The sequence below is a fragment of the Camellia sinensis genome, chromosome 10, assembly GCF_055761805.1.
Source record: "Camellia sinensis isolate YWXY chromosome 10, ASM5576180v1, whole genome shotgun sequence".
NCBI lineage: Eukaryota > Viridiplantae > Streptophyta > Magnoliopsida > Ericales > Theaceae > Camellia > Camellia sinensis.
In genome coordinates this window covers 116,415,945-116,488,033 of record NC_138970.1, presented here as the reverse complement: position 1 = coordinate 116,488,033, position 72,089 = coordinate 116,415,945, and the positions used below count along the sequence as shown (strand labels likewise).

General features: G+C 37.1%; 1 protein-coding gene across 2 annotated transcripts; it reads left to right on the top strand.

The window, feature by feature from the left end:
- The first annotated feature begins 20,585 nt into the window (after positions 1–20,585).
- On the top strand, positions 20,586–71,457 carry LOC114296657 (putrescine-binding periplasmic protein-like protein). Of its 2 annotated transcripts, XM_082892079.1 has the most exons (7): positions 20,586–21,030; positions 23,291–23,445; positions 24,468–24,716; positions 43,385–43,519; positions 68,497–68,679; positions 69,782–69,943; positions 70,693–71,457. In XM_082892079.1, the coding sequence occupies exons 1-7, from the start codon at positions 20,694–20,696 to the stop codon at positions 71,149–71,151; spliced, it is 1,680 nt and encodes a 559-aa protein (XP_082748205.1). In that variant the 5' UTR covers positions 20,586–20,693; the 3' UTR covers positions 71,152–71,457. The 2 variants fall into 2 exon arrangements, with proteins under 2 accessions (XP_082748205.1, XP_082748206.1); XM_082892080.1 differs by lacking the exon at positions 68,497–68,679 and having other exon boundaries at positions 20,601–21,030.
- Positions 71,458–72,089: the final 632 nt, after the last annotated feature.

Genomic DNA, 72,089 nt, shown 5'->3' with positions numbered 1-72,089 from the left:
TATGGCAACAACAATATACTTATCAATCCTTAATAACACCCAATTAAACAATATATTAATTTAAAACCAAAAACAAAGACAAGGGAGAATTAGAAGATTATGGTTCATTTCCAATTTATCATATATAAGGAAAGAGCAAGGAGACAATTACATCACAAATTTGAAAATAAGTCCGAGTATTTCTCATTGACCTCTGCTTTACGTTTCCATGTCACTTCTTCAACACCATGATGGAGCCACAATACTTTAGCTAACAGAATTGTCTTACCCCTTAGCACTTGCTCCCGTACATCCAAAATTTGGATTGGTCTTTCTTCATAAGACACATCTTCATCCACTTCAATCTCCATCCAATCTAACACATAAAAGGGATCTGGTTCGTACTTGCGAAGCATAGACACATGAAACACATTATGGACTCCGGAGAGTTGTGGCGGTAAGGCAAGACGATATGAAACTTCTTACATCCGTTCGATAATGTCAAAGGGACCAATAAATCGAGGAGATAATTTTCCATTCTTGCCCAACCTAATTAATTCCTTCCTCGGAGAGATTTTCAAGAATACATGATCTCCAACTTCAAAAGACAATGGCCTTTGACGACGATCAGCATAGCTTTTCTATCTACTTTGAGCCGTGATTAATCTCCGTCGAATAAGGGCTACCTTTTTAGTTGTCTCACGAACTAACTCGGGCCCAAGCATAGATGAGTCTCCAACTTCTGTCCAACACACCAGTGATCTATAGGGACGTCCATAAAGAGCTTTAAAAGGTGTCATTTCAATATTGGCCTGGTAGCTATTGTTATAAGCAAATTCAACTAAGGGTATGTGTTTCTCCCAAAACCCTTTAAAATCTAGCACACATGCCTTCAACATGTCTTCTAAAATTTGAATGGTATGTTCGGATTGTCCATCAGGCTGTGGGTAATAAGTAGTACTAAAATTCAATTGGGTACCCAAAGTACTTTGAAGACTCTGCCATAGCCTGGAGTTAAATTGAGTATCTTTATCAGACACTATACTCACTGGAACCCCATGCAGATGAACAATTTGATGGATATAATGTTCAGCTAGAAACTCTACAGAATCCCCCATGTTCATAGTGAGGAAGTAGGATGATTTGGTGAGTCTGTCGACTATCACCTATATCACATCATTGCTTCTCTGTGCTCTAGGAAGACCTATAACAAAGTCCATATTAACATGTTCCCATTTCCATTCTGTAACTAGAAGGGGTGGTAGTAATCCCGCTGGCTTTTGGTGTTCAGCCTTGACTTGTTGGCAGGTTAAACATTTGGACACAAATAAGGCTATATACTTTTTCATGCCCCTTCACCAAAATTGTCAGTTGAGGTCATGATAGATTTTAGTGCTTCCCGAATGCACTGCAAGATGAGAGTGATGAAAGTCCCGCAAAACTCCATCCCTCATTGATTTTGGCTCAAATAACCGGTCAAAGTAACGAACACCAGAGTCGATATAAATGTTCAAGCCCCTCTCTTCTTTTTCCTTAAGAGATTCTCTTTCGAATTCCATTTACCTCTAGATCACCCAATTGTGCTTATGCCACTTGTGTAACAAGGGTAGGTTGCACAGTTGTGGTGAATATGATGGCTTGTTCAGAAGAATCTTGGAGTGGCAAATCAAATTCACTAACATCCCTCATCATCTTCCATTCCCTCACCGCCAAGCTGGCTACAGTACTTATGGATTTTCTACTCAAAGCATCCGCTACAACATTAACTTTACCGAGGTGATAGTGTATTTCAAAGTCATAGTCTTCTAAAAACTCCATCTATCTTTTCTGACGCAAATTCAAATCTTTCTGATAGAATAGGTACTTAAGGCTCTTGTGATCGGAGAAGACTTTGAATTTCTCACAATACAAATAATGTCTCCATAGTTTCAGGGCCAAAACCACTGCGGTAAGCTCTAAATCGTGCGTTAGGCAGTTTCTCTCCTGAGACTTTAGTTGTTGCGAACCATATGCTACTACTTTGCCTTCTTGCATCAAAACACACCCTAACCCCTCTCTAGAAACATCACTTTACATGGTATATCTCAGGCCACGTTCTAGAATGATAAGAATAGGAGCGGTAGTCAATCTGAGCTTTAGTTCTTGGAAAGAATTCTCCCAAGCTTCATTCCAAACAAATTTCACTCCCTTGTGGGTTAATCTAGTCAATGATGATGCTATAGAAGAGAAGTTCTTTACAAACTGGCAATAGTAACCGGCTAAACCCAAGAAACTACAAATTTTAGAAGCGTTTTTAGGCTGCTTCCAATTCTGCACGGCTTCTATCTTTGAAGAATCCACCATAACCCTTTCTCCCGAGACTACGTGACACAAAAACTTCACTTCTAAAAGCCAAAACTCACATTTTTTTGTATTTACCATACAAACGATGTTCTCTAAAAAGTTGTAAGATGGTATGAAGATGCCCTTCATGCTACCCTTCAGAAGGCGAATAGATGAGGATGCCATCTAACAAGACAACCATAAATTTGTCAAGAAACTCCCAAAAAATTTGGTTTAGTAGATCCATGAATGTAGCAGGTGCGTTAATTAAACCAAAGGGTAAGACCAAAAACTCGTAGTGACCATATCGGGTACGAAAAGCAGTCTTGGGAATATCCTCCTCCCTAACTCGAATTTGACGATAACTCGACCTTAAATCTATCTTCGAAAAATGACGTGAACCTTTGAGTTGATCAAAAAGGTCATCTATTTTGGGCAAAGGATATTTGTTCTTAACTATAACTTGATTCAATTTACGATAATCTATACACAATCTTAATGACCCGTCTTTCTTTTTTGCAAACAAGGCTGAAGCTCCCCAAGATGAGGTGCTAAGGCGTATAAAGCCCTTACTTAGCAACTCCTGTAATTGTTCTTTTAGGACAACCAATTCAACCGGAGCAAACCTATATATAGGGACAAGGAGATAGGTGTTGTACTAGGTATTACGTCTATAGAAAACTCAACTTCCTTGTGTGGACGTAATTTAGTGAGATCTTCAGGAAAGACATCAAGATACTCACATATTACCCTTGGAAACCCATCCCGGACTATACCACCTCTGTCATCTATAATAGCTACTAAAAGAGAAACAAATTCACATCGGTCACGTGGATTGTATGATAGGAGTAAGGATTTATCATTCTTATCCCCAAGAAATGTGAAATAATCACCACCCAACGTGCGTACTGTAACTCTCCCACGATAACAATCTATAATAGCCCGGTAAGTAGACAACCAATCCATGTCGAGAATAATATCAAAATCTGACATTTCCAACAACACAAAATTAAACGGAAGCTGTCAACCCTCAATTACACACCCCTGACATCCCTGGGTCGAAGTGAATTTACCCTCGACTAGTGACTATAGTAAGTGAAGATCTTAATTGCTTACTTTCTAATCCCAACAACAATGCAAATGAAGTTACCATAAAGGAATGAGATGCCCCAGTGTTGATCAACACACTAGCCCAAGTATTGAAAATGAGAAATGTACCTCTTACCATCGACGGTCCCGAAGTCTGCTCTGAAGTGGTGACGGCATATACCCTTCTATGTGATCTCTGCCATCCAACATCACCTCTGTGAGCATAAGGCTGTTGTGCAGATTATGCAGATATGGCCCCCTGAGTTGTTTTGGATGCTTGGCCTGATTGAGCTGGTTGGTAAGACTATCTCTGTCCCTAGCCCATCTGAAAACCTCTGGATTGTCGAGATCCTGCCACACTAGTAGTCCCCACTCCCTGTGGGCAAAACTTTTTCAAATGCCAAGTTGACCACACAAATAACAAGATGGTGACTAACATCTATTCTAAGATTGGCCCTGTGGACACGCAGGTTAGGACTGTGCTCTACCCTTGTTTCCACGCTCTAAAGCTTTGTGACCCACTTGGCCACATCTATAATAAGCACTATGAATGCCACCCATACTCCTTAAACTTCTACCTATCACAGAATCAGAAAATTTGACTTGTTGTGATGATGAACCCCTAGACCTTTTTAAAGAGCCCGTGTCACTCTTAGAGTCAGAATGTTCCGCCCTCTTCAACTTCTGCCTTGCTTTCTCTATCTCTACCATGATCTCTACATGGACTGCTGCTTCTACCAGGTGATCATAGTCGCGAATCATATTTCCTACCACCTTCATTAAAATTTTTGGCCTCAACCTCTTTTCAAATTCTAAACATCGGCGTTCTTCAGTTTCTACTAACTCCGATGCAAAACGAGATAGACTAGTGAATGTGACTTCAAACGCAACCACAGGTGTATCAAGTTGTAATAATTCTTCAAACTATTTCCTTAACCGCTACCTAGTTATGGGAGGGAGGAACTTCTCTTAGAAGGCGTGCACAAATGCCTTCCATGTGTGCTTAACTCTATTCTTGACGTACTTCCACCATTGCCCAGCCTCTCCCTTCAACTAGTAAGCCGCTAATGCTACCTATAATTCATTCTCTCGGATGTCCAAAATCTCAAAAGATTTGATAATTTGTTCCAACCATTCATCTGCCTTCATCGAGTCAGGCCCACCACTGAACTTGGCGGTGTTTGAACGAAAGAACTCCTTTTTCAAAAAGGAAGCTTTAGTTTCCCCTTCAACCGTCCTAGCCGCTTGCTAGGCTCTCAGTATCTCCATGGGCTCTCAAAGAGCCCCTGCCATCTCCCTATCCAAGGCCCCTATTGCATCTTGGACCGGTAGGGCGGGTACATTGTTTTAACCCACTCCTTCTTCTTGTAAAGGGATCTTGGGTTAGGCTGGAACATTCCGACCTCCCCGAGGGGGTTTACCGCAACCTCTAACACGCCCGGACATCCTATAAGAAAGAGAGACGATATTAAGTTCAAGACTAACTTTCCGCACCTAAGTACCCCACTCAAAATTTTCATACTTTACACACAGTTTAACACAAGTATCTATTTTCATGTAGAATAATCCACATAGTCAAACAATCACATAAAGCATATACGAGTAGTCCTTCTAGGATACTAGCTACCTCCATGGCAATCAAGGATTTCCAAATGGAAAGAGAGCATTGATTAGGTGCCTTTCTAAAAGGATCTCGATGAATGTAATGGATAAAAGCCATATCATAGAAGTTTAACCCCATACTCATATAACCACATAAATACACAAAACACAACGCACCCAAGAGTCCCATCCTAGCCTAGGAACCTATTATAACAGTTGTCACGAGCCCAAGGCATTCAAACTTAGTGCTCTGATACCAATTTGTAACACCCTGCTAAATGATACAAGAATGCACCCCCAACAAGCATAACAATACACCAAAAAGTCATCTTTCTCATTGAACTAAGATTCAAAGATTACAATTTTCAAGTCTACATAACCATGACACCGCATACACGACTCTCAGTTCAATGAATTAGATGACTTTACAAAAGAAAAGCCCTAAAGGCACACAACATTATAAGGCACTTGCCTAATACAACAAAATAAGTTTAATACAAAACTCTATGTCTTAACAACTAAAATGTTCTTGAGCTATCACATCCAAACTGAACCACATAGTGCGTCATAATCTCTTGTAAAGTAAATAGGGGTGAGCTATATGCCCAGTAGGAATACATTTAACTAAGTATCTAATCGTTTGAATAACTCCACGACACCCTTGTAACTAAACAACATAATTAATAAAAAGATAATCAATTAAATAAATAAATAAATAAGGAAAATAAATCACATTGCCTTCTTATACCAAACCATTATCAATAGTGGAAAGTAAATTACACCGTGAGTCCCATTATAAGAGTAAAAAATCACAAACACAAATCATTTTCATTTAAACCATCCCCATATTTACCGACTATCATACGGCAAGATGTGGGCACCCAAAATCATCCATTTTTCCACTTTTACTAACTACAATACTGCAGGACCAGTGGACACCCAAAAACATTTTCCCATATTCGTTCAGCGATAAGCTTGGATAGGGCAATTGGGCACCCTGACTCCCCGTACGAGTACCAACACAATTCAACAACATCAAAACCGACTCTTAACCTGGACTCATGCTCAATTTACCAAGCTTTCATTCAATTAACAAGTATTCAACATTTTATGAATAAAGTTCAAACACAACATTCAAGAAGAATTAATTCCCTAGCCACAATTTCATTATCATAACAAGATCCACATCTTTTACCTTCAATCTAAATACTATCTTCTACTCAATTTGAAATTAGGGTGTTAGTCAAATTTGGGGCTTTCTCCCTATCTCTATATATATAAATATAGATTCTAAACATCAATGTTCCTAGTTTACGAAAAATTAGATGAAATTCTAATGAGAATTTAGTAAAATGTCCCATTTTGTTACATACAAAGTTTAATCCAACTCAATCATTTAATCAACCCTTAAAATCACAACAATACCATATAAACTTCTTCAAAACAAAGAAATACAAAGTAACCCTACCTCAAGTTATTAGCACAAAAACCAAGCTTCTAGATGAGCTTTTCACTAAACGAAAATCCAATCGATGTGAAGGATGTTCTTCACATGTACTTCACCCCTTGCGAATGATTTAGGCTAGATCTTAGAGGAATGAGAGGTTTTTTAGAGTGAGAAACCTAGGGTTTTTGAACTTAGGGTGAGAGGGAGGAAGAGAGAAAAGAAAAGTGAAAAGAATGACCTAGAAATGTACTTTTTAAGGTGCAAAAATTGCACAGACCGCTCGAGTCCAAATTCCTTCATTTGAGCAAACAACCCAATTACGAAAGGATCGCTCGAGCAATCATTCCACCGCTCGAGCTAAAAATGAGAAGTCCTAGAAGTTTTGTAGAGTTATAGTGAAACTATTGGAAGATCATATTCTGCACTCGGGCGACGATTCCTTCGCTCGAGCGGTGTCACCAATAAACTTGCGAGATCTTAGGAGCAGCAATTCTCCGCTCAAGTCACACTTTCTTCGCTCAAGCGGTCACCTAGAACAAAATGTCACAAATTTTCTCTAATAAAATAGGGACAATTCCCAATAAAATTTGTATCAAACAAGGGTAAAGCACCAATAAATTCCTAATCAAGATCTTATGATCTATAAAGTGCTACCTTTTTTTTTTTGTAGACTAATAAGTCCCATTTCAATGTTAATGACACATATGTACAAGTTTGCAATGAGTGTTACCCTGCATGTGAAGGGTAAAAAGGGGTTTTGGTGATGTTAGAATTACTAATTTGTCCAAAAGTGTAATGTAGAGCTTTTTGGTTTCCCTCCTATCGAGAAAAATAGAAATGACAAAGATAGAATGTTTTGGGTTAGCAATGTTAATGCGATGAAGAATAATTGGTTTGTGTTTTTGGCAATGGTAAATCATCATTTTGCCTTGCCTCAATTAGCATCTTGTTCCCCCCACAAACCCTAGAAATTCAAAAACCCTCTTCTGGAAGGTAACTTACGTCGCCGATTAATGTCGGAACTAAAGCATTTTGTGAATGTGGTTGATGTTAACGACGTCACTCTAGCAAGTTGGCATTATCCATTTGTTGGCGCCTATGATTGTGTTGGTTAACTATGGCATTAGGTATGTGGTTGTCGATGTTGGTCTGTTTATGTCTATGGTTGAATCCATTTGTGTTTCTAATGTTATATTATGTATTTGTCTTTGATGATAGTTTAGTAATGTTTATGTCACGACCCAAACCCACCCCTATACGTTTAGCATCGTAACCAGCCAGTAATCTTGGGATTACCAAAGGCCTCTGAACAGAATTACAAAATATAAGGGGCTGCAGAAGCAATTATACAAAATACAATGTCCATAGAGTTGTATAAACATACATGGGACAAAAAAGATTTAAAAGTTATTTATATAATATCAAACTTCCATACATCATGTATCACCATATAGATACAGATAGTGTCATAAGGGACTTAGCCCAAAATATAGATAAACAAAAAAAAAAAAAACAAAACAAAACAAAAACATCCATCACATGATTCACAAAACTTGGCCACATGACTTTCGAAACCTCCTCGGGAGGCACAAGGGTTGGTTGACAAAACAATTTCTAGGCATTCATCATTGAGCCTGGTCACGCGCCTGATCACCTACATACATAAAATAACTAGTAAGCGGGAACTAATGAATAATAACAGAGTAAAGGGTTTAATGAATGTTATCCATAAAAGTTACAAGAAATGGAATACATAATCATGTTCAGAAATCAGAGTTCATATTAGAAACGGATTTAGAATCATAAATATAATCAGAAATTGCAGTTAATCATATGTGGTACATCCATTAGCACTAACAGAAACAGTTGACCCATAAGGGACGACTATAAAGGCATACAGTTGACTCACGTGCAAGGAGAAGGTACAATTGGCTCATGATACGAACAGTTGGCCCATAATTGGGACATAACAAAACAAATAACAGATGCTATTTGAAGCTAATGATGACACGAATACATTTCAAAAACATTGGACAACCATTCATTCATACAGAAAATAATATTTCAAAAAACAGATCATCTTATATCATTCAGAAAATACTTATAATTGAACATAGCTTTACAAAGTTATTACTCACAAATGGCTCTAATTGCAGAACATATGAAGTAGACAGATCAAATAACTTACGATGCGTGACCTACAAACAATACATAACATGTACACATTAAAACACACATTCGAGATTCATTACAGTCATTGCGTTTCGTTCTTAGTGTGTTTCTAAGTCTTATCCTCATTATTGTGTCTTAATCATGGCCTATAAATGCCTAAGATGTGATGAAGATGCCAAAATGCACTTTGGAACACCTAGTCAAATATGCTGAAACAAGGGCCTCGCTCGAGCGTAACCCCCTTCGCTCGAGCGGAGGGTCAAAAATGTAAGTGGTCGCTCGAGTGCAACTTCCTTTGCTTGAGCGGTCTGTAAACTCTGCAAAAGTACTGGTTGCTTGATTTTTCCGCTGGACGCACGCTCGACGGTCGCTTAAGTGTGTGGCTGATGTTTTCGCTCAAGCACAACTCTTGTCGCTCGAGCGGTCTGTAAAATGTGTCAACTTCTAGGAGCATGCAATTTACACTCGGGCCAACTTTTAGTCGCTCGAGCAGAGGTTCAAAAACAAAGGTGGTCACTCGAGTGCAGAGGCAAAATTCTGGGATTTTCAGATTGCACTCCCAAGTTTAAAACTCGAATCAAACACTACAAAACTCATCCTTTTGGGACAAAACTCAAGAAAACATTTAGAAACTTGTAGAATATCAAGGATTGAAGATCATTTCGCAAAATTCAAGGCCCAATAGCATGCCAATTGTGCAAATTCAAGCTTGAAAGATAGAAAAATCACATGCATGAAGTTGTTTGTCTCCAAAGCTTTCAAAACATGATCAATGATGGTAAAATGGGGTGAAACTTGATGACTTACCAAACCTGAGGTGAACTAAGGACTCCATGGTAGGACTCCATTTCACCAATTCTTGCTCAATACTTGCATTACACAACTTAATTCTCTTAAATTCATGGCTTGGGCTACAAAATTGTACAATCTAAGCGTTGAATTCTTACCTAGACTTTCCAAGGTGAGAGTTAGAGGCTTAATTCGTGAGTCTCTAAGTCCAATTCGTCTTCTCCCTAGCAAATCCCTTAGCTTAAGCTCAAGTCTCCTCCTTTTTATCCCTCTCTCACGTTTGTTGTTTGTGTGTGGGCTCAAATGTGTGATAAAGGAAAATAGATGAGTGGTGGTACATATAAGAGTCTTATATAGCCTTGATTAGTAATATTAATTAAAGCTAATCACTTGGATCCTAAAAATTCCAAATAACGCATATATCAAGTCAATTTCACGATCGGATGTCAATAAGGCCTTCAATTCGCAGAACAAAATGAAAACATAAATAGATATTCCTACAACAAATAGATAAAATCTCTTATAATAGATAACACATGCAATTAATGCAAAATTTCACCTTAATTACTTATTAGGCTTTCTTAATTATGGTTTATATGTTAATCATGGGTCGGGGTTGTTATAGTCTTCCCCCCTTAAAGAGTTTGGTCCTCCAAACTCAAGTTACCTTCAGTCTGCAGAAATATTGGATTCAGAGGAAACAATTCAAGATATCTCTTCATCATATCAACTTCGGTCTCCCAAGTTGCATGGGTTCCTTTGTGGTTTTGCCAATTAACCTTTACCAGTGGAATTTCCTTGCTCCTTAATTTTTTGATTCGGCAGTTAACAATCTGTATTGTCGTTCTTCGTACATGTAATCATCCTTCAAAAGTACATGTGTTGGCTCAGTAATATGTAATGGATCTCTCAAATAATCCCGCAACATTGAGACATGAAAGACATTATGCATATATTCCATGACCGGCGGTATGGCTACCCGATACGTCACCGGGTTGATTTTCTCAAAAATCTCATATGGTCCAAAATATCTCGGTGCCAATTTGCCTTTCACTCCAAATCGTGTCTGGCCTTTCATTGGAGTCACTTTTATAAACACATGATCCCCGACTTCGTATTCTCTATCTCGCCTTCGGACATTTGCATAATTCTTTGGACAGCTTTGTGTAGTCTTCAATCTTTGTTGAATCAATTTCACATTTTATGTTGTTTCTTGCACAAGTTCTAGTCCCAACAAAGGTCTATCATCTACCTCGGCCCAACAAATCAGAGAACGTCATTTCTTACCATACAAAGCTTCATAAGGAGCCATCCCAATACTTGAGTAATAGCGGTTATTATACACAAACTCGGCCAACGGTAAGTAGGTTTCCCAATTGCCTTGGAAATCTAGGGCACACATTTTGAGCATATCCTCCAAAGTCTGTATGGTTCTTTTTGATTGGCCGTCTGTTTGTGGATGATAAGCACTGCTTAGTCTCAGTTCGGTCCCCAAAGCTTGTTGTAAACTCTGCCAGAATCTCGAAGTGAACTTAGGATCTCTGTCAGATATAATAGACACAGACACACCGTGTAGTCTCACATTCTCATTCACATACATGTTAGCCAACTTATCCGCATTATAAAAAGTTTTAATAGGTAAAAAATGCGCGGACTTAATCAAACGATCAACAATTACCCAAATAGAATCCATACCTCGAGAAGAGCGAGGCAGTCCAACAATAAAGTCCATAATAATATGCTCACATTTTCATTCCGGTATTGGAAGCAGCTGAAGTAAACCAGCGGGTCGTTAATGTTCGGCTTTAACTTGTTGGCAATGCAAACATCTAGCCACAATATCAGCAATGTCGCTTTTCTTCATTCCATGCCACAAAAAATTCTGTTTCAAGTCATGGTACATCTTCGTATTCCCCGGATGCATAACGAATTTAGAATTGTGTGCTTCAATCATAACACGTTTCCTCAAGTCAGAACAATCTGTTACACAAAGTTTATTCTGGAATTTCAAAACATTTTTATCAAACACAAATCCTAGCCTCGTTTTTGTGTCAAGGTCATCAACAATCTTCTTTAAGAACTCATCTTCAAGTTGTTTCTCTCTAATTTCTTCAATGATTGCAAGCTGAGTAGAAAATGGCGGCTAGAATTCCACCTTGTTCATGCAGGACTATCTCAATTTCATTCCTCTCTAGGCCACATAACATTTCTCTCTAGCTAGTGAGCAAACATGACAAATTTCCAATAGATTTTCGGCTCAAGGCATCTGCAACTGTATTTGCCTTCCCTGGATGGTACAAAATATGCAGATCATAATCTTTAATCAACTCTAGCCATCTTCTCTGTCTCATGTTCAGTTCTTTTTGGATGAAGAAGAACTTGAGGCTTTTGTGGTCAATATACACTTCACAAGTCACTCCATACAGATAATGGTGCCAAATCTTTAGTGCAAAAACCACAGCTACAAGTTCAAGGTCATGAGTTGGGTAATTCTTTTCATGTGGTCGGAGTTGTCACGAGGCATAAGCAATCACCTTACCATTTTGCATTAATACACATCCCAAACCTTTATATGACGTGTCACTGTAAATTTGAAAACCATTAGTACCATTAGGCAAAGTCAAAATTGGTGCAGTTACTAACCTGGTCTTTAGTTCTTGAAAGGTCGACTCCCATTGATCAGTCCAATCAAATGGCACATTTTTTCTGCGTCAACTGTGTCAATGGCATGGCAAGTTTGGAGAAGTCTTTCACAAATCGACGATAGTAACTTGCAAGCCCCAGAAAACTTCTAATTTCGAACACATTGGTTGGTATTGGCCAATCTACAATGGCCTCAATTTTTTGAGGGTCCATTGATACACCATCCTTATTGAACACATGTCCCAAAAATGCGAGCCAGAACTCACATTTGGAAAATTTTGCATATAACTTCTTTTCTCTCAAAATCTGTAAGGCAATTCTCAAATGATTCTCATGCTCTGCCCTGCTTTTGGAATAAATCAGAATATCATCAATAAACACACCTATAAATTTATTCAGAAATTGTTTAAAAATCCTATTCATTAGGTCCATAAAAGTTGTGGGCGCGTTAGTTACCCAAATGGCATCACTAAAAATTCATAGTGCCCATATCTAGTTTTGAATGTCGTTTTCTCTAGATCTTCTGCCTTGACCTTTAAGTAGTGATACTCGGATCTAAGGTCTATTTTGGAAAACACTTGAGCTCCCTAAAGCTGGTCAAACAGATCATCTATTCGGGGTAGTGGGTATTTGTTTTACATGGTTACTTTGTTCAGTTCCCGATAGTCTATACATAGCCTCAAAGATCCATCTTTCTTTTTGACAAACAAAATTGGAGCACCCCAAGGTGAAGTGATCGGGCGGATGAATTTCTTGTCTAAAAGTTCTTGGAGTTGAACTTTTAATTCTTTCAATTTAGAAGTTGACATTCGATGTGGGGTTTTAAAAATCAGTTGTGTCTCGGGTACAACATCAATAGTAAACTCGATTTCTCTATTAATTAAGTCTCTAGGTAAATCATTTGGAAATACATCGGGAAATTCATTTACTACAGGGATGTTCTCAATAGTAGAACTATCAAAAGTCATAGTCAAAACGCAACACAAGTAACCCCGGCACCCTTTTCTTAACAACTTTATGGCTTTCACAAAAGAAATCAAATATGGTGGAGGAATTACCCCATTCCCAACAAATACAAACTCAAGCATACCAGATGGTCGAAACACAACAGTTTTATTCATACAATCAATAGTTGCATAATACTTCGTCAAACAATCCATGCCCAATATACAATCAAAATGATCAATGCTCAAAGCTCAAAGGGAACAAATCAACGTACAATGTCATATCACCAATTATAATATCACATACCGGATAAACATAAGCACATATCATAGAACCTCTAGATGGTGTAGGCACAGATAGTAAACAGTTTATTGGTTCTAAAGGTCTAGTTAATTTTTGAGAAAAAACATGTGATACAAATGAATGCGTGGAACCTGAATCTATCAATACATAGGCATTTTGAGCACAGATAGAGATTATACCTGACACCACTGATTCAGTATTTTGTACATCCCCAGACACTAATGCTAACACTCTTCATTGCCTTAGCGTTTCATTCCCGGTATTACCCCTAGTATTCATTCTTACATTAGGCCTCGATGCAGATCCGGCTAAACTTGCTACAGGATGGTTGGCATTTTCTGACCCAATTGGACAATCTCTTAAAATGTGGCCTGTCTTGCCACATTGGAAGCAAGCACCAGATATCCGATGGCAAACCCCTCTATGTCTCCTACCACATTGAGCACAAATAGGCGCAGACCCCCTACTCTGACTTGAACTGCTAGTAGACCCCATATTTTGCTTCTTACTTATAGCAAATAAACGGCCCTTCTTAAAACTGAATCCAGTTCTTTTCCCTCTCCATTTAGTTGTTGGTGCTTTGGATTATTTCTTTACTACTAATGTGGCCTCTGCTATCAATGCTCTGTCAAGTACTTCTACATATGTGGGCAATTTCAGGAAGCCTACCCAATCAAATACATCCAAGTCCAATCCTCCCTCAAATTTCTGAGCTTTCTTGTAGTCCGTATCCACCATATGAGGAGCAAATCGAGCCAATTTAGTGAATTTAGCCTCATACTCAGCTACATATATGTTTTCTTGCTTGAGTTCTTGGAATTCAGAAACCTTTCGATCCCGAAAGCACTAAGAAAAGTACTTATCATAGAAGATCTCATTAAATTGAGCCCATGACATGGTTCCATTATTATTTCAGATCAGTAACCACCATCTTCGAGCTTCATCTTTTAGAGTATAGGTGGCCAAGAGAACCTTCTGAGTCTCAGAACAGGGAAACACTTCAAATAATTTTTCCATCTTGAGTAACCATGATTCTATCTTTAGTGGTTCAATACCACCCAAGAAAGTCAATGGTTTTACCTTCATAAACTTCTGAGTGAGATTTATGATGTCATTGTTATCTGGTTCAACTTGCACTGGCGGGAGTGGAGGGGGCAAAGGTTGTTGCCTCAAAGATTATGTCAAGGCTACAAGCAACTGTTCCATTTGATTCATTCGGGCTTCGGAAGATTCACTTGCATCATTTCCCCCTGCATTCTCCATGTTGCTATAGGTAAAAAAAGCAATAATAAATATAGGCCAATAATTCTTTTCACAATGTTTGGAGTATCCAGTTTCAGCTCATTCGTTTCAATTTCATATGTTCATATTCGAATTCAGTTTTCACATTTAAAGAGATTAACACACTCACACATGCAGATGAAATGTCCCTAATTCTTTTCTAGGACATCCTATAGCTCTTATGGACTTATATATGCGGTATAACTCGTGCTCTGATACCACTCTGTCATGACCTAAACTCGCCCCTATAGGTTTAGCATTGTAACCGGCCAGTAATCCTAGAATTACCAAAGGCCTCTGAACAGAATTACAAAATATAAGGGGCTGCAGAAGTAATTATACAAAATACAATGTCTATAGAGCTGTGTAGACATACATGGGACAAAAAAGATTTAAAAGTTATACATATAATGTCAAACTTTCTGTACGTCATGTATCACCATACAGATACATATAGTGTCATAAGGAACTTAGCCCAAAGTATAGATAGACAAAAAAAAAAAAAAAAAAAAAAAAAAAACAAACAAACAAACAAACAAAAAAAAAAAAAAAAAAAAACAAAACAAAAACATCCATCACATGATTCACAAAACTTGACCACATGAATTTCGGAACCTCCTCGGGAGGCACAAGGGTTGGCCGACAAAACAAGCTCCAAGCGTTCATCATTGAGCCTGGTTACACGCCTGATCACCTAATACATAAAATAACTAGTGAGCAGAAGCCAATGAATAATAATAGAGTAAAGGGTTTAATAAATGTTGTCCATAACAGTTACAAGAAATGGAATTAATAATCATGTAAAGAAATCAGAGTTCATATCAGAAACAGATTTAGAATTATACTCATAATCAGAAATTGCAGTTAATCGTATGTGGTACATCTATTAGCATTAGCAAAAACAGTTGACCCATAAGGGACGACCATAAAGGCATACAGTTGACTCACGTGCATGGAGATGATACAGTTAGCTCATGGTACAGACAGTTGGCCCATAAATGGGACGTATACAAAAAGATCCATAACAGTTGGCTCATGAGACGTACAATTGGCCCATAATTGGGACATAACAGAATAGATAACAGATGTCATCTGAAGCTAATGATGCCACGAATACATTTAAGAAACATTGGACAACCATTCATTCATACAGAAAATAATATTTTAGAGAACATATCATCTTATATCATTCAGAAAATACTTATAATTAAACATAGCTTTACAAAGTTTATTACTCACAAATGGCTCAAATTGGAAAACAGATGAAACAGACAGATCAGATAGCTTACAGCGCGTGACTTACAAATAACACATAACATGTACACATTGAAACACACGTTCGGGACTCATTACAATCATTGCGTTTCGTTCTTGGTGTGTTTCTAAGTCTTATCCTCATTATTGTGTCTTAATCATGGCCTATGAATGCCTAAGATGCGATAAGGATGCCAAAATATACTTTAAAACACTTAGTTAAATATGCTGAAACAGGAGCCTCGCTCGAGCGGAGGGTCAAAAATGTGAGTGGTCGCTCGAGCGCAACTTCTTTCGCTCGGGCGGTCTGCAAACTCTGCAAAAGTATTGGTTGCTTGATTTTTCCGCTCGATGCATGCTCGATGGTCGCTCAAGCGTGTGACTGATGTCTTAGCTCGAACACAACTCTTGTCGCTCGAGCGTTCTGCAAAATGTGTCAACTTTTGGGAGCATGCAATTTACGCTCGAGCCAATTTTTGATCGCTCAAGCGGAGGTGCAAAAACAAAGGTGGTCGCTCGAGTGCAGAATTTGTCGCTCGAGCGGAGAGGCAGAATTCTAGGATTTCCAAATTGCACTTCCAAGCTTAAAACTCAAATCAAACACTACACAACTCATCCTTTTGGGCCAAAACTCAAGAAAACATTTAGAAACTTGTAGAATATCAAGGATTGAAGATCATTTCACAAAAATCAAGGCCCAATAGCATACCAATTGTGCAAATTTAACCTTGAAAGATGGAAAACATCACATGCATGAAATTTTTATCTCCAAAACTTTCAAAACATGATCATTGAAGGTAAAATGGAGTGAAACTTGATGAATTACCAAACCTAAGGTGAACTAAGGACATGAATGAGTAAAGTACTTGAAATTCAATTAAAAAATGTGATAAAAGTGTATGCATGAATGGTAGGACTCCATTTCACCAATTCTAGCTTATTACTTGCATTACACAACTTAATTCTCTTGAATTCATGGCTTAGGCTACAAAATTGTACAATCTAAGGGTTGAATTCTTACCTAGACTTTCCAAGGTAAGAGCTAGAGGCTTAATTCGCAAGTCTCTTAAGTCAATTTCACGACCGGATGTCGATAAGGCATTCAATTCCCAGAACAAAATGAGAACACAAGTAGATATTCCTACAACAAATAGATAGAATCTCCTATAATAAATAATACATGTAATTAATGCAAAATTTCACCTTAATTACTTATTAGATATTCTTAATTATGGTTTATACGTTAATCATGGGTTAGGGTTGTTACAGTTTGGCACTTGTCTGTGATGTTGTCAAGTGTTAATGGTTGGGTGGGTTTTAAATTCCATTATGGGTATGGTTGTGTAATGGTTTTTTTGTGTTGTTTTAGTTCTTCAACTATAACTTTATGTTTGTGGAGGTGTATTTGGGTTCAATTTAATGGTAGCGGTATTTGTTATGTTTGTTGTGTTGTTAAGTTGTAATGTAGCAATGACTTCATGTTTTTCAAGTTTATATATGTTGTAATGTCTCATTGATTCCCTATTTTGCATGTGTTTATATGTTGGTGCTATCTATGGATGTTAATGACATCCATGGTAAGTTAAGTGAAATGTTGATGATGTACATGTTAATGGTGTGCGATGATTCCGATTTGTGTTGAGTTTGTTTAGGTTTGTGTTAGTTTATAACGGGACTACAACAATGTTGGGTTATGTGTCATGGTGTCAGTTTCCATGTTTGTAAAATATTCCATGTAATGATACGTCAAGTGTTGGAATGACATTGATAAACATGATGAAATTGATGTTTTCATTATGTCATGGTGTGCATTTGGGTGGAAGGGTGGAACAAGAAATACACCAATCCCGGCATCAAGCTATCAAACTTTCGACATACACTATCAACCAATTGTGCAAATGTGAAGGCTTGATGAAGACGAACAACCACATTGGTCTGTCCATAAGTACACAAAACAACACTATAAACTCCATACTTACAACAGCGGGGAAAAAAAAAAAAAACCCGTAACATGACACTACTGTTATTAACCCCACACCATGCGAACAATGAAACAATGCATTCTTGCACAACGACAATCAAATAACATCATATCAACCAACTATGCAAATGTGAATGCTTGATGAAGACGAACAACCACATTGGTCTGTCCATAAGTACACAAAACAACACTACAAACTCCATACTTGCAACAGAGGAAAAAAAAAAAAACCCGTAACATGACACTACCATTATTAACCCCACACCATGCGAACAATGAAACAACGCATCCTTGCACAATGACAATCAAATAACATCATAAAATGGAATCGTAACATTAGCACCTTAAACATTAGACTCCCTCGACGCATACACCAAAACGAAATCACAACCAAAACACAATGAATCAACACCAAAAAACATACAAACTGACCTGTAAATTACTGCACAACACGTCAACAACATAGCCTCAAAAAACATCAACGGAACAAATCAACCACCTAACACTCCTTCGGATAACATCAATACACCAACATTAACTGGGTAACATCATCACCCCTACAAAATCACTCCACACAATCCCCCAAAAAATAGAAACGCAATAACATACTTAAACAAACCCCTTTAACATCAGGAAAAAAAAATTAAAAGAAAATCATATACAAGGGCAAGCATGTAAACTCCACAACAAGTAAATATGAGTGGTGCTATTAGCACCCCATGAATTATTTTGAAACCTCCATTTCTTTGGACCTCTACTTATAAATTTTGAAACCCTCCAAATTTCTTTCTTCCTAAATAATACCAAAATTATCCTTGTGAAAACATTCCACCCATTGAATGCACACCCCATCTCCCACACCCCTATACCTCAAAAAAACCCCTATTCCAAAAAAATCCTAACAAAACCCACCAAGAAGAAGAAGAGCCAATGTGATTACTGTCTCTGCTGCCGCATCCACCATTGTCATAGTTGGTATACACACACACACACACTCTCTCTCTCTATATATATATATGCATAATTTCTTAGTTTTCTTGTAATAATTTCTTCTCTTGCAGGAAAAAAATTATAATAATTGGTTTGGTTGGTAGATATTATGAAATTGTGAGTTTAGTAGAGAACTACGTAATAATATTATCAAAGCTACGCAATGAAGAAATAACTTTTGAACCTGATAATGGATTTGAGTTACTTTTGATAACTTCTGCAAGTGTTAAAAATTTTGACCATTTAATATGTTAAGAAATTTCCATGTTTGGGCCTATATTCTTGAACTTGAAAAAATGAAAACTTCTGCAAGCGTTAACAATTTTGACCGTTCAATGTGTTAAGAAATTTTCATATTCGGACTTGCATTTCCGAACATTACTTATTTGTTCAAAATAATTCATGAGATCCTAATAGCAGCACTGATAAGACCATCTCCAATGGTGCATCAAACCATACATCAGATTTGAAATTTGATGAAAAAGTGACTTTTTCAAGCTCAAATGGTTTCACAAATTTGATATCAAAATGACAATGGAACAAACATTTCATCAAACTGAGGACAAGATCTGTATATCAGTATTTTATTGTGCTTGACCGTTGGGGTAGGCTAACTGGTCAATCAACCGGATATCCGGCCGGTTGATCCACCGGTCGACCGGTTTCCTTTCAAATAGGTAGGTTCAAACCGGTCAAAAAGGTCAAACAGGTTAAAAAAAAAAAATTAGCCTTACTGGTTGACTGGCCTCGTCGGTCGACCCAGCGGTCGACCTTTCTCTTTTGATGCATAGTTGGAGCAAGCCATATCAAATTGAGAAAATTGACTTTTTTTTATTCAAATTTGGTTCACCGTTGGAGATGCTCTAAATATAACATATCATAAATAAAAAAGGCTAATTGATTTGAAAAAAAACTTTTAAGAAACTTTGGCTTGTTTTGTGAAATTGGCTTTTAGCCACTTTTTTTTGGTTTGTAGCAAAAGTCAAAAGTTGGCTTTTTTGAATTTTTTTTCATTTGGGAAGTTGATTTTTAGCCAATGGTGAAATTACAAATCTATCCCTTATGGGTCAAAATGTGTTACATGGGTGAAGTTGTAAATATTTTAAACTAAATGGGGATAGTTTGGTCATTTTATTATGATTTGACATCTTAAACAAATATTAATCAAAGAAGCCAAAAGTAACTTTTTACCAACTTTCCAAATCATTTGTCTAAAAAAGTCAAAAGCTTAGTTAAAAACTAAAAAATCACTTTTTACCATCTTTCCAAAATAGGCCTTTAATGACATTTCTTAGAGGATTTTTGAGTAATTTTTCCATCAAAACTATTAAAAAATATAATTTACAAAAATGAAAAGGCAAAAAAAGAAAAAAAGATATCACTCTTCCGCTTTCGAAGAAGCAACGAAGATAAACATTCAAAAGTTGACTTTTTAAAAAAAAATTTCGTTTGAGCAATTATTTTTTAACCAATTGTGAAATTACAATTCTGTTCCTTATGGGTCAAAATGTGTTACATAGGTAAAGTTGTAAATATTTTAAATTAAATAGAGATAATTTGGTTATTTTATTATAATTTGACATCATAAACAAATATTAATAAAAAAAATCAAAATTTTTTTTTTACTAACTTCTCAAATCATTTGTATAAAAAAAGTCAAAAACTTTCTTAAAAATCAAAAAAATCTCTTTTTATCATCTTCTCAAAATAGGCCTTTAATGACATTTCTTAGAGGATTTTTGAGTAATTTTTCCATCAAAACTATTAGAAAATATAATTTACAAAAATGAAAAGGCCAAAAAAGAAAAAAAGATATCGCTCTTCCGCTTTTAGAAGAAGCAAAGAAGATAAACATTTGTGTCGTGTACTCTTTTCAGTCGATCAAAACAAAACGGTATGGCGTTGCTCTCCTCAACGTTTCTGGTGGACCCAATCAACTGTTTTCCAAACCCTAAACATAGTTTTGGAAGCCATTGCCCAAAGGAGCTATTTGTTCGACATCGGAATCGGAATCGGAATCGGAATCACAGGTTGTCAGTGACAGTTTCCCGAAAATATGAGGACCAGAATCTGAATGAGTCGCAGCCGGCGGAGTCGCTCCGGCAGTTCACCGCCTCTGCCATTCTCCTTCTCGGTCTTGGCATACGTGTCTGCGCTGCTGCTGCCTCTACCCAGACTCCGGCCATCGCTGTTGCAGATCGTCCAACAGTCATTGAAGACCACATAATTCAAGGTTATATATTATCATCACAAAATACTTATTTATGGGTTAATTTTATTATTTTACTCTACTCTCATTCTAAAATATATGAATATCTAGTGGTTCTCTTCCTGTTGGTAAATTTTTCTATAATAAAATAAAAAAATATTATTTAGAGGCGTGAGCAAAATTTGAACAAAGGGCTTAGTTTCATACCCTTACCATTTAAACAACATACCTATTATAATATTAATTTTTTTATTATTTGTTTTTAATTTGTTTTTATTATTTATTTTCATATTTACTCATTTGAATTGCATAAGCATTCCGTGTTACTAAGTATATATATACATGTATTTTTTTATTTTTTATTTTTGTTGTCAAAAGATAGAATGTTAGTGTGTAAAGTTAGGAATTTTTTTGGTTAAGTAGTAAACTCCCAAATCTGTCCTCCGCCAACATACCACCCAGACCTTCCACTCACCGCGACAACATACCACTCGGCAACAAGGTCCTTGGCTTCTACAGTATATGGATCAAAGGCCTTTTTGAATTAGTAACTGCTAGCCTATCAGCCGTGCTATGCACGGGATAATTATAGATATTTATATTTGTGTAAGATTTTTTTTAATATATAAATTATGTTTTTTTAAGATTTTTTATAAGAATTAAATGTTTTAGGGATTTAATAGATTCACTTTATGGATTAAGGATTAAATAGATTTTGATTTGTATACTCTGGGGACTTAATGGATTCAATAAGAAATTAAATAGTCTTTGATTTTTTTTATATATTTTCCGGACTTGATAGAGTCAATCCATAGTTCAAGGACTAAGTAGATAATTTAACAATAGTTCAGGAGTAAAAAGTGAAATAAACCCTTTCTTTATCAACTTGTAGTGTATTAACTAATTCTGAGTTGATGACAGTGGGCTTGAAAATGTGAGTACTATACTATTTAAAATGGGTTTCACTTAGTTTGGAAAAAGTTTAGAATGAAGACTATTTTGAACGAGTTTAAAATTGTTTAACAGATTTGAGATATTACCTTTTAATCGGTTTCGTTTCAAATCATGTTTGGAACAAATACTATTTTAAGGAGTTTAACTTATTTAACAGGGTCGGGATATTAATTTGTAAACAAGATAATTTGAAGTTCAAGTGTGAGTTTGAGATGAAGTTCATTATGATTTGACTTTACTGGAGGGACATAAATCTCGTATTACTTGTCTATTGATATTGTGATGTTAGATGATTCTGTGATTTCAGAGGTTAGTGACTAAATTATTTGAAGTTCAAGTGTGAGTTTGAGATTAAGTTCATTAAAAGATTTGACTTTACTGGAGAGACATAAATCTCATATAACTTGTCTATTGATATTGTGATGTTAGATGATTCTGTGATTTCAGAGGCTAGTGACTGAGGGGTTGTTTGGAGTGTCCTAAGTAAGTGTACTTTTTGTCTTTGTGTACTAAAAAATTGAGGAAAAAAATATGGATGTTTAGGTTAACTTTTTGACTTTTTATAGAAAAATGTGTATTAAAAAATTGTATAAATTAGTTTGTAGGAGAAAATTAGGATTGAGAGTTGTGCAGCCGTAATTTTTGACTTTTGATGAATAGTGATAACTTTTTAACTTTTTGAGTAATTTTTTGGCTTTTTAGCTTTTTTGCAAGTTGCCAAACTTGGCCTGAATTCAGGGTAGTTACATTATGGATTGAGTAATTCAAATTCTTCTTTATATGTGCCTCAAGAATTAGACTATTAATGTACAAATCTTAGTGAATCAGCTAGTTTTGGTTGTTCTGTATGCATTTAGAAAATGTGAGTTCCCAGCTAAGTACTCAATAACCTTTTGAAGAAGACTGAAAATTTAAAGGTCAAGATTTATCTAATTGAGTTGAGAAATTATCTAGAGACAATTCGTTGGTGGGTGGTGTTTCTTTTTTTAATTCCAGTTGATTGATTTGTTTATTTATATATTGGCCTTGTATAGTTTGAACTTTTTGGACCTAATTTTACTGTAGAGAAACATGTCCCATATAATTTGCATACTGGGTTTTGTGTATTAATTGATTCCTCAGTTAATCACTTCAATCCCAAGATTTTTTAAGTGTCTCCTAACCTTTTTCATTTTTCAAATTCATTTGTTTTAATTTATCAAAAAAAAAAAAAAAAAAAATTCATTTGTTTTAAATTACTGTTATATTTGCACTAGTATAAGTGTTATTAATTTATTTTGAGGATGGTTTTCTCAAAGAGTTGTTTGGGTGTAATCATTCAATTGTCTAGGCAATGATGATGTGGAAAAATCTAGAACCATGGAGAACATTGAAGACAAGGAATTGAACAAAGCATTTGAGAAGTGGAAGTCTAAAACATATGCTTTGACAGTGCCCTTGAGAATTGTTGCTTTGCGTGGCTCGATACCTCCTTCATGGGTCAAGGTTTACTTTTGTAGCTTGCATTGAACAATTTCTCTCGCTATATATATATATATATACATACATGTACATCTTCTATCGTAATCAATTCTACTTATTCATCCAAAAAAAGGTGGGAAAAAATGTTCTATACCTTTCATCATAATGAGGCTTAGCTTCTCTTAGTTGTTTGTCCAATTGATCTTTGACTTCAAGACACTTACCCTTGATATATTGAAATTTGTGCATTAATAGGAAAAACTATGTAATAAACTTGAGGTGGAGTAGCATAACATAGGGTACAACATATATATATATATTTTCTATTATTTTTTATCAGCAACATTTAAAATTTATTAAAAAATGAAAAGAGAAAAGATATAAAGTGCTTAAGGGAGGACAAGAAGTCCTCCGAAAGGGAAAAAAAAAAATACCAATGACAAGCAACCTTCCAATCTCTAGATTAAAGGGCTGTTTATGGAAACATTGCTTAAGTAGTGTTTGGTAATGTTGTTTATTTCTTGTTTTATGAAAACATGTTTTGATTTTGCAGAAAATAAAAACAAACATGTTTGGTACAAACCTATGTTCCAAAGCATATTAAAAAAAAAAAATGTTTGGTGAGTTGCCAGAGTGGTTGGCCTGGATAGGGGTAATATGTATTTTTTATTCTTCAAATTTTAAAAATTGGTGTCATTTATTTTTTGGAAACGAAAACAGTTCGCAAATGTATTTTATTTTTGGTTTTTGAAATCTTTAAAAACAAAAACAAAAAAAGTTACCAAAGTTGGCCCTTGTTATTCCGTAAGTGTTATTTTCATGTTCAGCCAAGTGGTTTATTAGAGAAAGTATCCTATTCCTTTTAAAAGTTCAAAACCAGAAAAAAAACCTCTGTTGCAAACTCTAGTTGTACAACAATAATTGCTGTAGTAAATGTTATTGTTATGGCTGCTTTCATTGTTCTTGCTATTGTTATTGTAGTCTTTATTTTCAAATCTATGCAAATTCTTCTAGGGTATTGTCATAATTTACTTCTTGGCACATAGGACTTCATGCAATCTCAAGGAAGGAGAGCGATACTATGTTCAGAGACATGTGGAAGTCTCGACGACATATTTTCTGATATTTCTTCATCTTTAACCAAAGGAAAGTTTGATCGTAAATCTGCTTTGGCAGCTGATATTGTTACTGTTGGTGATTCTTGGCTCAATTTTGCCATTAAAAAGGGTCTAATTGAGCCCCTACAAGGGGTGGAAGACCAAGATTGGTTTAAAGGCTTAAGCGACAAATGGAAGGTAAGGATACAATTCCTCTTGTTTTGGATGTGCCTTTCTGTTTGACTAGGAGTAGCGTTCAATGTGATCTATATGGTGCTTCTGTACTCTAACCATTATAATTAATGTAAAAAAAAAAAAAAAAAAAATCAATAGAAATGTTTTGTCAAATTGGCTTATAATATTGATAAATTATGCAGGGAAAGAAAAGTTCATAACATAAGCTTTGTCCAATATATTGGGTTGGAAATCTAATAAATTTGGTGTATTACATATATTCAAAATTCAATGCTTACCATGATATTTTATCACACTTCCATTTCTCTGTGTCGTTATTGTAGTGACTTTGAGAAGAGCTGCATTGTATATTATTGAGGATGTCATTTTGTTTCACATTTGCAGGTCAACTTAGCTGATCTTCTCTAATTTTTTTCTTTATTAGAAATGCCTTTTAACTTCACAAAACTTGTTCATTACAACAAATATTTCTCATTCCGTATTTTGTCTTTGGAGCCACCCATCTCAGCAGTTTCATGTTTGGTGCATTTCATTAGGATGCCATTTCATGATTGCTAACATTCATAAATATGTGATGGTTGGATTCTGCTAAATTAATTTTCAATTCATTCCATATGTGGCTCTCTATCAAAGCATTTGCAGCGGGCTAATGCTTTGTACATTTAAAAGCTTTTTGAATATATTTCCAAAGCTCGCTCCAGTGATTGAACCAACTAAGTTGATTAACAACACCCTAGAACTACGTATCAAAATTTCACAACACCAGGAAACACTGATGCTTCAGTCATCCTAGTCTAGGTTTGAACTAATCTTTAATTTTTCATAACAAGGGGATAAGTAAGAAGGAAATATACTTTGTTTGCTTTTTCTCTTTCCATCATCTAAATAGAAGAGTTAGTGTAAAAATATGTAAAACGAAGATTAGGGTTAGAGAGAAAGAGAGGAGAAGCCAAGAATAATACAAGATATTGAGTCTCTATTTTTAGGCTCTTAAATAAATCTGAAAACCATAAGCTAATATTATGAAATACAATATGACCATAGTACTCTCAACTTAACACAAAAATAACATATGATTTCATATGGTGTCATAAATTGCCTCCATAGCAACAAATTCCGAATAAAATGATAATCAATCTCTATATGCTTTGTGCGCTTATGAAACACAGGGTTATTCTTGAGATGGTGCGGGCAACATCTAACAAATAGTGGTGTTTTCGTTCAGCAACACCATTTTGTTGGGATGTATGAGCACAACTTGTTTGATGTATAATACAACGATCATCACAAAATTTACTTACAGCAGATTGCATATATTCTAAGGCATTATTAGATTGAAATATCTTAGTATGTTTCCCAAATTAATTGAAAATTTCATTATAAAACTTAAAAAGTATTTGGGGCAAGTTAAACCGTTGCCATAATAAAAACAACCAATTTATCCAAGAGTAATTATCCACAAAAATAAAAAAATAAAGAAAGCCATTAACAGTGGGAGTTTGAGAGGGACCCCATATGTCTATAGACTACATCAAAAGACACGGACACAAGACTAATACTATGACTAGAAAAGATGTTTTTCCAAGATGACATACTTCACACTCAAGCTGAGACACATTACTCAAATTAGAAATAGCTAACTCAAGCTTGGCTAAGGATGGATGACCCAAGCTGAAATGCCACTGTAAGGGAGACATGGTAGCACTCAAAATAGCAGAAGTAGGATGAGAAGATCCATTAGCGTCCAGAAAATATAAGCCATCCTTCTCACGCCCCGAATCAATCATCCTCTTAGTCTAGAGGTCCTGCAAAACACATGAAGTGGGAGAAAATGTTACGGAACAGTGAGGAACCTTAGTTAATTGACTAACAGAAAGAAAATTAAATGGAAAAATGGGAACATATAGACTAGAGGGTAAGGAGAGAGACTGAGTGGGCTGAAGAGTACCTTGGCTGTTGGCAGGTCGAGAGGTGCCATAAACTAGTATAATATTATGGGTAACAGGATGAAGAGTATGAAAAAGAGAAAAAAACCAGAGATATGGGAACACTAGCGCCAGAGTCTAGGAGCCTAGGTTGGGGGGGGGGGGGGATTGAGCCATATAGGCAATATTACCTAAACTAGCCAATGTAGCGGTAGAGGATGAAGGGAGAGCAGCACAAAGAAAATGGACTAGCTTAGTAAGCTCACTAATTTGAGTGGTGAGTGCATTGGGAGAATCAGTTGGTTAAGAAATAGTGCCAAAGGGAAAGGATGTTGACTGAGAGGTTGGAGCATCCATAATTAGATTCACATGATCATGTTTGCCATATTTCTGCCAACACTAGGGTTTATAATGACCCAAGGAACCATAATGAGCACACTTCTGATCAAAACGGGATGTGGAACTAGTACCACGCCCACCACCACCATGAGAACCATGAGTAGAACGACCGTCACAGGAACCACGTGAACCAGTATGGGGTGCCACGGTGACTAGAATTGCCATGAAAACTCCCATTGGTAGAACCACGGTCGCCATGGCTAGAGATCAATGCAAAAAAGCACAAGGACTGAGAGGAGGAATCAAATCTGGAATGACCTTGTCCCAAAGAAGAATGCAACATCTGAGAATAGGTATTTGCAACAGAAGGTAAAGTCCCATTGGCGTGAATCTGATCTTTGAAATTCTGTAAATCAGAATCTAAGCACAAAAGTAAGGATGCCATCATAAACTACTCCCAATATTTCTTTTGTTGGGCCAAAGTAGTAGTAAAGGGTAAACTCCTCCCAATATTTTTTCTTTGGGCCAAATTAGTAGTAAAGGGTTTGTGTTGCAATAATTGATCCCACAATTTCTTAAGGCCACTGTAACATTCTGGTAGAGGATGGCCAGACTATCGAGTAGCAAAGATCTATTCATGCAACTCATAGATGCAAGAAACATTACTCTAATTTGAAACAAAATCAACAAGGGAGTCTCAAATTTCCTTAGAGGTTTCACAAAATTCCACTGTAGTAGCAACATGGGGTTCCAAACTATGCCAAAGTCCCCCCATAACACATGAATCCTCACTCAACCAATCATCATAGCCTTTACCATCGTCAGCTGGTGGAAGTTCAGTAAGAAAGCGTGACTTCTTTTTGTCACGCAAAAAATTCTTAACTATGTGGGCCTAAGCCAGATAATTTAGACCTATGTTACTAAAAAAACGCCAATACCCTAGCGATTTACGTATTCGTACGCATGTTCTGAAACATGGTACACCTTCGTTTCAAAATGGTAAATTTAGTGATCCGAAGCGATCCCAAATTTTTTTTCCAATATATTTCTTTAAATGTTACTTTAGGAAGAAAAAAATCAAATATATGAACTAAAATATAAGGTGAGTTAAGTTTTGACAAGACAAAAAAATAAAAAAATGGGTCATAATTTTCATAGAAATGATTTACTACATGATTTTTTTTTTTTTTTTTTTTTTGATACCTAATAGTTAAAAGAAAATTACTCTAAAAGTACCCTAAATTCTTAAATGTAATATATATATATATATATATAAGTCTACTCTTATAGTACCACATTTTAGAGCATATAGCGTACCCCGTTCCCGTTCCCGTTCCATGTACCGGAACGATTCATATTCTAGGTAACATAGATTTAGACCATTTAATTTCTTAGTAGTAAATTAATAATAGATTTGGGTAACTCATCATTCTTAACCATTAAAGATCTTGCATCTGGTTTTGCCTCAGCCGGCAATGACCAATATTTACCAATAGTCAAGCAAAAATAAACCAAAGGAAAATTTTCTAGTGCCAAATTATCACTACTAGTAATCACCAAGCAGTACTAAAACAAGAACATTAGGGGGAAAAAAAAAATAAATAAATAAATAAAAACTGGAACAGTGGTATGCCGAACAGAGTCACCAAAAAATCCAACGAAACAACAACAAAGCAGCAACACAAACTCAGAAATAGCCTTCTATGGCTATTTTAGCTCCCATAGAAGTGAATGCAAGAAGAAGAAACTCTAGGTAATAAGCTATATCGCTGATTGAAATATCACCATAAAAAAACTCGTAAAACATTCAAAAATTGAAAATTCACATCAAATGGTCCCAAAAAATTCCACAAAAACCACCATTGGTGGTGTTTGGCAAGTGTTTCTCCTAATTTTTTTTTTTTTCCACTAAAAGACAGAATTTTTGCAAAACCAAAAAAAAAATAAATCCAAACGAAATATCACATCCAACGCCATAATCATTTCACTTTTTCTCTCACAAACATCACATCCAAACACAAAAAAATCCAACTATCTTCTCAAACACTTACATTAGCATCAAAAAGAGAAACTGACCTGCGGAGGCCAATCTCGTCTATATGGATTGGGATGTCACAATGACATCATCGTATGAAAGATAACGTTAGCACGTTGTTGTCATCTTAGGGTAATCTTGAGAGTCTGATGAACACTTGATAGAGTAGAATTGACGCTTTGATACCAAGTTTGAGTGTAAAAATTGTAAAACGAAGATTAGGGTTAAGAGAGGGAGTAGCCAAGAATAATACGATATATCGAGTCTTTGTTTTTAGGCTCTTAAATTAACCTAAAAACCTTCAGTAAATATTATGAAATACAACATGACCATAATACCCTCAACACCAAAATAACATACGACCTATGTTGCCTAGAATGTGGATCATTCTGGTACGTAAAACGGGAATGCTATATGCTCTAAAATGTGGTACGATAAGAGTAGACTTATATATATATATATATATTACACTTCAGAATTTAATGTACTTTTAGAGTAATTTTCTTCTAACTATTAGGTAAAAAAAAAAAAAAAAAATCATATAGCAAATCATTTCTATGAAAATTATGACCCATTTTTTATTTTTTTGTCTTGTCAAAACTTAACTCACCTTAGATTTTAGTTCACATATTTGATTTTTTTCCTCCTAAGGTAACGTTTAAAGAAATATATTGGAAAAAACTTTTGGGATCGCTTCGAATCACTAAATTTACCATTTTGTGTACCATGTTTCGGAACGTGCATATGAATACATAAATCGCTAGGGTATTAGCATTTTCTGGTAACATAGCATACGACTATAGATGACTAATTCTAACAAGAAGGATTTGATTGATGTGATTATTATTCTTCTTGGAACTAAGTGTGCATTTATGAGACATTCAAGATGTTAGTGTTTTACTTTGAGAAACTGGGAAAGTGGATGGTTAAACTATCATATGTCACATCAATTTAGTTGTGGTGACAACATCCTCCAAAATAAAATCTTATTGCAAGTGCTGAAACTGAGAAACAGGAAGGTCAAACTATCATAAGTCAAATCAATTTAGTGGTGGCCACAACATCCTCCAAAATAAAATATTGTTCAAGTGGTCAATAGTTAATATGGGCATGACAGTTTTATTTATTCTTACTACTTCTTGCTTTTTATTTATTCTATACTACGATACTACCTCTTGCTTGATTGCTTTTTCTAGGATGACATTATGATGCATTTTATTATTTTGATTGAGTTATTATTTAATTTCCGGATCTTTATTTTCCTATTTGTTTAGGTTTTCTAATTTCTCTATTTCTTATTCTACAATAATTAGGATTACTTGATCTATAGGAATTATAATTAATTTCCTAAAAGTTATTTTCCTTTTGTATATTCCTGGAATTGTTAGGGTTGCAATTATTAAGGTTGTAAACCTTATGGCTGAGGCCTATGTTACGACCCCATCCCGCCCTAACAGGATAGTGCAATGACTGGCCAGTAGTCATGAACTACCCAATGGCCTAACTTACAAAACAAGTTGGACTCTTGTAATAATTGGGGCAAATTTTTGTTTGTGGAAGCTATTAGTTTCGTTAGTTGAGTCCATTAAGTCCATTTGAAACATCCATTTAGAGCAATGCAGAACAATATTAAATGGAACATACATCATTCTTGATTAAATTACTCCCACCATCCCATTTTATTGGTCCACTTTTCCATTTTAGTCTGCTCCAAAATGTTTGTCCACTTTCTATTTGGAGATACTAAATTTTGTTAGATTTCCAAAATTGCTCCTTATAAATTATTATAAACACATTTTAAAATTCAAATAGAAGGGCATTGGTGGGAAAAATGTTTCAAAATTTGAATTAAAATGTAATGATTGCATGTTTCCTTAATAAGTTAGATTTTCTAAAATAGATAAATAAATTGGGATAGAGGGAGTATTTAACTCTTTTACATGGAGCACAACTTTTCAAAAGAACATTTCTTCCAAAGCTAAGTACAATTCCCTTCTCACAAGCATTTACATATTACTTCAAGAAGCAAAACCTTCCATGACTCCTCTTTTACCTACATAAGGGAAATGAGGTGAGCCAAATCCCAGTGAATAATATTACGGTAAAGTGGTAATGAATGAATATCGAATGAGTTTACAAAACATAGATCAATATATCAAGTTCAATAAATTCCAAGTCATTTCATCATGAGTATCTCATTTGAAGACATAGCATCTCAAGAGCTTCTTTCAAGAGTAATGTGTTTCGAAAACATATCCAAAACATAAAATAGTATTGCACATCCATGGGCCCAAAACATGACAAGCACATAACCGGTCCATACACTGATTAGACGAACCAACCCTTGGGTGGCAAGTGAGATCTCGAACATCATCCCTCTAGCATGTTAAGGTCCCTACAAGGAGTGGAAGACCAAGATTGGTTTAAAGGCTTAAGTGACAAATGGAAGGTAAGGATACAATTCCTCTTGTTTTGGATGTGCCTTCCTGTTTGACTAGGAGTAGCATTCAATGTGATCTATATGGTGCTTCTGTACTCTAACCATTATAATTAATGTAAAAAAAAAAAAAAAATCAATGGAAATGTTTTGTCAAATTGGCTTATAATATTGATAAATTATGCAGGGAAAGAAAAGTTCATAAAATAAGCTTCGTCCAATAAATTGGGTTGGAATTGCCAATCTAATAAATTTGGTGTATTACATATATTTAAAATTCAATGCTTACCATGATATTTTATCACACTTCCATTTCTCTGTGTTGTTATTGTAGTGACTTTGAGAAGAGCTGCATTGTATATTATTGAGGATGTCATTTTGTTTCACATTTGCAGGTCAACTTAGCTGATCTTCTCTAATTTTTTTCTTTATTAGAAATGCCTTTTAACTTCACAAAACTTGTTCATTACAACAAATATTTCTCATTCTGTATTTTGTCTTTGGAGCCACCCATCTCAGCAGTTTCATGTTTGGTTCATTTCATTAGGATGCCATTTCATGATTGCTAACATTCATAAATATGTGATGGTTGGATTCTGCTAAATTAATTTTCATAATATGTGATGGCTGGATTCTGCTAAATTAATTTTCAATTCATTCCATATGTGGCTCTCTATCAAAGCATTTGCAGCGAGCTAATGCTTTATACATTTAAAAGCTTTTTGAATATATTTCCAAAGCTCGCTCCAGTGATTGAACCAACTAAGTTGATTAACAACACCCTAGAACTACTTATCAAAATTTCACAACACCAGGAAACACTGATGCTTCAGTCATCCTAAGTCTAGGTTTGAACTAATCTTTAATTTTTCATAACAAGGGGATAAGTAAGAAGGAAATATACTTTGTTTGCTTTTTCTCTTTCCATCATCTAAATAGAAGAGTTAGTGTAAAAATATGTAAAACGAAGATTAGGGTTAGAGAGGGTTAGAGAGAAAGAGAGGAGAAGCCAAGAATAATACAAGATATTGAGTCTCTATTTTTAGGCTCTTAAATAAATCTAAAAACCATAAGCTAATATTATGAAATACAATATGACCATAGTACTCTCAACTTAACACAAAAATAACATATGATTTCATATGGTGTCATAAACTGCTTCCATAGCAACAAATTCCGAATAGAATGATAATCAATCTCTATATGCTTTGTGCGCTTATGAAACACAGGGTTATTCTTGAGATGGTGCGGGCAACATCTAACAAATAGTGGTGTTTTCACTCAGCAACACCATTTTGTTGGGATGTATGAGCACAACTTGTTTGATGTATAATACAACGATCATCACAAAATTTATTTACAACTGATTGCATATATTCTAAGGTATTATTAGATCGAAATATCTTAATATGTTTCCCAAATTAATTGAAAATTTCATTATAAAACTTAAAAAGTATTTGGGGCAAGTTAAACCGTTGCCATAATAAAAACAACCAAGTCATCCAAGAGTAATTATCCACAAAAATAACAAAATAAAGAAAGCCATTAACAGTGGGAGTTCGAGAGGGACCCCATATGTCTGTATGGATTACATCAAAAGACATGGACACAAGACTAATACTATGACTAGAAAAGATGTTTTCCAAGATGACACGCTTCACACTCAAGCTGAGACACATTACTCAAATTAGAAATAGCTAACTTAAGCTTGGCTAAGGATGGATGACCCAAGCTGAAATGCCACTGTAAGGGAGACATGGTAGCACTCAAAATAGCAAAAGTAGGATGAGAAGATCCATCAACGTCCAAAAAATATAAGCCATCCTTCTCACGCTCCAAATCAATCATCCTCTTGGTCTAGAGGTCCTGCAAAACGCATGAAGTGGGAGAAAATGTTACGGAACAGTGAGGAACCTTAGTTAATTGACTAACAGAAAGAAAATTAAATGGAAAAATGGGAACATATAGACTAGAGGGTAAGGAGAGAGACTAAGTGGGCTGAAGAGTACCTTGGCCGCTGACAGGTCGAGAGGTGCTATAAACTAGTATAATATTATGGGTAATAGGATGAAGAGTATGGAAAAGAGAGAAAAAAACCAGAGATATGGGAACACTAGCACCAGAGTCTAAGAGCCAAGGTTGGGGAGAGGAAGGGGGGGGGGGGGTTGAGCCATATATGCAATATTACCTAAACTAGCCAATGTAGCGGTAGAGGATGAAGGGAGAGCAGTACAAAGAAAATGGACTAGCTTAGTAAGCTCACTAATTTGAGTGGTGAGTGCATCGGGAGAATCAGTTGGTTAAGAAATAGTGCCAAAGGGAAAGGATGTTGATTGAGAGGTTGGAGCATCCATAATTAGATTCGTATGATCATGTTTACAATATTTCTGCCAACACTAGGGTTCATAATGACCCAAGGAACCATAATGAGCACACTTCTGATCAAAACGGGATGTGGAACTAGTACCACGCCCACCACCACCATGAGAACCATGAGTAGAACGACCATCACAAGAACCACGTGAACCAGTATGGGGTGCCACGGTGACTAGAATTGCCATGAAAACTCCCACTGGTAGACCCACGGTCACCATGGCTAGAGATCAATGCAAAAAAGCACAAGGACTGAGAGGAGGAATCAAATGTGGAATGACCTTGTCCCAAAGATGAATGCAACATCTGAGAATAGGTATTTGCAACAGAAGGTAAAGTCTCATTGGCGTGAATTTGATCTTTGAAATCTTGTAAATCAGAATCTAAGCCCAAAAGTAAGGATGCGATCATAAAATACTCCCAATATTTCTTTTGTTGGGCCAAATCAGTAGTAAAGGTAAACTCCTCCCAATATTGCTTCTTTGGGCCAAATTAGTAGTAAAGGGTTTGTCTTGCAATAATGGATCCCACAATTTCTTAAGGCCACTGTAACTTATGAAGCACGGGTACTCCAAAAATAGTGCTGTACGAGTACCGGGTACTTACCGAGTGCGGGTACGCGTACCGGTACGGCGGTATGCGTACCGGGTACGGCAAAAGAGGGTCCGGTACGTTTGGTTCATTCGGGTACGCCACGGGTACGGCGTGGGTATGCCATGGCAAATTTTTTTTTTTTTTTTTCCTGCCCTTGCAGATTAGCAATTATTATTATTATTTTTTATTTTGTTTTGGTGCCCTTGCAGATCAGTAATTTTGATGTTTCTCTGTTGTCCTGTCTGTCTATATAAATTGTATAAGCATATTAGCAAATAATTTTGATGTTTTTAAAAAGCAATTTGAACCAAAAAAAATAACAAGGCTTATAAAGGGTAGTTCTGTGTCTGACTATGCATTATGCTTTTGCTTCAGATCCTCCTAGAATTTCTTTATAAAATCTTTAATCATAACAAACTTTTAAAGTTTATGCACAAAATATTAAAAATTAATACTGTATTAGTTGATTAGTAGTGGTTGGAATGATGCAATTTTATGTATTATGCAAATTGCAATTGACAACTTGCCCCAATTGAGAATTTTTTTCCTTTACTGTTGGCAATTAACTTTAAATCTTTCTTTGGTCTCCTGTTATTTCTTTGGTCTCACCCTATAAAAATAGCAAATTGATAAGCAAAAAGAAAGATTTTAAAAATAAATTATGATCATAAATTCACAGTGCATAACATGTCAAAGTGAGAGATTTCACAAATATTATTTTTAACGCTTATAATGGTTTTAAATTATAGGAAAATGAGTAGTTCTTTTTTTAATTTTGATATTTAATTTTAATTTGTAGATTGGATCCTTTAATCATAATTATATTTAAAAAAAATAAAAAAATATCGGCGTACTGCAGCCGTACCCGTATCGTACTTTTTTTGAGTTTTGCCGAATCGGCGTACCCGCACTCATACCCATACCGTACTCGTACCCACACCCGTGCTTCCTTGACTGTAACATTCTGGTAGAGGATGGCCAGACTATCGAGTAGCAAAGATCTATTCATGCAGCTCATAGATGCGAGAAACATTACTCTAATTTGAAACAGAATCAACAAGGGAGTCCCAAATTTCCTTAGAGGTTTCACAAAATTCCACTGTAGTAGCAATATGGGATTCCAAACTATGCCAAAGTCACCCCATAACACATGAATCCGCACTCAACCAATCATCATAGCCTTTATCATCGTCAACTGGTGGAAGTTCAGTAAGAGAGCGTTACTTCTTTTTGTCACGCAAGAAATTCTTAACTATGTGGGCCTAAGCCAGATAATTTAGACCTATGTTACTAGAAAACGCCAATACCCTAGCGATTTACGTATTCGTACACATGTTCTGAACATGATACACTTTCGTTTCAAAATGGTAAATTTAGTGGTCTGAAACAATCCCAAAAGTTTTTTCCAATATATTTCTTTAAATGTTACCTTAGGAGGAAAAAAAATCAAATATATGAACCAAAATCTAAGGTGAGTTAAGTTTTGACAAGACAAAAAAATAAAAAAATAGTTCATAATTTTCATAGAAATGATTTGCTACATGAATTGTTTTTTTTTTTTTTTGATACCTAATAGTTAAAAGAAAATTACTCTAAATGTACCTTAAATTCTTAAATGTAATATATATATATATATATATATCTATATGTCTACTCTTATAGTATCACATTTTAGAGCATATAGCGTACCCCGTTCCCGTTCCCGTTCCCATTCCGTACCCCGTTCCCGTTCCCGTTCCCGTTCCCATTCCGTGTACCGGAACGATTCACATTCTAGGTAACATAGATTTAGACCATTTAATTTCTTAGTAGTAAATTAATAATAGATTTGGTTAACTCATCATTCTTAACCATTAAAGATCTTGCATCTGGTTTTGCCTCAGCCATGACAATGACTAACAGAAGAAATGGCAACACAAGGCAATGACCAATATTTACCAATAGTCAAGCAAAAATAAACCAAAGGAAAATTTTCTAGTTCCAAATTATCACTACTAGTAATCACCAAGCAGCACTAAAACAAGAACATTAGGGGAAAAAAATAAATAAATAAATAAAAAAAAACTAGAACAGTGGTATGCCGAACAGAGTCACCAAAAAATCCAACGAAACAATAACAAAGCAGCAACACAAACTCAGAAATAGCCTCCTATGGCTATTTTAGCTCCCATAGAAGTGAATGCAACAAGAAGAAACTCTAGGTAATAAGCTACATCGCTGATTGAAATATCACCATAAAAAAACTCGAAAAACATTCAAAAATTGAAAATTCACATCAAATGGTCCAAAAAAATTCCACAAAAACCACCATTAGCATCAAAAAGAGAAACTAACCTACGGAGGCCAATCTCGTCTATATGGATTGTGATGTCACAATGACGTCATCGTACGAAAGATAAAGTCAGCACGTTGTTGTCATCTTAGGGTAATCTTGAGAGTCTGATGAACACTTGATAGAGTAGAATTGATGCTTTGATACCAAGTTAGAGTGTAAAAATATGTAAAACGAAGATTAGGGTTAAGAGAGAGGGAGTAGCCAAGAATAATACGATATATCGAGTCTTTGTTTTTAGGCTCTTAAATTAAACTAAAAACCTTCAGTAAATATTATGAAATACAATATGACCATAATACCCTCAACACAAAAATAACATATGACCTATGTTACCTAGAATGTAGATCATTCCGGTACGTAAAACAGGAATGTGGTATGCTATATGCTCTAAAATGTGGTACGATAAGAGTAAACTTATATATATATATATATTACACTTAAGAATTTAATGTACTTTAGAGTAATTTTCTTTTAACTACTAGGTATAAAAAAAAAAAAAAAAAATTCATATAGCAAATCATTTCTATGAAAATTATGACCCATTTTTTATTTTTTTGTCTTGTCAAATCTTAACTCACCTGAGATTTTAGTTCATATATTTGATTTTTTTCCTCCTAAGGTAATGTTTAAAGAAATATATTGGAAAAAACTTTTAGGATCGCTTCGGATCACTAAATTTACCATTTTGTGTACCATGTTTTGGAACGTGCATACGAATACGTAAATCGCTAGGGTATTAGCGTTTTCTGGTAACATAGCATACAACTATAGATGACTAATTCTAACAAGAAGGATTTGATTGATGTGATTATTATTCTTCTTGGAACTAAGTGTGCATTTATGAGACGTTCAAGATGTTAGTGTTTTACTTTGAGAAACTGGGAAAGAGGATGGTTAAACTATCATATGTCACATCAATTTAGTTGTGGTGACAACATGCTCCAAAATAAAATCTTATTGCAAGTGCTGAAACTGAGAAACAGGAAGGTCAAACTATCATAAGTCAAATCAATGTAGTGGTGGCCACAACATCCTCCAAAATAAAATATTGTTGCAAGTGGTCAATAGTTAATATGGGCATGACTTAGTTTTATTTATTCTTACTACTTCTTGCTTTTTATTTATTCTATGCTACGGTACTACCTCTTGCTTGATTGCTTTTTCTAGGATGACATTATGATGCGTTTTATTATTTTGATTGAGATTATTATTTAATTTCCGGATCTTTATTTTCCTATTTGTTTAGGTTTTCTAACTTCTCCGTTTCTTATTCTACAATAATTAGGATTACTTGATCTATAGGAATTATAATTAATTTCCTAATATTTATTTTCCTTTTGTATATTCCTGGAATTGTTAGGGTTGCAATTATTAAGGTTGTAAACCTTATGGCTGAGGCCTATGTTACGACCCCGTCCCGCCCTAATAGGATAGTGCAGTGACTAGCCAGTAGTCATGAACTACCCAAAGGCCTAACTTACAAAACTAGTTGGACTCTTGTAATAATTGGGGCAAATTTTTGTTTGTGGAAGCTATTAGTTTCGTTAGTTGAGTCCATTAAGTCCATTTGAAACATCCATTTAGAGCAATGCAGAACAATATTAAATGGAACATACATCATTCTTGATTAAATTACTCCCACCGTCCCATGTTATTGGTCCACTTTTCCATTTTAGTCTGCTCCAAAATGTTTGTCCATTTTCTATTTGGAGATACTAAATTTTGTTAGATTTCCATAATTGCTCCTTATAAATTATTATAAACACATTTTAAAATTCAAATAGAAGGGCATTGGTGGGAAAAATGTTTCAAAATTTGAATTAAAATGTAATGATTGCATGTTTCCTTAATAAGTTAGATTTTCTAAAATAGATAAATAAATTGGGATAGAGGGAGTATTTAATTCTTTTAAAAGGAGCACAACTTTTCAAAAGAGCATTTCTTCCAAAGCTAAGTACAATTCCCTTCTCACAAGCATTTACATATTACTTCAAGAAGCAAAACCTTCCATGACTTCTCTTTTACCTACATAAGGGAGATGGGGTGAGCCAAATCCCAGTGAATAATATTACGGTAAAGTGGTAATGAATGAATAGCGAATGAGTTTACAAAACATAGATCAATATATCAAGTTCAATAAATTCCAAGTCATTTCATCATGAGTATCTCATTTCAAGACATAGCATTTCAAGAGCTTCTTTCAAGAGTAATGTGTTTCGAAAACATATCCAAAACATAAAATAGTATTGCACATCCATGGGCCCAAAACATGACAAGCACATAACCGGTCCATACACTGATTAGACGAACCAACCCTTGGGTGGCAAGTGAGATCTTGAACATCATCCCTCTAGCATGTTAAGGTCCCCTAGTAGCCCGGACCATCCCAAGGATGCCATCTAATTCATTAATACAAGAATATATGATATTCATTCGTTCCGAAACAAAATCAATTTTTCTCAAAGCATGATACATTCTTGAGTTTCAAAATAATCTTTTAAACATAACTTTACAATAATATCACTCACCAATGGCTCTTAAGGAAAGGGGAATGACTTCCAAAGATGTAACCTACACAAGTACAATACAAGCCTTCAATGAAATATGGTCCAAGACGATGTAATACTACTATTTTCGGTCCTAATTCAAGTGTGTGCTAGCCTAGGTTCAATGTTTCTCGTTTGATCATACACTTCTTTTCTTGGTCAATTTTCAAGTCTTATTCAAGGTTATTTTAAGTTCTAATCAGGTGAAAAGAGGCTCAACAAGTCAAAAGGAGTTAAAAAGGAGCAAAACTGAGCAATTGCTCTATTGGCTGCATGTGCGCCCCTCAGGCTCTGCACGGGCGGAGCTTATACAGAGCTGAATTTTGTGCTGGCCGCATGTGCGGTTGTGTTGGCCGCACGTGCGGTCATTGGTGCAACAGACTTTCCGATCTAACATCAAATGCGCATATCGTTTTCATCCGGACTTGGTTTTGGGCGGTTCTTGAGTGTAAACTCAAGCCCCGGAAGTCTAGTTTCTAGTGGTGGTAGTCTCACTCCAAAATTCCAACTATAGAAGGAGATATGGTCGAATTAGTGAAGACCACTCACTTTCTCTTAATCATTTCAAGCAAATTTCTTTCCTATCTTGGTTTCCTTTTATTTCTTCTTGTTTCATTCAATTAAAAGTATCTAAGCTTGATATATTTTCAATACAAAACATACAAAAATGATGGGTTCAAGATTCTACACAAAACCCTTGGATTTATTCAAGCAAATGATTGAATTCCTACACATGCTTCTCTACGCTAGCTTCTTTTCATCTCTTTTCCATTTTTTTTTCCTTTTATTCTTTCAAGAACCTATCCTAAATCATTTTCTTGTTGGTTAATATATATCATGTGAAAGAGGGTAGAATTTCATAGCTTGTGATGATTTTTGGCTTAATTTTTAGGCTAAGATTAAAACTTTCATAGCTTGTGATGATTTCTTCTTCTTCTTCTGCCAATTTCTGAGAATTTCCAGCAAGGTTCTCGCTCTCTCTCTCTGTATATATATATATATATCTATTTTCTTATTTTTCTACTACAAGAGAGACACTTGTCTGTTAAGGTTCGTGTGTCATCAACTCTTGAGGTAGGTGCTTCACCTCTTTGCTTCACTTATTTCTTTCATTAGCCTAAGTAATCATGCTTAGTACTAATTAATTAATAGTAGTCTCTAATTATCATTTACTTAATTAATATTGATTAGGTCTAATTAATCACGCATTATTACTAATCTCGCGTAATTATCAACGAAGTGTCCAGAAAGTTATATTTATTAGACCTAAGTTATTAAGCTCCTCAATTAAGGTTTTCAAGATGTCTAGGGCATTCTAAATTCAAGTTGAACTCATCTCCTAGCTCTTATTGTTCACCAAAAATTCCTACACTTAAGGTTCCTCACCCAAGTGTGCTCTAGCTTTTAAGTCTTCTAGTTTTAACACACGTATTCCTTCTAAATTCCTCACAAATTGCATTTGTCTTTTATGTTTTTATCATAGCAGTCCATATTTCTATCTCTAGTGCATTGTAAGGTAATTAAACTAGGGTAAGTATTCAATCGTGTCATGTAAGAATGCTTCCAGTGTGGTACGTATTTGTTTTCTAAATTTAAAAGGTGACTACTTCCTAACTCTTAATAGTCCACAAGGAAATTCACGTGTTCAAAGCTTCTTAACTATTCATTTTTAAGCTTTACTTGAAGTATTTTGTGTAATGAGATAGCTAATTTCGTTTAGGACATTCAAAGATGGACATGGATGTGATCATGGAACATGGCATTATTTGGGGTGTTACAGCCTTAGTCCTGGGGATTGGTAATATTTCCTAGAGAGAGAGTTACTCTTATTTGTGTGTTTGTGTTTGTTCTTGTTGCTCAACCCTTAGTTCCTACACGCTTTCTTGCATCGCATGAGCATCCTTAGCGGTCAAGTTTTGGCTAACAAATTTGGGGGTACTCATCCCTTTCCAACTATATGCTTGGCCATGAATTATTTGCTCAGAGGCTATATATATTGGTTGGGATTGCTGAGGTCCAAGACTAAAAGGTGTTGCTTCTAAAAGGCACTGATCAGGGGGAAATTTTACTTTGTCCCCTCAAACTATCACACCTGTGTCACTTTTCCCGAGGAACTATCAATTTTAACAATTAACACTTGAACTCTTGAAATTATTTCACTTTGCCCCAAATTGTTAGCAGTGTTACAATTGTTTGACGAAAATTTTCACTTTGCCCGTTGAACTATCATACTTGAACTATCAAATTTAACAATTAACATTAATTCGCTTTACCACATCTTGTTTACGACATTATTATTTTTTAAGGAAGACCATATGAATGGCCACAGGTTATAGCAATGTAGGACAGCTTGCTGAACTTTCAAAACAGAGGTTTTTTGATGGCCTAAACAGTGAGTAATTTAGGGTTTAATGGTTAAATTGAAGGCTAATAGGTAGGGGAAAGGATTAGGGTTGATTTGGGGGTGATTGGATGGGGTTTTGAGGTTAAAAAGTGCACTTTTAGAGGGCAGTGAATAGTAACTAAGGTATGTGTGCATAGAAGAAAAAATAGAAGGAGATAGTTCTAGGAGTCACTCCTAGAATCCCTTAGATATCACACCTAGTATTTAATTGCATCACACAATCCATAAGAAAGTTTTAAAGCTCTTGAAATTCTCTAAAATATTAACTCTATTAAATTATAAGCATTACATGGCTTTATATAGAGTTAGGAGACTTCCTAAACTAACTAGAATCAAAATAGGAAACTACTAAAACTACTTTCTTCCAAAACCAATTTAAGACTAAAGAAGAAACATAAATAAAAACCAATTAAATAACTTGGGCGATCCGTACAACCAATGCTAGCAAATATGAAAATTACTAAAATATCCCTGACCTAAAAATCCTAGACAATATAAACTAATCATGAAAGAAGACTATAATAATACTAGAAACATAGTTATATAAGATTCCTATAAGTTTTTCTTTAAAATCATGTCAATGTTCAAATATCATAGTTTCTTTGAATTTAGCCTTGAGTTTCTTATATTTTGCATCATATAGTGTAAGGAGCACTAGAGGGAAAGTAGAGCTTCTCTTCTGCCAAATCCATACCAGCATTTTGCACATAATTTGCACGTACAAATGGTTTTATAGCAAACCAATTTTTAAAGTAAAACAAGGAGAAAAGAAAGACAAGCTGCCAAAACTTTAAAAAAGAGAGAGCACCAAGATAAAAAGGTAAGAATACGAAGTTGTTTGGTGGTTTTAAATAAAACCACACAACCACCCCCATGGAATTGTAGAATTATTGTCTTTTCTTTGTAGTTGATATGAATTTGGTTGGATAAGGGCTCTTTTTTCTCTCCAGTTATTCCAGTTGGTCTTGCACTATCACTTGTGATCAATTGTAATGTTGTTAATGATTTGAGATAGTGAATTAATCTCAATAGTTTAAGGTGTCAATTGTTAAACTTGATAGTTGAAGGGGTAAAGTGATACAAATGTGACAGTTTGAGGGGCAGTGCAAAATTGTTTGTCAAATAATTGTAAGGCCTGTAACAATTTGGGTCAAAGTGAAACAATTTCAGTAGTTTAAGGAGCTAATTGTTAAAATTGGTGGTTTAGGGGCAAAGTGAAAATTTTCCTGTGATTAATGTAGCCAATTGCCTGAAATCAATTGGCTTAAATGTAAACATTAATGAATCTACGTGGTAATTGGTAGACGTAGTAGCTTCCTAGTATTCATTGAATTTGAGTTATGCACAGGGTTAATCATGATTCCCATAAATAGGTATATCACTTTGTAGGTAGGGCTTCATACACAAAGAGCTAGTTTACTCGTCAAATTATATATCTGGTGGTCTTTACATCTGGCTCCTACTTGTGGTGTATATACCTGGGAAGTGGGAAGAATTTCACATTGACTGGTTTGAAATGAATTTTATACAATGGGAGCCTTCATAGAATTTTGACCTTTGTTGTGGCAACCCTTATTTTTCTTTATTTCTTTTTATTGTAAAAGGGTTGTTCCCGTTCAGTACGTTCCTAATACAATTTTCTTTGTTGCTAATAAAAGACTGTAGCTTCTAAAATAGTCTCAGGTGTATTTATGCAGGAACAGTGAGGGAAACTTAGATCCTGAAGGGAAAATATGGGCTGCTCCATATAGATGGGGAAGCATGGTGATAGCTTACAAGAAAACCAAATTTCAGAAGCATAATTTGGCTCCTATAGAGGTATTTTGTTTTTCAGGCTGTGAAGTTTCTATAATCTTTATATCTTGAGATCAAATCTATGATTTCCTCTCTATTTTATTTGGTATGGATGAGTTTAAATGTGGTTCATTATTTTTGTTCTTGTGATGTTGAATTTTTTTATCCATTTCACCAGAATTTAGTAGTCAAATTCAACTAATAGATGGGTTTGTATTTTACACTATTTTCTTCTTTTTCTACTTTTCATCATCTCTTCGTTTGATGACTTATCTTTTGCAATACAACTAACATTTGTTTCCAAATTTTGCCAATCTTTACAATGCTTTTGTAACTTCTAATTGCAAAAACAGAACCATCACTTAAACAGTAGGAGCAAATTGAACTTCTAGATTGGTTTGAGCTCAACCAGAACAGTTGGATTTTTGCATTGTTTTGTGGTTTTGGCATTACAGTACAAATTGTTTCAGATGGTGGAGGTTGATTGGGTAGTTCCAGCTGCTTGTGATTGGTTACAAAGGCTTTGGTTGTTGATAAAAAAAAAAAAAAAGTTACAAAGGCTTTGGTGCCATAGAAAGGCTCAAGGTCTTTGGAGTTGTTATTTGTGCCATGTTTTGAGTAGTGTAGTTGGAAATAATGCAAGAATTTTGTAGGATAAGTTTGAAGAAGTTGCGCATGCTTATGGGCCATGATTTTTCTACATGACTTGTATTCCCCCCCCCCCCCCCCCCTTCCTTTTGGTGGACATCTTGTCCCCTCTTCCTTTTTTATCTCCTCATTTTATCTTTAATAAAATAATGCTTCTTTGTTGCTGAAAAAAAAAAATAAAAAAAAAAATACCCCATAATGATTCTCACTTGGAAAAGGCCCAATGTTAGTTAAGGGTCTTTCAGCTATTTCTTTATGGACAACAGTGTAAATAAAGGATCAGTGGCGTAGCCAGGAATTCCCCTCAGTGGGGTCATTCAGAGGGAGAGAGAGAGAGAGAGAACAAATGAAGGTATGCATCAATGACAATGCAACAATGGTTGTTAGAGAATAAAGCGTTGATGGAGCAAATGAATGAACGAACACTGAGCTAAAATTTACACCACTAAACAATGAATAGCTCCAAATATATGTGATATATGTGATATTTATCTAGATTCATTGGGGTCATTCTGTTAAAATTGACACCACTAAATAATGAATAGCTTCAAACACTGGGGTCATTTTGTTAAAATCCAAAACTATTAAACAAAATTTCATATATATTTAAACAAAATTTGAAAGTTCAGTGGTGTCAATTGACACCACTGAATTACACATAGCCCTGCCCCTGTAAAGGATTGCCTCTTTATATAGCCTTGTTTATCCTGCGGATCATTTTTCCTTTTCAAATGTTACATACAAATGAAGTGCCGGAGCATTTTAAAATGATATGCAAAGGCTTTGGTTTTTGTTCAATTAGAAGCCTAATCTATAAAGGAGTCCGTAACTCAAGAAAAAAGTGGCATAAGTTCATGGATAGTCCATTTAGAGATATGCTTTCTTTCTTTCAGGTTTTGTTTGAGGAATCAATTAGACAGTAAATTAGGAGTAACTAAAGTTGGTGCTGCCAACATGGACCTTTTGACATTATCTACACAAAGAGGCTGTTGTTCATACTCAAATCTGTCTCTTGCTTGATCACAGCAGGAGCTGCATAAGGGTTAACCATTGACTACCTAACTCTTGTCATTGTCTACCCAAAGTGGTTGTTTTTCAAACAAAAGTCTAATTCTGTTACTTGACCACAGGTGCTAATCTTGTGGATGCACACTTTCATGTAATAGTGCTCTGTTCTTTTATAATTTATGACAAGTTTAGCAACTCTAATTGCCAGTGGCCCATGGAGAACCTACCTGTTCTACATTGTCAAGAGATTGTTAAGCTTATTGAAATCATAGCATCTAATTTTACTCCAAAATTATATTTTTCAGTCTTGTATGGTGATGCTCAAGGGGTTGTAGTAGGTGATTTCTGGACTATTTTATTCATTTCCTCTCTTTAATTCGTTTATGCTCATAATAATCTGCAATGCGATATAATTACTCTCTTAAGCTTAGAAAATTTTATTTTGAGAAGTGCAGTCCTCTCTCGACTGATAGAATTTAATCCTAGCAATAAGAGAAAACGTGATAGACATGAATCTGTTTGTGAGTTACCGCTCATGGCATAGGTTTAGCTGTTTAACCCCTGAACACAAACTTTCCTAACCTTAATAGCCTTGTTTGATTGTCCTAATTGCTTGATTATCCTAAGCCTTCATGATCTGCATCAGTTTTATTAATGAAGATATAGCAGTGAATGTTAGCTTATTGATATGGTAGTGCTTAGTATATGTAGTTGAATTTTGGCCTTGTAGTTGAAATCTTTATGTAGGATAGATTAGGAAACTAGAGCCAAAAGTTGCTTATGGTAGGAATTGAGATGATTTTTGGCTATGGAAAACTTCTAGTATAGGGTTCTGTAGGGAGAAATAATTTATCTTTGTGAAGGAATATGAGTAGACTTTGGTTTGGTTTTTTACAAGGCAATTGTGGGGTTTTTAGAATTAGTCGAAGGAATTCTCTAGAATTTATTTATTTATTTTGGGGGGTGATCTATAGTTTGGTGTGAATGTAAAGGCTCAAAGTTGATTGGGAATCAATTTGAAAAATAAAAGAAGTGACTTTTTGGGGGCTGTGAATTACTCAGGAATAGTTCTTCATGGAATAGAAAAAGAGAAAGGCGCACAGGGAATTCTAACATGATTTCCCTGGGAATAACCCCCAAGGTAAGGTTGCACAAAGCATCAGCACAAAGCTTCAAAAGCTCCTTACAAATTCTTTAAAAAACAACTCTATTGAATAGCAAGATTACATGTGTACTTACAGGTTGTTTGTTCTCCTAATTTTACTAGGACTATAACTTAAAAGATTAGGAAACTCTTACTCTTTGACCACGAGACTATTCTAGACCTAAACAAAACCACATATAATGATCCAATAACGTTTCTCAAACCACAAGGCATCCCATTGGGTTCGTATAACCCTTACTTGCATGAAATAGAAGTAGGTGTGGGGGCTCGGGAGTGAGGGCATATAGAAGAATTAAGGTCGGGAGTGCCTATGGGAGTGTTTATGCAATACTATATGGTAGTGTTTGGTTCATTGGAATGAAGTGGAATAGAATGATTATTCCATCGTAATATTCATTCTCATGTTTGGTTGGACTAAAAACATAATAACAAATGCATTACAAATGAAATCATTTTTCACTGTGTTAAGGGAATGGTCATTCCATAGAAAAAGGTTAAGGAATCAATCATTCCATTCCATCTCATTCCAATGAACCAAATATGTATACTTTGCATACTACGCATGTGCAGTCAATAGTATTCCCTATGTGAGAATGCTTTGTGCTATGCTTGTGCGCTAGGTCACTTAAACATGGTGTGCTCTAATGTCTTGACTATGCAATTGAACCATATTTGAAGAATTGTACTGTTGTAAGGAGAATGTGAAATTGAGGTAGAGCTTTCATTGTAACTGGAGTGATTTGGAACTACTTTGTAATCTTGGATTTACTAATCAAGATTAATGGACTTGATCTAATGTCATTTGGTATCCAAAAGTGTCGTGAAATTTTATTATTGGATTAGTTAAATTAATCATGGTCAATTAAGATTTAGTATGGTCAATTAAACTAATCTAGATTAACTAAGTTTGAGGATACTAATCTCAATAATTAGGGCTAAGCATGAATTAACTAATCTAATGACCTTGATTAATAAATTAATTGGTGAGTCATAGTGTTTACAAGAGGAGATGACACCTCTTATTTGGATTAAATCTTCAGATGACACATATTTTTCTATATATGAATTATATATGTAATTTACATAAAAACACAAAAGACTATTCGAAACAAGCTAGTACCTCCATAACATGTCAGATTTTCCTACAAAATGAGAGATAAAGAGAAGAAAAGTGAAGAGAAAAGGAGAGAAAATGAAGGAAAGTTGAAGAAAAGAAGGGGAAGAGGAATAAAATCAAAGGGGAATTTCCTAAAACTCAAGACAAAGGGTTGTTTGATGTAAGAGGAACTAAAAGTTCGAGGATTTGACATAAGTAACGGTGGTACTTGGATTAAGTTTTCAAATTAGTTTTGTATCTATTAAGCACTGACCTTGAAAACAAGTGCCATAGGGGACTTGGACACAGGTACGTGGCGGGGACATAGTAGGGACAAGTATAGGACACACCACGTTGCATGTCCCTTTATTTAGTTAATTTTTGTTTTTATTTTTATTTTTATAGGGGATACTCAGGTGACATGTTGGGGACACAACGAGGACACTTTGGGGACATACCAACTAGTTTTTTTCCCCTCCTTTTCTTTAGTTCTTTTGATAGATGTTGGATGTTTATTACTTTTTGCTTAGATTTAAATACTTATAGATTATTCATAAAAAATTTAAATGATAAGTGTTAATTTAAAAGTTATTTTTTTTCAAATATCGAATTAGTGTTAGTTTTTGTTAATTTTGAATGTTTGTGGATGTGATATTAATCTACATGGCAAAAACAAATATAAAATATATATATATATATATTATTGCCATGTCCCCGCCTTGTTTGTGTCACTATTTTTTTGAACTCACCATGCTTCATGTCTGCATCCGTATTTGTGTCTATGCTTCTTAGCTTTGTATACAATGCTTTACTTAATGTAAGTTATACCATACTAGATGATATGTTTTGCGAGTCCATGAATGCATGATTGTTACCCAAGTAGGCAACCAAAGGGGGGTGAATTGGGTTGGTCAATAAAAACTAAAATAATTAACCCATACAATTAATTTGCACAAGATATAACAATGAAATATAAGAGAGAGAGAAAGAGATAGCAAACTCAAGATTTATAGTGGTTTGCTTTCAACCCGAGCCTATGTCCACTTCCCAAGGCTCCCCTTGAGTTCTTCCACTATTCTTCAAATAGCTTTACCACTGGCTAACTTTTCTGGGTACTTGCAAAGATCCTTACAACAAGGATTTTGTTCCAAAACCCCTAAAAAATAAACTCCCAAAGCAGCCCCTGTTTTGGTAATACAAATCTCACAAGTGTTTTCTCACAAAACACTCAACAATGAGCCCAAGGGTATAATCACCCGTTTACAAATGATTTGTAGAAGAAAATCCACAAGGCATTGAATACAATAGAACTCCAAAGAGTGGAATAGAACAATGAAGCTCATACAAAGAGAATATGAAAGTTAGGACACAAAGATTTGAATGATTTGAAAGTTTGATTCTTAATCTATCAGTTTCTCTTTCTTCTCTTGCTCTTGCTCTTCTGTTTTGATTTTTTGTATGTTGATGATTGTAGATTTAGCTTTTATAGTGTCTCATCTCTTCTTGACCATTGGAGCTCATTTAAAACAAATAGAGCCGTTGAAAGAGTTCTTGCAGTTGTCGGATTTCAAAATTCACGAACTAGTGCTTGACACCTTAAAGAAGGGAGTTGACACCTTGTGTTGTGGTGGAATACGCTTGATCTACTGCATAAATGAGTTGACATCTCAAATAGAGGAGTTGACACTTGATGCCTTGCCATGTAAAGATGTGTCAACACTTCCTTGAGGGAGTCGACACTTCCTTCTTAGAAATCACCTCTTAAGCATTCCAAATTCATCAACACAAATTATAACTTCAAAATAAGTTAGATAATGATCATTTAAGTACAAAATTAATGTCAAATACTTTGTTATTGGAGTTTTTGAATCTCAATCATTGGAGAGCAAAACTTATAGAACTATGAAAGCACTCAAGCTCTTCCTCTAATGAAATAATCATGAAATATTAATGTTAAAGATTTGTTGGATCCTTAAAAATCGTAGAGCTATTCAGTAGCTAATACAAAAGGATATTTTCAATCCAAAGCACAAGTTTATCATATGCAACATACTAATTTTGTGTCAAAGAGTATCGCACATAAATAACGATGAAGTACAATAACCCAATGCAACTTAGACATCGTCAAAACCGAATCTTAGGGCTAACAATGATGTTTAAAATAAGCTTGATCTTATGTTTTAAACTACAATGTAGGTTTGGCGTTCTTATTATTCACTGGCTTAGAGTGGCTCAAATTGTTGTTTCCTCATTTTCAGGGAATGGAAAGATCCACCTGTTTGGTATGTTATTGTGTATAAGATGAGGATGATGCGTGGAGTCTTGTGCATTTTCCATATGAAGATATCATGTATTTTGTAATATATAGTCTTGAGAGACCACGGGATGTGTGTTTTATATGACCTTGTATTTTTTCAAGAGAGTGAGAGTCACCTGTTAAATGAATTCTATGTATTCTAATCAATGAATGTAGAATGTACGCATCTATTTACATTTGCTTCCTTGATAATTATGTTAAAAAAGTTCAAAAAATACTGTATATCTATTATTATAATCAATAATATAATTAAGTAAGCAAATAGAGAGTCCATACCCTTTTAAGCCTTTGCGGGTCGGAAATCGTGCTGGCAATCTGAGTCACGAAAAGGCCAGCCATAACTTGAGTCCATTGGATCTAAGAGTTTCTTTTTCAACCATCAAGCGAGAAGCTATGAAGCACCGATACGTCCCTAGGGCCTACAGTGTCGGACACGTGTCAGACACAAACGTGGACACGCTTCGGACACGCTGTGGACACGTGTCCGATATTCTCTCTAATGTGTATTTTTCCAGTCAGACACGCCATGGACCCGCCGTGACACTTTTCGAACACGAGTGAGGTAGATTGAAGAAGTCCTGACTATGGGAGAGGAGACAGAGAATGAGAGGAGAGAAAGAGATCAAGGGAGACAAAGAAGCCCTAACTTGTTCAGATCAATCGAAGAAGCCTGAGGTATTCTTCTTCTTCTTCTTCTTCTTCTTCTTCTCTTTGTCTTCTCTGTCTCCTTCATCTTCTACTTCTCTTCGTTTTCTCTGTCTCCGTCATCTTTTTTGTTCTTCTTCTCCTCCCTTTTTTTGTTTCACTCTCCCTTTTTTTTTTTCCTTCTTTCTTTTTCCTGATTTCACCCGCTTCTGTCTCTCGCTCTCTCTTACTTTTTTATTTTTTTTATTTTTTGTTTCTCTCCTTTATTTTCCTGATTTCTCCTCTCTTTTTTTTTGTCTTTTTGTCTTTTTTTTTTATTCTTATTTTTGTTAAACCTAAAATTCATAGAATAAAGTATTTTTATTTAAAAAAACTCATTTTTTATTAAAAAAAATTAAGAAATGTGTTTATTAATTTTATTATTATTGTAATTGTATAAGAATCAATGATTTTCTTTTTATCCCTAGCATGTCATGTTCCCCATTTTTTGAAAATTTGCGTGTCCACGTGTCCACGTCGTGTCCTTTGTCCGTGTCCATGCATCATATGCAAGAAGGTAACATGCATGGACAAATTGCCAACGTATGAATGGGTCTTTTTTTCATCGTTTGATCTAACGAAATTCTATAGTTCGATTTATTTTGGCATGTAGAGAAACCTCAAAACATTATTTTTTGATGTTTGGTTGGGTTATAACACTGTCAGTACTCAGTATTAATGTCTGCTTTTGTACATTTGTTTGTATGCACAATATATCTTGCATATGTGAATAGTTTCCGTGGTTAACAATTTCATGTTTGTGGAGAAGAGTTCAAAGCGCCTTTGAAAATTGAGTGATTCTGACATATTACTGATAGCATCTGCCAAAATGTCCCCGACAGGTGGGGATGAATAGGAAAATCTAGAATTTTAAACTTCATTTTGTATATCAAGTCCTTACTTATCCCCAATTTAAATCTATTGATTGATTTAGTTTATTTGTTCAATCTGTCCTCAATTGAGACAGGTTTTAGGCTCCTTTAACCAATTCCTTAGTGATAATGAAGAAGAACTATTAGCTTTTGTAACACTCACTAAGTGTATCACTCAAGCCTAATTCATTTAAATGTTCTTTTCTAATTGATCGTATTTAAATAAACATTAATTTAATAAAGCTTCATCTCATTCATTCAAAGCAAGTAATGTGCAAATAATGTAAAAATGATGACACAATGATTTATAGTGGTTCGACACGCCCCTTGTGCCTTCATCCACTTTCCACCTCCCTTACTGATGTAATCCACTAATCCAAACGGGTTTTCTGTATGATCATTCAAAACTTGTACATCACCAATATTTTTTTACTACGATTTTCGTTAGATTAGCCTATGAGGTCAGTTGCCAGTGACATTATAATGTCCAGTGAATTTATTTTCTTAATTAAGTAATTAATTTGCATTAATTGCCCATATATCTCACTAATTAAAAATTAATTAGCAATAGTACATGACTCAATTAATTTAATATGATACTTGATCATATTTATTTTAAATTAAATTGAACCTATTTGCATGTATCAATTAATTCCGCTTGGTGGGTCCACTTTAGATTTGTGCATGCTTTATTTATTTGGGCTTGGGATGTCAAACCCATGACTTAAAAATATTTATTTGAACTTTTTAGTGTTTGTAAAAATTATTTAGACTGTTCGTAAGTTCATAAATAAATATTTGTTCCAATACTCATGACCCACTGAAATGAGATTGAGTTTTTGACGAGCCAATTCTATTTCAACTTTTGGAGGGAATTTTCCCTCCACATTTCCCCTTGGCTGCCGACACCACCTCCCCGGTTGCCGTCATTTTATATTTTGTATTAGTTAATAGTTGAGTTGATGAATAAAAGCAACTTTGACCATCATTTTCTTTCCTTGATACAAGTGTAGAGAGAGAAAATTCCAACACAAAACACAAACCCTTCCCCCTCCCCCCCTCCCCCCCTCCCTTTTTTTGTGTGTTTCTGCCGAACCATCCCCCCCTTCCTCTACATTGATTTCTTTAATTTTCTAGTATTTAACACAAAGTTTTAAACCTCTTACATCCATACCCACCTGCCACCCTTGCATCCTTGGACATCTTTGAAGGTTATGAGGTGATTTTGACACTTGGAACTCACCTCCAGATTGGAAGTTTGGATTTGAAGCTTCTAGTTGGTGACATTACTCTCTACATCATCTCTTGTTCTCATTTGGTGAAATAAAGTAGGGATTTCATATCTTTTTTTTTTTTTTTTTTTTGAAATGTATAGAAAGCATGTTAGGGTTACTATTATTATTTTATTTGATTGATTATTATACTAGATCCATGATTATCCATGATTTTGTTATGGTTCATTGAATTAGTTTGCTATTCATGACTATATTATATTAGATTTGGTGTCTTTGAAGATATTCTTGTATGTAGTAGCTCAACACCATGATTTCCATGTCACTAACCTAACTAAACCAAACCAAGCCTTAAATTTCATCAAATGGAGTTGACTACATGGATCTCTCTTCTTCACTTGACTCTATCAACGGCCATTTGGTTGGTTAAATTAAAGAGATTCGTATCTCTATTTACTACACTAGCCCACATCAAGCTAGGTTTACTCCTTCCTCTAACACTTCCATCTAACGTCAATGTATCGTATCTATTCACTACTGTCTTTTTTGGTCCCCGTTATATATGATCAACTATCTCAACTTATCTTTTATCGGTACTACTCTTACCCATTCACGAATATATTCATTCTTACTCTGTCTTTTTTAGTCTTGCCACACATGCACCTTACCATCCTCATCTTAGCAACACTCGTCTTATCTACACATTGTTTTTTAGTTGCCCAACATTCCATCCCATACAACATCGCTGGTTTAATAGCCGTTCTATAGAACTTTCTTTTTAGTATAGTGGGTACTCGTTTATCGCATAGTACCCTAGACGCACTCCTTCATTTAAGCCACCTTGCCTTAATTTTATGAACCACATTCGCTCCAATCTCTCCAGCCATTGTGACAATCGATCATAAATAACGAAAATGTTCACTCTTAAGTAGTTCTTTATCAATTTTCACTTCTCTTCTGCTTTCATTGGTATTGTTTCTAAAATTACACTTCATGTACTTTGTCTTAGTTTTGCTCATCCTAAATCCTTTATATTCAAGTGCTTCTTTCCAAATCTCCAACTTAGTGTTAACTCTTCTAGTCTCATCCACTAACATGATATCATCTGCAAAAAGCATACACCATGGCACATCATTCTGAATATTTCTCGTCAATTCATCTATAACTAAAGTAAAAAGATAAGGACTGAAGGTTGATCCTTAATGTAATCTCATAGTAATTGAAAATTCACTTGTCTCTCCAATTGATGACCTAAAAGTGGTCACCACATCTTCAAACATGTCTCTAATCACATCAATGTAGGATTTTGTCACCTCTTTTTTCTATAAACTCATTAAATTATATCCCGAGACACTCTATCTTATGTTTTCTCAAGATCGATAAAAACTATATGAATGTTTCTTTTCTTCTCTCTATATTTTTTCATTACTCTCCTCAAAAGATTGACCACTTCCATTATTGACTTACCAGGCATAAATCCAAATTGATTCTCTAATACCTCTGTTATATCTTGCAATCGACGTTCCATCACTCACTCTCTCTCTTTCATTATATGAGACATCAGCTTGATTCTTCTATAGTTGCAATTCTGGACATTTCCTTTATTTTTATAGATTGGCACTTGTGGGGGTCGAATATTGGGAGTTGTAGAGATTCCAGGTAGTCGAACATTGACGAATCGAGATTCGAAGTATTCGGCCATTGCCATGGAAACTCGGACCCAACCTTGTTCGGCTAGATAGCCGATTAAGCAAGGGGCCGAGTGAAGATCGGTTATTTACAAAGTATGTCGAATAGTAGGATGGATTTGGAACTAATCTCGATGCCCAAAGAAGAAAAGATATAAATAGAAGAGACATTAGCCAAAAAGAGGTATGTGATATTTGTGGTGTTTAACTTAGAATACAAGTAATTTAGAACGAGAGACTGACTTGTCCGTCGTAGTGCTAATTCCGGCACCTCCGACCGGAGTGTTTACTTTCTTTTAGGTGACTATTGGTGGATCACGAGCATCCCCCAGGATCAGAAGAGTATTTCCAAAAACCACTTCTCCACAACTGGCGCCGTCTGTGGGAATACTCAAGCATATCCATGGCGGACATGACGGAGGACCCTCTAATAGTCATTGATGAAAACACGCAGGTAGATGTTTTCACTCCAACGAACACACACGGACTGGAGCTTATTCCAGCAAGACGCGTTTTGAACTTCGCCTCACCTTCGACTCCAGAACATGAGGCAATGCAAGCAATCATGGAGCAGGCAAAGCAAAATGAGCTGAGGTTGGAAACTTGATCGATGAGAACGAGTGCCTCTGTCAGGATTTGGCTTTGGAGGTAACAAAATCCAAACAAGCCGTGCCCCAAAATCCCGAGCGACCTCTGAAAGCAGGTGATCGACGACCTCGAGCCCGGCTTCAAGACACCGATAGCAGCTCCGACTTATTATTCCCGGATCCCAAGAAGAATGGACGGTCTGAAGTTTCCAGTTCCTCCGCAGAAAGTCCGCATATAAAGTGGGCCCCCTCATTCTACACCAGGCCATCAGAAGCGGTGGCACCACCCGACACGACAAGAAGGGATAGGCGGTGTGAATATCGCAAAGATCACGATCGTGACAGTAACCATCCCATGAAAGACCTTCAGGAGTTGGTCCGAGATGTTCAGCCCTAGCAACATGCCCAAACGTGAGCAACCAGACCAACTGCACTTCGGCGGGAATCACCACCGCTTGTAGTCATCCATATGATATACAGCCTGCCAACGCCCTCAGCTGTGCATACAATTCAAACACACCCTGCACCCCAGAAGCAACTCACGCCGGCGAAACGGCCGCATGAAGCTTCGAGTATCACCTTCGATGATTCTGATCTTATCGGCATAACAGTCCCCCACATTGAATCACTGGTCATTGAACTACGTGTCAACCGATTTACTATCGAGCGCGTTCTTAAGACCAGGGAAGTACTTCTGAGGTTATGTATTACAAGACCTTCATCAAACTTGGCTTCAACGAATCAGACTTGTCTCCGGCTCCTTATCCATTATTCGGCTTCAACGCAAATCCAGAATATCCGTTGGGGAAAATCATACTACCCGTCCAAGCAGGCTCCCGAACAGTGGATGTGGAATTCTTGGTTGTCAGGCTACCTTCGCCGTACAATCTTATCATGGGGCGAACTTGGTTGCATACTATGCGGGCTGTCCCAAGCACCTATCATCAGCTTCTGCGCTTCCCAACAGAATACGGCATCGAGCAGATCCGTGGTTCCCAACAATCGGCACAAGCATGCTATCTCCTCTCCGGAAAGACACCAAAGGATTTGCAAGTTAATTCCATTGAGGTGCTGGATCGTGAAAGCCTCGACGATGTCGGGCGGCTCCCGAATGAGAAAGCCACGGAAGACTTAGACCGAATTGAGATTAACGGCAATCCAGAGAGATTCTTCATGGTTGGCGCCTCCCTGAATCAGGCCGATAGACAGCAGCTAGTATCCTTTCTGCTCGATAATCTTGATGTATTTGCATGGACTCCATATGAAATGCCGGGCGTCGACCCAACTGTTTCCGAGCATCGTTTGAATGTTGACCCTAAGTGCAAACCGATCGTTCAGAAAAGCCGGCGATCTACCGCAGAGCACACTATTGCCGTGATTGAAGAGGTTGACCGGCTGCTTGATGCAGGGGCCATCAGGGAAGTTACCTACCCCACATGGCTCTCTAATACTGTAGTGGTGAAGAAGTACGGTACATGGCGAGTCTGCGTTGATTTCACGGACATAAACAAAGCCTGTCCCAAAGACTGTTTTCCTCTCCTAAGGATAGACCAACTGGTAGATGCTACAGCACGCCATCAGCGCATGAGTTTTCTCGATGCTTACAGAGGCTACCATCAAATTGCCATGCACCCGGAGGACCAGGAGAAAACTGCATTCCTCACCCCAAGAGGAACCTACTGCTATAAGGTTATGCTTTTTGGGCTGAAGAACGCCGGGGCAACCTACCAGAGACTAGTCACCACCATGTTCAAGAAGCAACTCGGTCGCACAATGGAAGTGTACATTGACGATATGGTGGTCAAGTCAAAGGTAAAGCAGAATCATATAGCTGATCTTGAAGAAACATTCGGCATCCTACGCAAATATGGAATGAAGCTGAATGCTTCCAAATGTGCCTTTGGAATCGGCTCTGGCAAATTCTTGGGATATATCATCAATCACCGAGGAATCGAAGCTAACCCAAGGCAAATCACAGCAATCCTGGAGCTCAGTTCCCCCCGATCAGTAAAAGAGGTTCAAAAGTTAATGGGGATGGCCGCCGCGCTCAACAGGTTCATCAGCCGTTCCACAGATCGCTGGTGACAATTCTTTCATACACAACGGCAGGGCAAGGCTTTTGAATGGTCCTCCGAATGCGAAGCCGCTTTCAACGACCTTAAGACTTACCTCCACTCAGTACCACTCTTGGCAATGCCCTCTCTTGGTGACCCGCTCATTATGTATCTGGCAGTTTCCGACCGGGCCGTCAGCGCCGTGCTGATAAAGGAAGAGCTGGGAGAGCAACGGCCGGTGTATTATGTGAGCAAGGCAATGGTTGATGGCGAAACACGCTACCTTCCACTGGAAAAGCTCATCCTAGCCCTAGTCATGGCGGCGAGGAAACTGATGCATTACTTCCAAGGTCATAGTATTGGGGTGCTAACAGACTATCCCCTCCGGTCTGTACTACGTAGTGCAGAAGCTTCCGGACGTGTTTCAAAATGGGCTCTGGAACTCGGCCAATACGATATTCAATTTCTACCCAGAACCTCAATCAAAGGGCAGGTGCTTGCCGACTTTGTCGCCGAATTCACTGGTGTCCTGACCGACTTCAAGCCTGACGAAATTCGACCAAAGCTGAACTGGAGGATTTATGTTGGGGATATTTGGCAGTTGTATTGCGATGGATCGTCCAATTAGCGAGGCAGTGGAGCTGGAGTTGTCATCATGTCTCTTGACAGCGCAATAATTGAGCAGGCCGTCAAGCTTGGCTTCGAAGCATCAAATAACGAAGCATCAAATAACGAAGCCCTCCTAGCCGGTTTACGGAACGCGCACGTTCTCGGCGCTCGGCGTTTGCTTGTGTTTTGTGATTCAAAACTGGTGATCAACCAGCTAAAGGGGGAGTACGTGGCAAGGAACGACCGCATGGCGGCCTACATGAAAACGGCCAATTCCTTGTTGGCAAAATTTGACCATCATGAGTTGAACCAGATAACACGTGATCAGAACACCCATGCAGACGCCTTGGCTTGCCTAGCCTCCGCCATCAACTCAGAGATTAAACGGACTATCGAAGTAGGTTTCATTCCGGAGCCAAGCATTGGCCCTTCAGAGGAAGTCCAGATTAACGTCATAGAATCTGCCCCAAGTTGGATGGATCCCATTGCTGCCTTCCTGTCTTCTGACCAACTCCCAGAGGACAAGAAAGAAGCGTACAAATTGCGAAACAAAGCCATGAGATACTTCTTGGATCCGCAAGGAGGGCTCTATAAAAAATCCCTCTCTAGTCCATATTTGGAATGTGTGCACCCAGACAAAGTCGAAGAGCTTCTGACTGAGATACATGAGGGCAGTTGTGGTGCTCATTCTGGCGGGCGTTCGTTGGCCCATCGAGCTATAACGCAGGGGTATTATTGGCCGACCATGAGAGCGGATGCCGAGTGTTATGCGAAAAGGTGTGAACAGTGCCAGAAGTTCTCCCCACTAACCCATTTGCCCACTGAAGAGCTGAACTCTATTACCAGTCCCTGGCCGTTCGCCCAGTGGGGGCTCGATATCGTAGGACCATTGCCAAGGGCCCCAGGGAATAAGCGATACTTGATCGTCACAACAGATTATTTCACAAAATGGGTCGAAGTGGAGGCATTAACACACATTCGAGACGTTGATGTTAAACGCTTTGTGTGGAGGAACATCATAACACAATTCGGCATTCCAAGAGCCCTTATTTCAGACAACGACACTCAATTTGATTGTGGTGTTTACCGAGAACTGTGCGACAAATATGGTATCTGGCCATACTTTTCTATGCCGGCTTATCTCCAAAGCAATGGTCAGGCCGAAGCTTCGAACAAATCTATCTTGGACGGCATCAAGAAAAGACTGGAGAAAGCCAAAGGCAAATGGGTCGAAGAATTGCGGAGTGTATTGTGGGCTCATTGAACAACGCCGAGGAGATCAACTGGAGAAACTCCGTTTGCTCTATGCTTTGGCAACCAGGCGATCTTACCCCTGGAGATCGGCCTCTCGACCCTCAAGTCGCAAGTTTTTGATACAGGCCGAAACGACATGATGTTGGCTTTGGATTTGATTCTAATCGAGGAACGAAAAGACCGCACCCTTGCGTCCATGGCACGGTACCAGCAACAGTTGGCGAAATCATACAATCAACGAGTTCAGCTGCGCCGCTACACACCAGGAGAATTGGTCCTGAAGAAGGTGCTTCCAGCCGATAGGAAGTCGGTCGATGGAAAACTTGGTCCAAACTGGGACGGCCCCTTTCAAATAGATTCCATCGCAGAAACAGGGGCATATCGGCTGAGAGATATGACAGGAAGGAGTCTTCCAAGGCCTTGGAACTCGACCCACTTGCGAAAGTTTTATCATTAAACCCGACTTGTGGGGAATGATTTTAGTGTTAAACGATTCGCCATGTACAAATTCCACTTTTGTAATACGAGGATTCTTGTCGAAAATTGTTCTAAAAGTGTTCCGGAAAAGCCTCCAGATTCGGAGCGCCCTTCGTGGATATCACGATCGGCCACTCAAAGTCTTCGGATTCGGAGCTCCTTCGGTGCATGACGTCGTTGGGCCGAAAAAGCCCCCGGATTTGGAGCGCCCTTCGTGGATATCACGATCGGCCACTCAAAATCTCCGGATTCAGAGCCCCTTCGGCGCATAATGTCGTTGGAAGCTCGTCGGCCAAGCCTGAGTCTGGAGCCGAATAAATACCTAAAGAAAATGCCGGATTCAGAGTCTTATCAACACCGTTTTTGGGCAATGTAACGAGCATACTAAATAAATATTTAGTGACGTTATCCATTATGACGAGCCGGCTAAAACCATTTATTCAAATAAAGCACAAAACATGCAAAACATATATATGCCAAAGAATTACATAATTACGCAATTTGACAAGTAATTATAAGGCAACAGGAATATTAACAACAGAGCATTTTATTCATCTGACAAGTAATTACATAATTTTCGACGCAATCTGCGCCTGAACATTCCAACGAATATTTTTATAGGCCTCTCTCTCATCGTCGCTCTTTTCGACCTCAAAGGCGGAAAAGGGAAAATGATTGCGGCGTTGGTACCACGGCAACGCCGAATTGACACCCTTTGCTTGAAGAGCCTTTGTGGCCTAAAGTGCCGCGATCCAACCGTGCTTAAAGCCCCGATTCTCGCATCGGCAGACCTCCTCTGCAAGCTTCTCCTTCATTTTGTCGATCCCAACCTTCCAGCCCGCATGAAAGCCTTGCTCATAACCTTTGGATCTCACATTTTCTACGGAAAACATGCTAGCCGTGTCTCGATCGGCAATGGCATGACTCAATAGCCGTTGGGTCACCCTTTCGTCCACGATTGGATTAGATCGACCCGCCACATGCAGCTCGGCGGCTTTAGCCATCCTAAGCTCATTAAGTTTGCGTTCGGCTTTCTCCGTCCGAGCCTCCGAACTATGGACTTGTTCGTCCATCTTCTCTAACTCCCACTGCGCGGCGCGCAGCCGCATGCCGACTTCGTAAGCGGTGTACAACCCCTTCACCGCCCCGTGGATTCCCTCTCGAAAGACGTCGAAATCTTGTCGGCCAACCAACGACTGCTGCACCTCCGGTAGAAAAATCTGTCGAGCAAATTCGACCGCCACCATTGGGTCCCTTATAATGGAGTCCGCCTCCGTCATCGGTCTGTTCCCCACGAAAACTGCGAAACTCAACGATTGCGGTCACGAAGAGCTTCCCCGTTGCTGTTTCTCCTTTCAGGGTGATCTGCTTCGACGACTTGGAGGCTGGCGTTTTTCCCGTTCTTTGGACGCTCCCCTTCCCGCACGGGTGGTTTCTCTGCCCCGATTCATCGCAGTATCAAGCTCAGCCAAAGTTTGACCTTTGCCTCTGCTGTTGAAGAAAACTCTATTTGCCATTCATGATAAGTTGCCTTGAAAACACAGTAAGCGAAGTTATTGGCGCAAATAGCCCCCCCATTTATTTCTAATGGTTGCAACGCCCCCGAGGCAATTTCATTAACGCTACTCTCCAAACGACAGGGCGGATTTATTAATTTAGCCGGCCGCGTACCCTGGCCTCATGCCGATCGATATGTGCCGCAGCCAGTTCATTCAATTTTTGGCTTTTAAAACGGCCTAACTATATAAACGGCAATTTTTGATCAATGCCTTTGAAGTTCATGCACTGGCTGGGACAAAGGCAGATTTATTAATCTAGCCGGCCATGTACCCTGGTCTCATGCCGATCGATATGTGCCGCAGCCAGTTCATTCACCCATTTTTGGCTTTTAAAATGGCCTAATTATCTAAACAGCAATTTTTGGTCAATGCCTTTGAAGTTCATGCACTGGCTAGGGTAAGGGCAGATTTATTAATCTAGCCAGCCGCGTACCCTGGCCTCATGCCGATCGATATGTGCCGCAGCCAGTTCATTCACCAATTTTTGGCTTTTAAAATGTCCTAATCATTTTGTCGGCAATTATACAACATTTGACCCAAAGCAATTCCATTCATCAGTAACAGCAAAGTGCAAAATGAATTTTCATTAAGTAAATTGGGCACAAATTGTAACCATTTTACATATGAAAATTACTAAGCAAAAAATTGTAAAAAGCTGAAAAATACACGCAAATCCTAAAACAAAAAACAAGCGCCTTTGAAATTAGCCATCGGAATCAAACTCCAACGGCTCGACATCCACTTTCTCATACGGAATTGGCGTAGCCAAAGACACATTAGCGGCAGCAAGCGCTCTGAGCCAGCCGTGTTTAAAGCCCCGATTTTCAAACTTGGGGACTTCGTCCACGTATTCATCATAAACAGATTTTTTCCCGGTATCAAATGCGCCGGAAGCCTTCAGGTCGGCTGTTTTCTTCGACGCCTTCATCTCTTCCAACTCGGCCTTCAATTTAGAATTCTCCTCCTGGGCCAATTTAAGCGCGGCGTCGCTCGCATTCGCTCGCTCCTCGGCGACCGATCTCAAATCTTCAACATTACGGGCTCTCTCCAACTCGGCCTCGACACGAGCGCCCTCAATCTGCGCCCTACTCCTTTGGCCCTCAACCTCCGCTTGTAAACGGCCAATATGCTCCACGTCATCATGATAACGACGGCCCATGTCGGCTATCCTTCCGACGGTCTGCAAAACACGAAGTTAAAACCAAAATAATAGTCAAGATATGTACCAAAAGAGCCGATTGGGCGGCCAACGCGACTGTAACCAAATCCGGCTCCGCTCGAAAAGTCGCCTTATCAGCAGGTAGTGAAACGAATGTTGCCAAACTAAGTGCAACCGCTGGATCTTTGATTACCGAAGCGTCGGAGAAGATCGGCGTATTTTTCATCTTCGGCTGAATAACAAAAGATACAATCACATCCGATTCCTCCAAACGAGGCCGTTTGTCGGCGCGACCTTCTTTTGAGCCGGCCTCAACATCAGCGGGGTGCTTCTCCACCAAGGGTTCCGTTTCGGTGCTCCCTTCTTTCGCCGTCACTTCCTCAATAAAGGGCAAGGAGGACTGAGACTGAGACTGAGATTCGGCAGCCCGAATCTCCTCTGCCCTTCGCCGCGCAGCCATCCTTTCCGCATTCGCTTTCTTGGCAAGCTTAGTGAGGCTCAGCCCAGCCATATCTTCTGGGTACGCGCCGGGAAGATCCTCCAGATCCTGAAAAATATCATCAAGTGGACGGTCCTCTCAACCCGAAGTGGACGGATTATCAACCGAATTGAGGCCGGCCTCCTCAAATGCTAATTTCAAAGCCTCGTCAACCTCTGTTTCGGATTCGTCTGATTCGGCGGCCTTAGCTACTTCCGGTCGCTCCAAATCTGATTCCTCGCAACCGATTTGCTTCAAATTTTTGAAGTCGGTCAAGATACGAGCGACAAGAAACTCCTCACCGATCGGAATTAGGATATTCTCCGCCACCGAAAAGGTCGTATAAGTCGACTCGTAGCGGAGCAGAACGTGGGCCGCCCTTCCCTGCTTCTGAAGACTCCGTTGGCCGAAGTACTTGAGCGCAGTCTTGATTTCTGAAAGGACGGCGTCGTCAGTTGTGGTCAAGATTTTCTTCAAATCGTTCCCTGCAAAAGCAAAACCATAAGGTCCCAAAAATGACGCTTTATAAATTTAGCAAATGAATAAAAGATGATACTCGGCCACCTGGTTCGCCCCTCCGTCTAGGAATACGATCAAGGCGATCATCGCCTTCGCCGAATTCCCAGTTTCCTTGGACGACGACCATAACATCATCGACTCGCTTCCCAGAGCTGGAAAGCATAATCACTAGATGATGGTCGGTAAATAACGCCCGTGCCGACCAGAAGACTTGGCCAAGGCGTAGCAATGCCGAATAGCGGAGATGCCAAGGTTAAGCCCAAGGCGGCGGTTTAGTGCGACAACCCCCATCACAATCCTAAAGAAATTGATGTTGGGCTGCGAAGGGATTAACTCCCAATGGCAAAGCACGGCCCTAAGGAGCGGGTGAAGGGGGAAACGGACCCCACCCTCAGCGATTGATAGAAGAGGGAAGACGATTGTGGTTTCATCAACCCTCTCCATATCGAGGGTGCCGTCTGCCACAAAAGACAGACGGACGTCATCAGGAATGGAAAAATGGCATCGAAAGCCAGAAATTCGATCCGGTGAGAGAAGATCTTTTAAATGTTTCGCCATTTTCCCCAGCCAATATGATTATGCTAAGCCAAAAGAAACAAAGCAAGGAAAGAGATTCAAAGCAAAGAAGGAGAGAACTTACGAGTGACGAAGGAGATAGAGAAGAGTAGGAAGTCGCAGAGATAGTTCGGAAGGCAATCCAGCGACGGGCGTCTAAAAGCGTGTATCTATTTGAGAAGACGTCGAAATTTTAAATCACAATAAATGAGAGTGTACGAAGAGGCGGGAAGTTGAAATGATAACCGAGAAGAGTGTGGACAGACACTTGCGTTAAAATACGGTCAGCTGCCGAATTTCGACTCTAACTCTTCGAGTTCAAAGCCAAACACTCCAGCCAACTGCCGCTAGTGGAGTGCTTGGGGGGCAATTGTGAGGGCCGAATATTGGGAGTCGTAGAGATTCTAGGTAGTCAAACATTGAAGAATCGAGATTCGAAGTATTCGGCCATTGCCACGGAAACTCGGACCCAACCTTATTTGGCTAGATAGCCGATTAAGCAAGGGGCCGAGTGAAGATTGGTTATTTACAAAGTATGCCGAATAGTAGGATGGATTTGGAACTAATCCCGAGATCCAAAGAAGAAAAGATATAAATAGAAGAGACATCAGCCAAAAAGAGGTATGTGATATTTGTGGTGTTTAACTTAGAATACAAGTAATCTAGAACGAGAGACTGACTTGTCCGTCGTAGTGCTAATTCCGGCACCCCCGACTGGAGTGTTTACTTCCTTTTAGGTGACTATCGGTGGATCACGAGCGTCCTTCAGGATCAGAAGAGTATTTCCAAAAACCACTTCTCCACGGCACTAAAATACTTTTCTCCCACTCTGGCATTTTCCTAGTCAACAAAATCTTGTTAAATAACCTAGTCAACCAAGCAACTCCCTTCTTATCCAAACATTTCCAAGCTTCAATAGGGATATCATAAGGTCCTAAAGCCTTATTCGATTTCATCTTTTTAAGTGCATTCTCCATTTCAAAGTTCCTAATCCTGCGTTATAACTTGTAGTCTTGGTTTTCCTTATTGCTGGTTACTTTCTCCACTTTTGACCTTCTTCCATGTTCCTCATCTAACAACTCAAAATAGTTCTTCTGCCACTCCTTAATCTCTTCATCATTTACCAACACCTTAGAGTCCTTACTGTTGATGCACTTAATGTGATTAAAATATCTTGTTTTCGTCTCTTATCTTAGCAAGTTTGTATATTCTGTTCTCTTACTATCTACTCTAGTGTATGGATCATCATAGACTTTAAACTTAGCCTCTCTCACTACTTTTTTGACTTCCTTATTAGTCAATCTGTAGCTTTTAAGGTTTTCCTCAGTTTTATCATTTTGTCACTTTTAAAGCACTCTTTTTTCATCTTTACTACCACTTGAACCTCCTCCCTCCACTGCCAAGTTTCCTTAGAGTTGGGTCCCTTTCCTTTCGACTCTCCAAAGACTTCCCTTGAGATTCTCCTCATACAATTGGTCATTGAGTTCCACATAGTTTTAGCATAATCTTCCAAGTCCCAAATACCTTCTTTATCCTTAAATATTTCTAATTTATCCCCTTTTAGGTCTCACCATCTCGTCCTACGATACCCACTATTCTTCCTGGCTTGGTATTGCCTTTTAAAACATAAATCTAGTACCAAAATCCTATGTTAAGACGTCAAGCTCTTTCTAGGAATCACCTTGCAGTTGCTGCATTTTAGACAATCCACTTTACTTGCTAGAAAGTAATCTATTTGGCTCCTAATTGACCCACTCTTAAAGGTTATCACATGCTCCTCTCTTCTCTAATACATAGTATTGGCCATCACCAGGTCAGAAGCCAACGCAAAATCTAAAATACTCTTTCCAGCCTCATTTCTATCACCAAAATCATACCCACCATGCACCATCTCATAACCTAGTTTATCTATTCCTTCATAGTCGTTGAAATCTCCAGCTATAACTAGGTTTTTCTCCTACGGGCTAAGAAGCACGGACACTTCTAATAAGGTGACGTATCCGTGTCGTGTCCGTGTCGGACACCTACACTCTTTGGACACTTTCCCGACACGTGTCCGACACTCTTCAAAACGTGTCCTATTTTTTAATTTTTTTTAAAGAGTTAGACACTCTTTGGACACTTGGAGGACACGTGTGTCTGTTACTTAAACACACGTATCTATTGATTTGACACAAGTAAAACTAATTATAAGTTTGAACAAAACAACTTAAAATACAATAATAAAACAAAAATCATATAAATTTATAGGAATTAGTGTCATATTGTAATTTTTTATTATCTTTGAATGATATATTCATATATATAACATATAATAAATATATAAAATTATAGATTTTATGCGTGTCCCTCACGTGTCGTGTCTTGCATTTTTTGAAAATTGGCGTGTCGGCGTATTCGTGTCGTATCCGTATCGTGTCACGTGTCCATGTCCATGCTTCTTAGCCTACGGGTATCTCTTGTAAAATACCTCATCCATTTGGTCCTAAAAATCTCTCTTAGTCTGATCATATAATCCTACTTTGGGAGGCGTATGCACTAATAACATTTACTATATTGTCTCAAATAACTAGTTTAGCTAATATAATCCTATCACCATTCCTAATGGTCGCAACCTCATTTTCTATAAGACCCTTGGCAACTATTATTCCTACACCATTCATGTGTCTATCCTTGCCACTATAATATAGTTTAAAACCGGTATCCTCTATTTCCCCAGCTTTCATGCCCGTCCGCTTAGTTTCTTATGCACAAGCTATACTAACTCTCCTCTTAATCATGACATCTATCAATTCCATAGTCTTACCAGTTAAAGCTCCTACATTTCATGTGACTACCCTAAACCTATAGTCTTGGACTAGCTTCTTTATCCACACTTGTCCAGAAAAATACGAAAACCTTTGCCCATTTTTCACCGCACCTAGGCGTCGATGCGGTGCCCTTACTGTACTTTTAGGTTTTATGATGAATAGTATACTAATTTCTATTAAAAAGTTTGCTTGTTAGTTTAATAGCAATGATTGGAGATTATGTCCGCTGAATTTGAGTGAGTTTTGGTATTGTTGTTAGTTTAGAGGTGCTAGATAATTTATTTATGATTATTGGTTATGTTCTTGAATTTTTAATATATGTTATATCATGGGATTTGGGTATACATGCATGATAAATGATAATAATAGATGAGTGTGATAAACTTTATGATTTGACCTAAGTAAATAATTCTTAGAAACTTTGTAGCTTGAAAATAAAGTTTTTTAAGAAGCATCTTTTTTTGAAACTTAAAGGTGAATGATGGAAATAAAATACTTTGTGAAGGAAATGTGAATTTCTCGGTGTTGAGAAACTTGGAAGTTGAAATTGGTTGAGTTTGGATGAATTTTAGAATATTGATTTAGCTTTGGGCTTTTTTGCTTTGTTGGGGGCTCGTTTGGCCATTTGGTTAGTTTTGTACCTTGTAGCAAGAATGGGTGCCAAGTCATTCCATTGGTGAGAGCCCTTAAAACTCACATGGGGTTGGTTTCCCCATAGTCCGTTGGTCTAGTAAGCTATGAATATAGGATTAAGGACTTGAATAGTCGCCTAGGTTGAGGGCATGACTGTGTTCTAGTTAGACTCAACGGGGTTTGACTAGGTTGTTCATGAGATATTTTATTGATTTTGATAGTATCGAGTTTGTCTTCAATTTTGAAATATTTGAGCAATTGATTCTTCTATCTGAATTTTGAGAGACTTATGTAGTATGATATGATCCTTACTATCACTTTAACAAAGATAATAAGAATTGGAATAATATGTTTCTTGCATGTAATTTATTCATTTCAAATGTCTTAGATGACTATTGGTGAGCCGTTGTATTTGCTCACCCCCTGCCAGTTCAGGTACTTCGCCTCCAGCAGGCAGTCATGCCTAACAATTAATTATTTTGCAAACTTACACGCGTATATCCATGTTTAGTTATATCTAGGCCCTCTTCAAAGTATTCTCAGTCCTAGCCTTGCCCAAATCAATCCTGGTGTTGATGAAGCTCTACCAATACAGTTAAAGCTTTCAAGGCTATAAGGCTTGTCCAATGTGCTCTCTTATAGTAGTGGCTTGGTTTCTACCTAAAGATGCACATTACACAGTCATGTAAATTCTATTGTTAACACTAACAATCCGTTGGATTGTATTCATAAGATTGGAGTTATCTGTGTATTGAGCCATAGATTTTATTGTACAACTTTAGCTGTTAGAGACGTATTGCACATGCCTCTCAAAGCCACCTAAGCTTGGTCCATATACTCTAGAGGAGGACTCTCCACTCGAAGGCAATTGATTTTGGATTGGATGTTGCCAATAAATCTAACATGGTATCAAAGCTAGGTCTTGGGTAGCCTTGCTGGCCAATTATCCGTCCCAAACCTATTTCTCATCTCTCATTTCTGTATCACCTTTACATGTGACCGCACTGCATGTGTGATGAAGTATTAGAGACTTGTCCCCACATCACCTCTTTAAATCAACGAAGCTTGGTCCATATACTCTAGAGGCCCCTCCACTCATGGCCAATTGGTTGTGGGTTAAATACCTTCAATAAATCTAACATTAGCCATTCTCGAAGTTCTCCTTGTGCAGTTTGCATTTCGTAATGAATCTAGTTAACTCCTGTTTCAATAAGTTTCTAGTATTATGCAGAAAAGAATTAAAATACTAAAAAGCCAATGATGGTTCTCTGAAATTTAGTATGCTGTTATTTATTTTTTATTGAATTTTTGCTTCGTTTGGATTGGCAAAGAAGTCAATTTTTCACAATCTATTTAGTATGCTGTTGTTTCTTTTTTCTTGAATTTTTCCTTTTGATTGGATTGGCATAAAAAAGTGACATTTTCAAAGTTTGTTGATGCAGTGATGCAACTTATTCATGACAATTTAAAAAAAAAAAAAAAACTTAATTTATCATTATATATGTTGACTTTTTCTGTGGTAGAATCTGCAAATATTATGTTTTAGATATGCTTGTTAGTTTTGACTAGTATTTATGGAAAAAAATCTCAATTGCAGGACTGGGCTGATCTATGGCGGCCTGAACTTGCTGGGAAAATTTCAATGGTTGATTCTCCTAGAGAGGTTGTTGGTGCAGTGTTGAAGTGTATGGGGGCAGCATACAATACAAACAACATTGACGCTCAGGTTGTTGGAGGGAGAAATGTTGTGCAGCAGAAGCTTGCACAGCTCAAAAAACAGGTATTGAGATGAAATGGTCAAACCACCCTAACAGAGTGGCAAGCACATACAAATAAGGTTCTCAGCTGCAAATGAATTTATTGTGCTTATTGAAAAACCAAAGGACAATAACCCCAAGAGGTTGGCCTGATGGCAAGGCCTTGGGTCTTGGGGTTGTGCTCCCTCTAAGATTCAAGGATCGTAACCTCTTAGGTGCTAACACAATTCCTCAGGGCTATCGTACTAGGGGAAAACTCTTGAATTAATAGTGTTGTGTTTGTGGGAAACTCTTTGCCGAGGGCCTGTGCATCCCTAGGGATTAGTCAGACTTTGATTCGGACACTCTAGTGCAAATCAAAAAAAAAAAAAAAAAAAACCAAAGGACAAAATGAAGATGATTTTGGACTATTTATATTTGATGTTGACCCAATAAAATCCAGTTCCTGGACATCACAAAAACTTCAGAAATAAGGAAATAGAATAAATTTGGTGCGATGGATCAGACAGGTGTGCATTTGGGGGTTGTGACTCAAAACCTGGCTGAGGTAACTCAATTCTTCCAAATTTTGGGTAACTTGGTAAGAAAGCTGAAAATTGTCACAGGTTTGCCGAGTCAAGTTAAAACTGAGCCAAGTTGTTGCTGATTCATCGTTTCCTTTTTTGGATGAGATGTTAACCGAAAGTAAGAGATACTTTTGTTCTTTTAAAGAGCAGCAATCTTGAGGTTAACAAATCGTCGTATCAAGTTGTTCAGTTAATTTAGATTACTGATTCCACTCTTTTTGGCCAACTTGAATTTTTAACTCTTACCATATAATACATGCATAACTTCATTGACTTCTGGTCCTTTATGATTGATAACAGCATAAACAAGTTGTTGCTGTCTATTCAATGCATTTATTTTTGGTGTTTCGTTTATTACCAATGGTTGGTGTTTCGACAGCATAAACAAGTTGTTGCTGTCTATTCAATGCATTTATTTTTTACTGTTTTTTTTGGTGTTTCGTTTTTACTGTTTTTTTTGGTGTTTCGTTTATTACCAATGGTTGGTGTTTCGATCATTACCAATGGTTGGTGTTTCGGATTGCTATGTTTCTTCATATCTGCATTTGGCTTTCTGTAGGTTCGACTATTCGACAGTGTGCACTATCTGAAAGCATTTGGAGTGGGAGATGTATGGGTGGCAGTTGGATGGAGTAGTGATGTTCTTCCTGCTGCCAAACGCATGTCAAATGTCTCAGTAATTGTTCCAAAATCTGGAGCTAGTTTGTGGGCAGATCTGTGGGTACGTCTAGAATCATCTACCATAAAAATCTTATGTGATTTCTATGTTGATTTGTCTGAATGGAAAAACTAGATATGGTATTTTAACTCTCATACACGCTGTTTTGCATATGTGGGGTATGGAGATATTGAAACATTCTCATCTTGAAGGTTATCTTTAATGTTGGTTGACCTGATTGTATGATAACAATTATATATTAGTAATATCCTAAATGTAGAAGTTTCTGCAAGATTGTGGATATTAGGATCAAGGAGAAGATAATTTTCCTAGTTGAGTGGAGGGGATGCCGTCTGTCCATGTTGTCCCAACCTCTGATTTTGTTTGTTCTTCATATTAAACATATACCTGGTTTTTTTAGGACATTGGAGTTAATAAATAAATAAAAGGTCAGAGTAGATGCAAAACATAATATCTGGGCCTAGATCAAGCTACCTGCTAGTATTGGATCTCTGTTTACCAGGTTAAACCTTAAGACTGTCACGGAGATTCTTTCCCTGAACCATGGGATTATTTAGTTGTCTATTTATTATTCCAATTCTTGATAGGATACAAGTGATATCATCACTATTATTTGGGTCAACTTATTAACATTTGATCGGTCTTTATGTGTGTTGAAATGAATATCCTGCGTTTTCGGGTGTTGTATTCAAATCTGCGTTGATTGTGATTCTATACTTGGTACATAAATTAAAGTTGAAAGGTGAATGCTTTTCCCCTATAGAAATTATCATTTCCTTTCATGTTTGCAGGCAATTCCAGCTGCTTCAAGATTAACTACAAATCAAAATAAAATTGGGGGACGAGTAAGGGGGCCATCTCCGCTAGTGGAACAATGGATAGAGTTCTGTTTGCAGGCTGGTAGGGCAGTGCCTTTCCAACAGGAGGTAATCCCAGGTGCATCTCCCTCTGCCCTTGAGAGTGACCGTGCCCATGTTGAAGAGGAAGAGTCTAAAGAGCTTACAACAGCCAAGAAGGGCAAGCCAAAGCTAGACACAAATCTCATTGATGGAGTACCCCCACCTGAGATTTTGGATCAGTGTGAGTTTCTGGAGCCATTATCAGATGCTGCATTGGCTGATTATCGGTGGTTAATTGCTAGTATGCAGAAGCCTCACCTTCATCATAATGGTTTGATTCATAGAATGCAGCATTTTATCTTTTCTATCATTCAAACTCTATGGCCGAAGAAGATGCGCAGTCAAAGCTAACATCTTGAGAGATTACCTGGTTGTTGTATTACGAAAGCTCTGATGCACACCACCGGTTATACCTAAACTTTAGCTGTTATTAAGAAAGATCATTTTAGCAGAGCTTAGAAGGGGTACTAATGAGGCTTTGGGAGGCTAAATGGTAAATTCAGGTGTAATTTCTTAACAAGTGTCTGGTAGTCTCTTATGGTGACATGTATTATGTGGATATATGTCCTTTGCAAGCAGCTTCAACCACCCAGCTGACTAACTCTATATAACTTCTCTTCACAGTATAAAAGATCCTGTCCTGGCATTTGAGGAATATGTTGGTGATTTTCTAATGAAGTCTCTATTAATGACTAGCTTTGCTGTAACTTATTTTAGTTTCTAATGAGTTTTTGAAAGAGGCCTATTGATTATTATAACTAGTTTTAATATAATTTATTCACTCCAATATGCTAACTCTTATAATAGTTATTCTAATAAAATTTGTCAAACTTAGTTACATATGGAGAGTTTAAGAGGTTCTTCAAACAGTTGTAGATAGATAAATAAAATAAATAATAATATTAGTGCACATGGATGAAAAAATAATTAGATAAAATAAAGATTGTAATTTTTTTGTACTCAGAGGAGTGAAAAATAAAGAATAACATCAAAGTTGTTCATAAGTTAAAAAATTTATATTTATGCACTATATATAAGAGTGACTTGAGTTTAACTAGAGTGTCATTTGAAGCTTTTATTTACACATCACAACATCTTTCAATTATTTATTTATTTATTTTTAATTATTGTTTTGTTCTCCAATCCAAGCAAATTACTCTTAACCCTAACTCTATGTTTGGATTGAGTGATTTAGAGAGAAGAGAAAGAAAAGAAATGAAAAAATATATATTTCTCTTACTTGTTTGAATAAGTAGAGAGAAATGGGGAGAAATGGAGAGAAACCTATT

Bases quoted from the DNA above. Each gene is read 5' to 3' on its own strand.
- LOC114296657 (XM_082892079.1), top strand. From the start codon at position 20,694: ATGGCGTTGCTCTCCTCAACGTTTCTGGTGGACCCAATCAACTGTTTT. The intron at 24,717-43,384 runs GTAAGGATACAA...AAATAGTCTCAG, and splicing joins GCTTAAGCGACAAATGGAAG to GTGTATTTATGCAGGAACAG. The intron at 69,944-70,692 runs GTACGTCTAGAA...TCATGTTTGCAG, and splicing joins GTTTGTGGGCAGATCTGTGG to GCAATTCCAGCTGCTTCAAG.